Source organism: Rattus norvegicus, chromosome Y (assembly GCF_021556685.1).
Source record: "Rattus norvegicus strain SHRSP/BbbUtx chromosome Y, alternate assembly SHRSP_T2T, whole genome shotgun sequence".
Classification (NCBI taxonomy): Eukaryota; Metazoa; Chordata; class Mammalia; order Rodentia; family Muridae; genus Rattus; species Rattus norvegicus.
The window spans coordinates 21,716,751-21,788,839 of NC_141555.1; the positions used below are offsets into that span (position 1 = coordinate 21,716,751).

Here is a 72,089-nt window from a genome sequence, read left to right on the forward strand (position 1 = left end):
ACAATCATAATTTAATATGCATGATATTAAAAGGACTGCAAATTCATCAAAAGAACAAAAATTAATTAAGAATGAATAACAAATCTTCCAACCAAACCAACAATGCTAATACCTGAAGCAAACACAACTCAAACCTAAAACAAAACACCGTAATTAAGCTAAGCAGAATTCTCCTGCTGAAGGTTTTGCACCACAGTCGTACCCTGTGGCTGGCCTTGGGAACATAGTGGAAAGGCAGTCAGTCACCAGTTTTAATACATTTTAAAAGGTGAATCTATCCGTGCCTTTTTGGTGCCTTTACAGGTCACGGTCTTCCATAGCTAATATGAGACTTGTACAGAATTTGGTTTCTAGACTTTGAAATTATCTTGACTAATTTCCAATAATAAACTTGAAAATCCCTCATAATAAAAACAAATTAATCCTATGAGAGTCCTCCTGGATGCTCAGAAGCTTTTGATGTGCTTCAACATTTCTTTGAAACCCTCCCATTTTCATGTTCGGCATGAGAGTTAATTCCAATGTCTGAATGGAAATTCACTTCCCTTTCCTACCTAGGCTACAGCATTTACTTAGCTCAAATGTTTACACTAATAAGGAGATAAACATTTCAAAAATTCATCCTCTCAATGTGCATGACTAAATTTATTGTATATAATTTCTACCATTCAAAGTCTTCCTCATGCATATTTCCTGAAGCCCTTAGCTTTCTTCATTATGGTAACAGGTTCTGTACCCAGTAGTGATTGTTTACATGCAATGCTTGTCCTTGGCTTTGAACCAGCTGCTCAGTCTTAGGTAGAGGACCTTACCCAAACACAAGTTTCTCCATTTTGAATTAAGCTGTTGCCAATACAGTTCCTTAGGTTTTTAACTTGAAGAGTTCTCCAAGCTCTTACTCTCCCTACAGAGTTATGTCTAGTAATGACCTGGTTCAATACTACAATCATGAGACCTGAGCAACTGCAGTTTCATAAAATCAAAATTGAATCACTACACATCCCTGAAATGCTGTTTTAATGTGGGATTCAGTAGTTACTCTTTTCAATTCATCCCTCTTAAACTTTAAAATGTAAGCATTACACATGCACAGAATGCTTTCTCAGGAAAGGAGGAGGAATTCTAAATTTTTCATTGACTTTGGGTTTCACTTACTTGTGGAGAATACACTTCATATCCAGCATGCCACACACAGCATAGAGGAAGTCAGTTATTTGTGGGGTATTGTTTGTGTGTGTGTGTGTGTGTGTGTGTGTGTGTGTGTGTGTGTGTGTGTGTGTCTAGTGTCTAGGTCACCTCACAGTAAATCGTGCTACGTTTTGGAGAAGCACACTTGTTCAAAGATACCATGGACTCCTCTGTTTTCAATGAGTCTTTAGCATATCTAATCACTTCAAACTGCACCATTTACTTATACCTCTGGGGCACAGACTAAATTTATAATATCCACTAATCTCCTTAGGGATTCAGAGCTGATTGACAAATAATTTTTGGAGTCTTTATATTCAAATTTTGTTCCAAAACACATTAAGTATTTATTGTCGTCAAAACTCAAAACTAAGTGGTATTTTAGACTTTTGAGTTTCATGCCCAAACCTCATCCACTACATGAACTCCCTGCACTTTTGACAAATTCAAGCTATGCTTTCCGAATGTCATTTTTGCTGTGACTACCTAGTTATACAGACATGTGATACGCAAGTGAGTTCTAATATAGCTTTCTCAATACTCAATGGTTCTGATCAGAATCTGTGAAGAGGGGTATCCATCTCTTTGTGCTAAAAGTAGGTTGCAAACTGCCTCTGGATAATTTTTGAATAGCGTCTGGTATATATGCATATGCTATTTAGTTGGTTTTTCTTTATCTATTAACACTCCACATACCATAGCATCAGTTTATTTTAAGTTTCCAAGTGAAGTGATTTCTTGTCCCTCCTTAGAATTGTGTGGGGATACTTATATCAATCTGTGTATCCTTACAGAATTCTTCTTGATATATTATCTTCTATGGATGATGTAATATCTACAACCTTTGATACAAAGCCTTTGGTACACCTTTCTTCTCCTGTGTAAAAGAAAATATTTACAGCAGATGGATTCTGTAATGTTTTGGATATTACATGATTCCCTTAACAGAAATAAGTCTATGCATGCTTATTTAGGTCCAAACAGATCAATGGGGAGACGTCTCAACTAAAAATGTCAATTACTACTCAGATGTCCTATATGTATACTGTCTGAGGAACAGTCACTTCAGTTCATGTGTGGAACTAAAGAATATTCAGCCATTTTCCAAATTAAAAAACACAAAACAAAACAAATTACTAAGGCAAGGATTGAGATAATGCTCTTATCTATGTATAACATTAATATCAGCCTCACATACAGATGTGTGAAGTGAATTAATTTCAACCAATACTGCAGAAGGAATAATATAATTTTTTGTATGGTCTCTCTGGATTAGAGTATGATATCAATACAGTCTTCCATGACTGATTTTCAAGCACATAAGAACATCTGAGGACTCCAGAAGAGTAACTCTTTCTCAACAAAATAACTTTCATGTTATTTGTGACATGGCCCAGGACCAATTCTTGCTATGTATCAGAGATATGGCTCATTTTTAAGTCTTTTTTAATCTCATGCTAATTTTTATGCTGCATGATCAGAGGTTGGTTGTAATTTTCCTCCCTGCTGAATTCACAGCTACAAGAAAGTGTTTCTTATCAGAAGGGCTTGATATTCTTGAATGTAGAATGTTGTTGGCTGTGGCTTTCCTTGGCTCCCTCTGTTCTCTCAAGGTTCTTATCAGTGAAGAAACAGCATTCAGGATGGGAAACACTATTGTTCTGACACAGGAGAGACAAAATTCACCAAATTTCCTTGCATGGGATTAGAACACAGTGAACAGGAGATACAGTCAGCATTGTCAATTAAATGCTTCCCCTGTATACCCAATGGACAAATGTTTAGCCAACTGTTTTGGCTTGTTAGCCATGCTTGCTTAACCTGCTTACCCAGTTCCCAAGCTGTGAAGAGGAGACTTTTTTCTAAACAAGGGATGAGGTCGTGGAACAACATCTTACATTTGCTATTTCCCCATTCCTACAAGGTAAGAAGATTCCTCCAAAGGAGCTTCCATTTCCATATTCTCCCTGCTTCAGATTTGAAACTATGAGGCCTGTCAACAAGAAAATCTCCCTAACCAAGTCAAAGTAAAACTATTCTTTCTTCAGTGCTGGAGAAGATGGGCAGCTGTGATGGTGTCTTCTTTATTGTAGGTTATCTTGAGACAGGAGAGAGGGAAGAGCTTTGGAGGAGGGTAAATCTTGATCCCTTTAGAGTTTCAGAATCATCATCATCATCATCATCATCATCATCATCATGTTCTTCTTCTTCTTCTTCTTCTTCTCCTTCTTCTTCTTCTACTTCTTCTTCTTCTTCATCACCGTCACCATCACCATCACCATCATCATCAAAAGTAGCTTAGCCTGGTGAGATGATTCAGAATTTAAGAGCACTAACTGGTTTTCCATCAATCCTGAGTTCAATTCCCAGCAAAATCATCGTGGCATACAACCATGTATAATGGCATCAAGCTCCCACTTCTGTTGTGTCTGACAGTTACAGAATACTCATACAAAACAAATAAAATAAATCTTTAAAATAAAAAAAATAAAAGTTCACGTATCTAACTTTAAGTTACTCTCCTTCTGTAGGTGACAAGCTTTCTCTGTTCCTCTAAGGACAGAAAATGCATTCTGTGTCTATTAAAATCTATGATAAGGGCTCACACATTACTTGCCATATCCCAAGACTGTTATTCAAAACACAGCTTCTGCATTTCTGAAAAATAAAATAGCTTCCTATCACACTCTTATCCTTTCATCATGTCCTGCCTCTGAGAGGAACATAAGAAAATTAGGTTGTACATGAGGACATTACAGTTGCATTTTCTGTGGTGTGAGAAAACTGAGGTTAACTCAGAGGGGTAAGGACTGTCTACAAAGAAGTGGGCATAATGAGTAACTTCTCTCCAAATGCTGTTGGTGCAATGGTTCAATATACATGGGAGTTTTCCAACTCACAGGAGCTCAATAGTCAGTTCTCCATCTTCTTAATCTGTTGTACTTGCTCATTCATGGTGGAAGTTTGGGATGATGGCTTTCAAGCATATCCTATAGATAAACACAAGGGAATATGCATAGCAATGGCCCACAAACAGGAGAGAATATGCTGAATCCTCCAATGAAGCCTGATGAAGGAGAAAATCTACAGACACTTTGAAGCACTGAAAGAGGAGGAAAACTCTCTTCAAGCTGGATCTATTAGCTACTTTCTTGTTCCCAACCATGATTCCTAGACCTATGCCTCACTCCCTTCTGCAGTCCCCCTGGCCCTAAAACATGAAGAAATGGAGGACATTTTCAGTTCATATCTGATGGGATGCAGGTACGTCGTGGAATCCATAGTGCTTAGTACCACCAAGCCTTAATCATGTATTTTCAAGACAAAAAGAGTCAGAGACCTTGATATATGTCTAGGGGAGTAATCCTCTGTCCACTCTTGGAATAACATTCCAATGACATGTACAGGAATCCTCTGAAGATGAAGTTGAATACTCTACCCTGAGAGTCAAAGCTTTTTACCTCTGTGGATCTTATTGGTATTCTTTCTCATTCTGAATAATATTAAGAATCTTGTAGTAGACCAGCTGCATGCTTGTCAATTCCTGTCTCTATGCCAAAAGTTCATGAGTTATTCTTGACTCTGTGTATCTTTGTTAGGAATCCAGAAGCTTCATACCATAATTCCTGCTCCAAAAAAACCAGAGCCAAGACTACCTATTCCAGGTAGCTTCTCAGCACCAGCCCAGGGCTCACACTTTCTGCTTTCCGTCAGATAATTTATGCTTTTCACTTTTATAACAAGAAAGAATCTTAATTTCTTCTGTCTCCCTCTCTTGTCTCTCCATGCTCTCTGTTTTCTCTGTAAATAGCAAGATAATCCTGAAAAACATGTCTGTGGGTAACCCAATATATACTAACTAAATGCCAGATGGGAATTTTCTTTTTCCATAACACTAGTGACATCACAGATAATACCATGGAAATTCCAGGATACATAAGAGTATTCAGAAGAGGTTCCCCTTCAACAGCACATAACTACCCATTAATTAGCTCTCCTCCAAATCAACATGCTAAGTTGCCCTTTCCAGGAGCTTTGCCTGAGACACAAGGGAAGATTTCAATCACTCTTGTTTCTAACCCAGAGATATCACTGATTTACTGAAATTTTTCCCACCTTCATGCATGAATAGTGAAAACTCAATTTTGAAACACAAGCCAGAAATGGTCCTCCCCACCTTATGTAGCACACACAAAATGACAAGGAAGAAAGGAAGCTGAGAAATTAGCTCAAGTTGATTGTCAGTGAAGTAATGATCCACACAGTTATTCCCTCTCAGGGGGCATATTCTTCTCCTAAATGATTAGTTTTTCCAAATTCCTCATCACTGCCCCTGCTAAGTAAAGGTGGAGGTTTGGAATGATGCCTTCCAAGGGGACCAGATACATAGAGTAAACCCAAGTAAGCAAAAACATGCAGAATATCCACAGAGTACTACAGTGGGAGTAGGGGAGTAAAAAATAAAGAAAACTTACATGAGTCCTGATCACAACTTCCCTCAGAGCCTCAAAAATAACTTAATTTAGCCATGAGTCTGTTAGAGATATGATCAGCTTTTCAGACTTCTGGCTACAGATGCTTTGGTTAACATAGTTGTACTTTGTGACAACAAAAGCAAACTTGTAAAAAGCATGATGGGTAAACCTTGGAATGAACATTGAAGAAGTCAAGCTGAACTATGGAGAGGTATCATGTGGAGGAAAGAGACAGAGAGATAAAATCATCAAGACAGACAGACACATATATACATACACACCCACACACACACCCACACACACACACTCACACACACAAATAAAGCAGCAGTCATAGGGAAAATGATGTTGTGGATCACTTCTAAGGAGCTGGAACCAGGGAAGAAAAGTCAAATTCTTCAATTGTGTGCCACATGTAACATCTACACACTTGATAGTGAGTCACTACTACATTTATGAACCACATCCATTAGGAACCTACAGACAGGGAAGGATAAAGTAAGGGAAGAGACTAGGTATTCACAAACTATACATATTTATTAAAGTCCCAAGCGACCTTTCTCCTGATAATGTAATTCCCTGCAAAGAGAAGCCAGTCCATGGTCAGACTTTCATGCATTTCGTGGATCTTTGAAAATTTTCTTTCCTTACATGCTCCTAGGAACCTAGCTTGTTGGAATTTGCTGAATAGTCTACATCTTTTCAGTTCTTAAAGTTCTAGTCTAGTAGATTTGGATGTCAACTTTATTTCTAACTCTGGTTCTCCAGAGGACAGAAAGTTCAAATCACACTGGGGTTTATGAGAGAAGCAAGTGCATAAACTGCCATGAAATGTGCTTTCATTACTAAAGACTGTTGCAGGAAAGAGGAAAAATAGGACAGAGGGTCAGATAGACACAAATAGAGATAAGACAGAGAAACAGAGAAAGACAGAGACACAGAGTGAGCATGAAAGTACATGCCTTGTGAATATGAAGCCATAAAAAATTTGTGAATCTAGAATAAATTTTATAAATGTCTGCCTGTAAATCCCAGTATCTATGACACAAGCCTGGAGCCAGCTGTGCTATTGAGACTGCATACAGATTGGCCTATACCAATGTGAGACACTAGACTTCCATGAGCAAATCCTTAGCCTGAAAATGTAGTTATGGTGGTCCAGAAAAAAACAGACAGATTTGTCCCCTCTTTCTGCCTCTCATTACTCTTTTCTCCCATGTAACAAGAGGCTGAATGGTCTTCCACATACCCTGACATGTAGCTCACTAGGAACAGCAGCTCTCTTCAACAGTGCTTCATCTGAGCCTTCCCTTGGCTTGTGGATGGTACTCAGGAAGCTAACTGACAGGTTACACTGTGCCTAGCTGGGTGTCAAAGTTCAGACATGAGACCACACTCTGTGATTGTCAACACTTCCATGTTTCCATTGGGAGGCAGTGTCACAATGGCCTGATACTGTCTTGTCACGCGTTTCATATGCTTCATGTAACCAAGTTGATAGGCTCCTTCAGCTTATTCACTGATCAACAGGATGCAACTTTGCTTCAGAGCCTTCATGTCTGGCCACAGAAGGCAAGTGAAAAATGTCACAGTTAACAGTGATAATGTAGCCATGCCAGGGCATTTCCTCCAAGTTTTAATTTCAAGTGTATTATTTTTTTTTGCAGATTATGCTACTCTTTCTAGAAGGTCATGTTGTGGGAGAACATTTGGATGCTGCCCAATCCACAGTTTATAGATTTCTTACATAGACTCCTTCCAGTGAAAATGTTTCTGTAAACTTGTATACAAACTAATCATTTAAGCACACAAACATTGATTACAAAGGCTCAATTATCTCCTCAGAAGGACATCCATTTAAACGCTATCTAAAATAACTTAGTTTCCTTTAAATATTAAAAACCTAAAATATTGAGCTTTCTTATCATTTTCACAGTATAGGATATCATATGTAATTACTTCGTTTATACATATCAATATCAGTCACTCTACCTTTCTGATTTTGATACATGCCAAGCTTAATAAAGAGGAGACTGTACATTTTTCAACAGTCCTTACATTTCTCCCATTGTCCACTGCATCTGGGCCATATTAAAATCAATGAAATTAATATTTTAAGTAAATGATAATAGCATGCAAATGTAGATTTTGATATTTCATACAATAAATCAAATCAAAACATCCAATAAATAAGTAGTTACAGAATTTACTTTTATATGAAGAAAATAGTTTAATAATACCTTATAATAACTACCCTAATTCATACTGAGTCAGTGCTGGAATATGTGTAACAATATTTGTACAAAGAATAAGTAACTTTTTTGTAACTTTTTAAAAACAATTGGACATAGTCAATAAAGAAGTGTCTGTCTCGGATAAGAGCTAGAAATAATTCAAAAACTTTTTAAATGATTCTGAAAGATAGTTCTAGAATATTTGAGTTCAATTCTCAGGCTCCATATTACTAACTAATATAGTGGTGAGCACTTGTATTCCATGTGCATATGCAATATCAATTTTCATCGGAAATAAATGCTTTAAAATCTCAAAAGCTATATTTATTGAACAGTAAGATTTTAGAACTGTAAGATTAAACTTTTTCCATTTTTATTAAATTAGGTATTTATTATTTACATTTCAAATGTTATTTTCTTTCTGGGGTTCCTGTCCTTCAGCCCTAAATTCTTCCCCTCCCCTTCTATAATGGTTGTCCCCTACACATCCATTCCCCTTCCTTAAAGCACCCCTCTGTACTTTTCCTACAAGAAGCGTCCAACCATATTAGAACCAGGGGTTCCCTTTCCTATGGTGCCACAATAAGTTCATTCACTGCAGCATATGCAGTTGGAGCCCTGGGTCAGTCCATGTATGTCTTTCGATAGTGGTTTAGTATGTGGTAGCTCCAGTTGATTGGTAGTTTTTTCTTATGGGGATGCAAGCTTCTTCAGCTCCTTCAGTCATTTCCTTAATTCCCTTAAAGGGGGTCCCATTCTTAGTTCAGTGATTTGAGGCTGGCATTCTCCTCTGTGTTTCACATGTTCTGGCTGGGTATCTCAGGAGGGATCTAATTCCAGTTACTGTCAGCATGCACTTCTTAGCTTCATCCATCTTATCATGCTTTGGTATATACATAAATACATACATACATACACAAATACACACACACACACAGACACACAGATACACACACAGACACACACACAGAAATACGAACACACACACACACACACACACACACACACACACACATATATATATATATATATATATATATATATATATATATATGTAAAATCTACTTCTAATATGATCTTTGCGGTAGGATGTTGCATCTTTAACCCAGAACTTTAATCAAGATCTATTCTTTTTTTTATTTTCTTAGTCTTCTGCAGATACACATTTTTTAGGAATGAATCCTCTCACTGGAGACCAGAGACCTGCAGTTAAATTATTAATAAACATCTTTGCAAGACATCAAAGCTAAATGTAAAAGTGTGAATGGAACACATATGTTTGGACAGTGTTTTGTAACCAACTTCTTTCTTAGACAGTCTTTGAAGGAGAGCTCTGAAATTTTGCACTTCATGTTTGACTTTTCTGGTACTCAGACTAGAATCAACTCATAACACTTTGGGATTTTCTTGGCTATTAACCAGTTTGTGAAAAGAGCTCAATTCTTCATATGGTCTGCTGTCTTTGTTAATATTGCTACAGTGAGGAACAACTCTGCTAAAGCTCTTCATCTTTTTTCAGACAACATCCTCATACAAGTGTGGACTTCTGTGGGTTGTGGTAGGGAAAGGTTGAGAACACTGGCTGAAAGCTGTAAATTCAGAAGTACATGTATGAGAAAGGGAAAGGCCAGTGTGTAGATCATAGACAACTTCATAATATTCATTGTTTTAATAATCATTAGGAAGTGGACTTCTGCAAAATAACCTCAGCAGATTTCCATGGTAGAAAATCAGTAACTGATTCACTGGAGATTTAGATTCACTGGATTGTTAACTATGGGCTTAGAGGTAGAGACATATCAGCACATGAAGAAAGGATAGTCAATCCTGTGTGATCTGTTAAGCTTCTCTACCCCGTGGTTTCAAGGGAAACAGCATCAAATTTTAGCACTGAGGTACGGAATAAAAACAATTTGTTGAATATCCCAATCATAAGAAAATACTGACATCCTCCATGATGCACATCATCTCTCAGGTGCACTGGCCTCAGAATGATTGAATGTCATTATGGGATTTTACTGCCACACCTTTTTTTCACTGCAGATCTCCAATCTGCTTCAGCCATGTCATCAGCTCCCCATTCTGTTGAAGGGAGATTAGATCACTGTGTCTGCCTATGCAGTCTTTCTTTAACTATGAAAACCCAAGGAACTGTTCTCACTCCACTGAGCTGTTGTAAGTAATCTTGAATCACATTGGTGTTGTTAGTGGCTGTGATGTCTACAAATTCCAGAACTCCATGTTTGCAAGGAGTTGTTTGAGAATTTCTTGCATATTTCTGCAAAAGGTACAGGTGTGATCAATGAACAGAACCGCCTACCCAGACTGTATCTTGCTGTTCACATACACGTGAGACATGCTGACAGGCTGCAGCTTCCCAGAAAAGAAAGTTCTGTTGAAGATATTGGTCATTTTGAGAATCGCAATCCCAATGTATTCTAAACCATTCATTCAACTTGAAGTCCATAGAAAACATGGAAGAAAGAAGCTTTTCCTTTTTCCTGCTTGCACTCACATTGCTACCAAACCCTCACAGAGATTAGAACCTGGATTCTGAAAATTTATCCATATACTAATGATGTGATGATATATCTAGCCTTTTGGATCAATAAACTAATGGATTCTGGGACTTTCCAAAAAGCAAGCCATTGTTAAATTATGTGGTCTATACCCTGTGATCATTGTGACAAATCACTTTTCTCTGTACACAGAGATTCATCCTTTACGTTCTGTTAGGGAACACCGGTTTCTGCACCAGGAATCTAGAGAAAACATTTTAGAGCAGTTTGTGTCTACTAAGAGGTTCAGATCAGTTACAAATTTCCAATGCTCACATTCCCTTAACATGATTTTCATATGGTGCTTTGATACAGTCCTTCTTATTTTCTATAGTTCTTGGCAACAGAATAAAAATAGAAATATTAATCTGTCAATGCACAGTAATATATTTGCATGAGTGCATCATGTAACCTACATGGATGACTGGCAGTTTAGACAATGACAATGTCTATACCATATATGTATTTCTGTAGGTCTCAGAAAACTTCTCTTTGGTTGAATTTGATCCATTTCAACTAATACAGAAAAAAGAAAGTATAAAAGTCATGCACATGGGCTGGAATGATAGCTCATGCATTTTGAAAATTTGCTAAGCATAGAACCAAAAGAGATACCAAATTCCATGTGGAATTCTCTCACCCAACTAGCTTCAGTAGGAATTGCATGTATATGGTGCACAGCACTTAAAGCAGTCAAAACACTTATGTAAAAAAGAAACAATAACAGTGTCCTTTGCCTTACAAAAGCTTTGCAGTTTTTTGTTATCCCCTTTGTGGATTCTTGATCTTAGAGCATAAGCCATTGGTGTTTTGTTCAGAAAATTTTTTCCAGTGCCCATGTATTCGACATGCTTCCCCACTTTTTCTTCTATTAGTTTGAGTGCATCTGGTTTGATGTGAATGTCCTTGATCCCCTTGGACTTAAGCTGTGTATAAAGTGATAAGCATGGATTGATCTACACTCTTCTACATGCAGACGCCCCATTGAACCAGCACCATTTGATGAAAATGCTATCTTTATTGCATTAGATGGTTTGGATCCTTTGTGAAAAATCATGTGACCGTAGGTGTGGGGTTTCATTTCTGGGTCTTCAATTCTATTCAACTGGTCTGTCTGTCTGTCTCTGTACCAATACCATGCAGTTTTATCACTATTGCTCTGTAACACAGCTTGAGTTCAGGGATTATGTTTCCCCCAGAAGTCATTTTACTATTGAGGTTTTTGTTTTCCTGGGTTTTTCATTATTCCAGATGAATTTGGAAATTGTTCTGTCTAACTCTTTGAATAATTGGATTGGTATTTTGATGGGGATTGTATTGAATCTGCAGATCACATTTGGTAAAATGGTCATTCTTACTATATTAATCCTGCAAATCCATGTGCATGAGAGATCTTTCCATCTTCTGAGGTTTTCTTCAATTTCTTTCTTCAGAGGTTTGAAGTTCTTACCATACAGATCTTAAACACAAATCCTTCACTTCTTCTTTAAAAGGGGAAAAGAATACCCTTGGCAGGGAATAGGGAGGAAAAGTTTAGAACAGAGTCAGAAATAACACTCATTCATAGTGTGCCCCACATGTGGCCCATACATATACAGCCACCCAATTCGACAATATGGATGAAGCAAAGAACTGCAGGCTGACAGGAACTGGATATAGATCTCTCCTTAGAGACACACCCAGAATACAGCAAATATTTATGCCAATCACAGCAGCAAACCACTGAACTGCGAATGGGACCCCCACTGAAGGAATCAGAGAAAGGACTGGAAGAGCTTGAAGGGGCTCGAGACCCCATATGAACAACAATGACAAGCAACCATAGCTTCCTGGGAATAAGCCACTATCCAAAGACTATACATGGACTGACCCTGGGCTCCAACCACATAGGTAGCAATGAATAGGTAATAAGAGCCCCAGTGGAAGGGGAAGCCCTTGGTCCTGCCAAGACTGAACCGCGAGTGAACGTGATTGTTGGAGTGAGGGTTTTAATCGGGGGAGGTTGAGGAGGGGATTCCCATATTGAAGGGGAGGGGGAGGTGTTAGGGAGATGTTGGCCCAGATACTACGCAGGGTAATAATAATCGGGAAGGTAAATAAAAAATACTCAAGTTAATAAAGATTTAATAATAAAAAAAACAAAAAAAAATAAAAACTGACCCAAACAACTATTCAAAATAGGCACCAATTATATATTAAAGTCCAAAAATAAAAAAAAAAAATAAGTATAAAAAAGGTTTTTAGAAACATGGAATTCATTATCTCTCCCAAGTGGTTCCCACTGTGACTATATTTCATGAAACTAGAGACATATAGGTCTGGTTTTCCTGATTTCTATTTTTACTCCATTGATGAGTGTTTTCATTTCCTGAGAATCATTAGAGCAAATCTATTGAGTCTCTCACTATTTTGTTCTATACAATCAGCCCTAGGGTACTATATTTTAGGAGAACCTAAATATATGACCACATGGATGCATCATGGATACATTTTCCATCATGAAATGTTATCCACAGTAGGCCATATTTGTAAAGGGCCACAATAACATTCGCCACCACTAGATGGTGCTGGCTTCCACTGCACCCCACGTGGAAGGTCAAGTCAGACAAGATGGCAGTAGCCTTCGCTGCGCCAGATGACTCCTTATTGGGAGATTAACTGTGTGCACATGTACAAGAGTGCCTTTGTGCCAGGTCTTTGCCCATTCCGGGGCGTGCCTGATGAGGTCATGAGTAAGCAACCAATCAGGTGTAGATGCGCCGCGCTAAGCGCGCCTTGCTGGCGCGCGGGGCTTCTCATTAAAATTAAATAAAGTTTACTCATAGCAAGGATTTCTATGTGTGCCCACGTGCTTCTTGCCGGTGAGAGGTTGCATGTGGGACATTTGGTGCCAAGAACCCGGGACAAAACCATCATCATCGCCAGCGCTACGGGAAGCCTCCATTTCACCAAAGAAGTCTAGAAGCTGTGAGTGGGGTTAAAACTCTAAGAGACTATATTTAGCCTTGATCTGTTCCAGCTCAGCCCTCTGCTGGATGGGGCAAGAACCTTTATGGTTGCTCTGGCCGTCCTCGGCTTTTTTTATTGACCTTTGAGTTTCTAGTTACCGCCAAACGGCGTCAGAGGTCGCGTGAGAACTGCCCAGCTATAACAGCAAAGCAGAGAGCATCGGGGGAAGGGCGAGGCAGCGCGTCAGAAATAGGGTTAGATAACGAATTAAAGAGTTTAAAGAGAAAAGTTGCACCTATGAAAAAAGACCCTTCCAATGACTTTAGATCTGCGGAAGAGAGAGAATGGGGAAAAAACAGCCCAGGTGAGATAAAACAGAGGAAGGAGAAAAAGGTCTTGAAAAGCAGAAGTCTTTATCCAGTAAAGGATTCAAAGACTTCAGAGCTTGAAAGCTCAGAGACAGACAAGCTTAGCTCCTCTGAGGGAGAGGATTTAGAAGATGAGGTAGCTCGCTCTAAAAAAGAAAGATACTACCCAGATGAACAAAGAGCTAACAGCTTGGGTAAACAAAAGGAAGTGGGAGGTGGAAACCATGCAGTTACCCAGCCTATAAGCCCCAGCACCCCTCCATCTTATATGGAAAGATTCCACTCATATTCCTTCCTCACTAAAGAGGAACAGAAAAAGATACAGCAGGCATTCCCGGTGTTTGAGGCCGCCGATGGAGGCCGTGTTCACGCACCAGTAGAATATATTCAAATTAAAGAATTTGCCGAGTCGGTCCGTAACTATGTTGTTAGTGCCAATTTTACTATTGCTCAAGTCGAAAGGCTTGCTACTCTGGCCATGACTCCAGGAGACAGGCAGACAACAGTGAAGGCTGTGCTTCCCAATATGGGACAATACGTAGAATGGAAAGCCTTATGGTATGACGCCTCTCAGGCACAGGCCAAAGTCAATGCCATTCCTGAAGGCAATCAGGGAGACTGATTACCACCTTCATGCATGAATACTGAAGACTCAATTATCAAACACAGTCCAGAAATGGTCCTCCCCACCTTAGGTAGCACACTCAAAATTACAAACAAGAAAATAAACTGAGAACATAGTTCAGAATGCTTGTCAGTGATGCATTGATTCGACACATTTAATCCATCTCAGGGGACATCTTCTGTAGCTAAATGAATAATTTCTCCAAATTCTTCATCTATTCCTCCTGCTAAGTAATATTGGAGGGTTGGGATGATGTCTTCCCTGTAGATCAGGAACATAGATAAATACAATTAACCAAAGACTTGGGGAAGATCCACAGACTAAAACAGATTTCATAGGGGAGTAAAAAATACAGGAAAACTTTTAAATTCTGATAAGAACTTCCTCCAGAGCCTCGAAAACTACTTATTTTACACATGAGGCTGGTTGTGATGTGGTCAGTTGTACACAGTTCTGGCTACAGGTGAACTGATTAACACAGGTATAATTTGAGTCATCAAAAGCAAACACTCAGAGAAAGCATGATGGGTCAGTCTTGGAATGAGCAATTAAGAAGTGAAACTGAAGTATAGAGAGGTATCATGTGGAACAAACAGACGGACAAAGACAAAGACAGAAAGACACACAGACAGGCATACAGATACACACACATACACACACAAACAAACACACACACACACACACACACACTCACATACAGAAAACAAAACAGCAGTCATAGGGAAAAAGATGTTGTAGATCACTGGTAAGGAGCTTCAGCCAGGGAAGAAAAGTCAAATTCTTCATTTGGGTGCCACATGTGACAATTTCTATACTCCTGAAAGGCAGTCACTACTTCATTTATGTACAACATCCTTTAGGAAATACAGACAGGGAAGCGTAATGTAATGGAAGAGACTAGGTATTATTACACGATGCATGTTTATAAAAGGCCCATGTTACCTTTCTCCTGATGCTGGCAGTCCTTGTAAAGAGAAGCCAGTCCATGGTCAGCCTGGCATGCATTTCTTTGATCTCTGAAAAATTTCCTTCCATACATGATCCTTGGCTCCTAGGCTTGTTGTGAGTTGTTGAATATTCTACTACTTCTCAGTTGTTAAAGTTATAGTCTAGTAGATTTGGACATCAAATCTTTTTTTAATTGTGGTTCTCCAGTAGCCAGCAAGTTCAGATCACACTGGGGTTTATGAGAGAATCAAGTGCATAAACTGACATGAAATATGTTATCATTAGTAAAGACTGTTTTGGGAAAGCTGAAAATATGAAAGAGAGGCAGACAGAAGGAGAAAGAGAGATGAGACAGAGAGACAGAGAAAGATACATATACAGAGAGAGTGGAAGAATATGCCTTGTGTATATGAAGCCAGAAAATAATTTGTGTATCTAGAAGACAAGGTATAAATGACTGTCTGTAAATCCCACTTAATAAGAAAGAAGCCTGGAGCCAGTTGTGCTATTGAGACTTCATACCAATGTGAGACAGTAGACTTCCTTGAGAAAATCCTTAGCCTGGAAAATGTAGTTATGTTGGTCCAGAAAAAAAGGACAGACTTGTCCCCTCTGTTGGCCTCTCATTACTCTGATCTCCCATGTCACAAGAGGAAGAATGGTCTTCCACTTAGCCTGAAAAGTTGCTCACAAGGAATAGTAGCTATCTTCAATGGTGCTTCATCTGAGCCTACCCTTGGCTTGTGGATGGTACTCAGGAAGCTAACTGACAGGTTACACTTTGCCTAGCTGGGTGTCAAAGTTCAGACATGAGACCCTATTCTGTGATTGTCAACACTTCCATGTTTCCATTGGGAGGGCAGTGTCAGAATGGCCTGATACTCTCTTGTCACGCCTTTCCTATGCTTCATGTGACCAAATTGATAGCCTCCTTCAGCTTATTCACAGATCAGCAGGATGAAACTTTGCTTCAGAGCCTTCATATCTGGCCACAGAAGCCAAGAGAAAAATGTCACAGTTAAGAGTGATAATGTAGCCATGCCAGGGCATTTCCTCCAAGTTTTACTTTCAGGTGTATTATTGTATTGCAGATTATGCTACTCTCTCTAGAAGGTCATGTTGTGGGGGAACATTGGGATGCTGCCCCTTCCACAGTTTATAGATTTCTTGCATAGACTCCTTTCAGTGACAAGGTTTCTGTAAACTTACATACAAACTAACCATTTAAGCACTCTAACAGAAACACACACACACACACACACACACACACAGACACACACACACACTTACGGTGTAGGGATAATGGAGAAGAGCTTATGGAAGAAAAGTCAGGTGTGTTGGTCCATAATATAAGATGTGAAGGATTTCACTAAAATCTATTACCCTAGAATGGAGGATGGGAAAATGGGAAAGAATTGTGAGTCGTACTTTCCCCACAAATTGGCCACATGAACAATGAAGTATGAGACAATACATCTGCATGATCAAAGCCAAAGACCAGGAACATACACAGTCAATTGAATGTGAATACAGCTCATCTCTCTAATATCTAATGGAAGAGTTCTATGTTTCCCACATCTCTCCTGCATAGTATTTCATTGCACTCCAATGCTACCACACTGAAGGATGTTCAAGAACATACCTGACAGGTGATATTTTGACCTAGCTTCATATAGAGATGAAGCAAGAGTGTCAGTATTCCCAAAGCTCTGTTGAGCAGGGGGTGCTGATTTCCTCTGGATCCCTTAGCAATGCTTCAGATATCCAATGAGTCACCTTTCTCAGGCCTATTCACAGCTGCACATTGTGTATTTTGGCTTCACAACACAATAGCCTGTAATCACAGAAGACAGGGTGAAACTGCAAACTCCACCAGCCTACATTTTCTTGAAAGATGCCCAGAATCAGTGATAGGTCTCTCTAGACCCACAACTATAGGTAGGCATGCTTGTAGTGGTATAACATGGTTGTTTAGTTTCCCCAATTACTCTTCAGAACACGTAGGGAAGTCAGGAAGGAGCCAGTCCTGAGAGTTCTTCACTGTAGTAGGAAACTGCCTCCCAAAGTACACTGTTAGAACAAAACAGCAAGGAACAGATTTGGAAAAGTTCTATACCAATCCACCATCTGATAGAGGGATAAAATTAACACATACAAAGAACTCAAAAGTTAGACATCAGAGAGACAAATGACCCTATTAAAATTATGTTCCAGAAATAACGAAAGATGTCTCAACTGAGGAAAATCAAATAACTGAGAAGCATCTAAAAACATTTTCAACATACTTAGTCATCAAGGAAATGTAAATGAAAACAACCTGAGATTCCACTTCACACATGTAAGAATGTCTGAAAAAAAAAACTCAGGAGAGAGCAGATGTTGATAAAGAGTCAAAGAAGAGGAATGATCCTTCTTCCTTGGTGGGATTACAAAGTGGTTCAACCATTTCGGAAATGAGTCTGGAGATTCCTCAGAAAATTGGAAATTGCATTACCTGACAACCCAGATATACCTAACCTGGGCATATAACCAAAGGATGCTCCAACATCCAAAATTGACACTTGTTCTGGTATGTTCATAGCAGCCTTATTCATGATACCAGGAGCTAGAAGAACCCCTAATGGCACTCATCAGAGCAATGGATACAAAAAATGTAGTACATCTACACAATGGTGTACTATTCGGCCAAAAGCAATGATTTTCAAGAAATTCATAGACAAATGGATTGAAATAGAAAATATAATACTAATTGAGATAACACAACCACAGGAAAACACACATGCTATGAAATCACCGAAAATAGATACTGCCAAAAAAGCTCAAATTACTGAAGATGCAGACTACAGACCACTGGAAGCCGAAGAAGGACACCCAAAATGTTCATGCTTCAAACTTTTTTTAAAGGGGGAAGAAAAATATCTATGAATTTAGAGCAGAAACTGAAGGAATCCTATTCTGAGAATTACATCCACATGGAAAATATAATATATATATATATATATATATATTTCCTGAGAGGCACAGCTAGAATCCATTGAAATACAGAAGTGAATGCTTGTGGAAGATCAGTGAACTGAAAACAGACCACTTTTTGGTAGATTTTGAAAAAGGAGTACAAGATTTGAAGGGTCTATCAATCCTGTAAGAACAACAATGCCAATACTCCAGAATTTTATGTTACTAGACCAATATTCAAAGACTGTACATGGACAGACCTATGTCTCCAAATGCAACTGTAGCAGAGGATGGCCTTTTTGAGAACCAATGGAAGGAGAAGTTCCTGGTCCAACCTAGGTTTAACTCTCAGTTCAGGGGAATATCCAGGTGCACTAAGGGAGGTTATAGAAGAAGGGTAGGGGGACCAGTTAGGGCTCTTATGGACAGGAAACTGGGAAAAAAATAAAATTTGAAATGCAAATATAGGAATATACAATTAAAAAAGCAATAAAATTTGCTAAAAAATTAATTTAAAAAATTAAAGAAATTAAAGAAATGAAATCTGCCACGTAATTACAAATATTGACTCAGAAATCTAAATTATCACTGTCAGGGAATGGTAATCAGAGTAATACTAGTGGAAAGACTGAGTTGATGAATTCTCAGCTAGAAGCACTTCTCTCTCCCAGATGTCAGTGTCAGACACAAACTGCATTATAGGAATCCAAAGCATGGAGGAGTTTACACTGAGCTGCGGACACAATACTTGTCTTTGCCTTCTTCCTTAGCACCTTTTTCTTCAGGGGAAAATAATAAAAGCTATGCACTCTCAGGAAAACAACTGAGCCCATTCCAACCCCTGGTTTTTGGAATAAAGATTTTTTTTTGGTTCTTTTTTTTCGGAGCTGGGGACCGAACCCAGGGCCTTCCGCTTCCTAAGCGCTCTACCACTGAGCTAAATCCCCAGCCCTGGAGTAAAGATTTTATTGATTCAAACTCTCTGACTTTCAGGAACCATTACAACGAGGGAAGTCCAGATGCTTCTAAGAGGATGACAGCTCCCAATTCCCGTTTGTGGAATTCTCAGATCAAGGCTATTTCTTCAGTGATCCCACTCAACCCCTACCAAGGAATCACTGAGTATTCCCAAGGACTACGTATTTCTTCCTTTTTTTAAAGCAAGGCAGAAGGCCAGCTTCCTTCTCCCCATCTCTGATATCTTCATGCTCTTGGTTCTCCTTCCCAAATGGCTGTTTACTCTGAATAGATGGCTAATTAGTAAACCCTAGAGGTACTGAATGAATATCGGAGGTGCAGTTGAAGACCCGACAACACTTGTGACATCACAGAAGCTACGGCTCTCCAGGATGCAAGAGATTTTTCAAGGAGCGACTAATGATGATGTCACTGAGAACTGCCATGGCCTACCTGCTGAACAGCTTTCCTTACATTGAGCAGATTCAGGGTGCCTTTTCCAGGAGTGTCTCCTGTGACACAGTGGAAACCTTTATGTACTACATCTCTCTAAAGCTAGAGACTTAATTTGCTTCAAGAGGGGTGGCATGCTCTGAATGGAGAATGTTAGTCAGGGGCTTTGCATGGGTAGAAATGTTCAAGGAACGTGGAGTGGAGGAGATTCTTCTAGATAATTATTTTATTCAATGGACCACTCCTGTGACATATGACTCAATTTCTTAGGTTTTCACTGTATCCCAAAGGTTAGTGTTTTCAATACAGACCTTTGATTGAGTGAATATTTTATTGCATTTTCTTATTGTACATTCCTTTATATGAGACCTTATATATATTCCTGAATGTGAATTCAAAAATTCTGTTTTTCAATTCAATTTTTTGCAATGATTTTGGCAACAAAAGGGGCACCGCTATGGAGTGAACAGAACAGTGAAAATATTGTGTACCTACTTCAAATGTACTCTGAAATGCATATTTCATCCAAAATTTACGAGACATCTGTAAAGCAAAAGACAACATGGACTATTGAATAAGGTTCTGTGGTCCCATTAGATATCAGTTCTATAATATCTACCTTCCTGTTTTCCAGAGCCAGACTTGAGTATTTGGATGTTTTACCATGATTCTTTCTTTAGGCCAAACATAAGATTCAGGAAGATGGGCAGGGAGAGGAATGGATTGAAGTCAAGGGAAACCTCAACTTCAATAGTTTCATAAGAATAGGATGGAGTCTATTTGGCATTTTCATTTGTGGATTCTACATTTTTTACATCCTTGTGCAGAATCCATGTTAAAATTCCACCTAACCTCCTACCTGTAGGAGCCATCCAATTATATATGTGTATATATACATATATATATATATATATATATATATATATATATATATATATATATATATATTATGATTGATGAACCTAAGAAGTGCCTGATGCCAGGAACTGGATATAGATCTTTCCTGAGAGGCACAGCTAGAGCATATCAAATACAGAAATGAAAGCTACTAGCAAACCAGTAAACTAGAAGTGGGTCTCTTGTTGGTAGATTTTGAGATAGGATTACATGTGCTGGAGGAACTTTCAACCCCATAAGAAAAACAATGCCAACGAACCAGAGCCTTATGGTACTAAATTCATATTTAAAGAGTGTACATGGAGAGAACTATGGCTCAAACTGGATATGTAGCAGAAGATGGCTTTGGTGAGCACCAATGGAAAGAGAAGTCCTTGTTCTTCCCTTGGTTTGACACCCTGTTCAAGGGAATGTCAAAGGGCAGCAAGGGGGTTTATAGAAGAAGGGGAGGGGGACCGGTTAGGGAACTTTTGTGCAGGAATTTGAGAAAGGAAAAATATTAGATATATAAATATAGAAATATCCAATCATAAAAGTAATAATATTTGGTAAAATGTAAAAAAAGAAAGAAATAAAAATGCATCCCCAGGTATAATGATGTACTGAGGACCAAGTGACAAAGTGAAATATGTGAGGGCAAAGATGGTGGAGACGTCTCATTCAACAGAGCAGAAATGTGACTGCCCAAGTTAAGAAAAGGCAACCATGACAGGTAAACCAGGTCTCATAACATTAAACTTATTTACATTATTCTTAACTATACTTAGTTCAAATCACTTTCCAGCACAATCCTCATTTTGATTGAAGCTGATTTATCCTCCAGTGTGGCTGTACCATCTTCTCTTCCTAGGATTGGCTTTCATCATGGGGATAACAGATGATTGAGGATGCATAGGTGATGTTTTTATTGCTATATATCACTCCCTTTACATACTATATGTGTAGTAACATTTACTGTGTTTCATTTGCAGGAGGTATAAATGATTGAGCTAAAATATGTATATATATATATATATATATATATATATATATATATATATATGGTTTAAACCTTTATTGACATTCATTCTCTGTAAATAATTGCTTCTCTCATATGATAAAGAAACAATAAAATTTTATTCTAGTCAAAATAATTCTCTATAATCTTAATATCTAAAGATATAGAAGAACACTAAGATAATGTGGAATATTAAATCAGCTGAACTGCATATTCATTTATTTAAGAATAGCGAGAATCATTGAGATGTTTCTGAAACATAATAAAGGAACAAAACTAAAGCATTGAATAAATAGTGATAAAAGACGAGGGTCATTATATAAAATGTACCTTACCTTTAGATCCAGTGTTTTCTTTCATGTAGCAAGAATTCGACTTACCTACTCTTTCTCAGTATTTTTCATCCTCTCCTTGACTCTACGTTCAAAGCTCTATCCTATAACTCGCATGATTGTTAAATTTCAAACCAAGAACAGTGCATGTGTCAATCATTTTCCGCCTTTCCTTATTTGTGTTTTATTCTGTTCCCAATGGTCATGTTGTGTTGAAGTCATGAAAATTTTCTGAAAGCATATATTATTCATAGTTGTAAAATGTTGTTGATATGTTTAACTTACTGTTAAATCAACTGGATTAGGAAGTTTTGCATGTATATTATAACACACTAAAATACTAAAGATAAAAAGTGGAAGAGCTATAATTTATTACATAATTTGACTCCTCTAGGGTTTGTAAATTTACAAAATCTGAGCAAATGACTTCTTTCTGTGAAATACACATTCATGAGCAATTAAATTCTAATCAAACAGCGTGTCAGCCCCCATAAACTTGGATTAAATTTTAATTTCAATCCAAAATGTTTGTAGAAAATAAATGGGCAAATAATTTGTCTGAATATACTAAATAAGCATGTAGTATAATCATAGGTTTGCTCTTAATTATATAAGTACTCCCAGATAAAACTTGAAAAATACAGATATTAAAGTAAGTTTTTTTGTTATATAACAGCTAATAATGGTCTGAGAAATGGCTTAAATAACCAAACCATGAAAAGTAAGTTGGAATGTCTAGTGAGTTGGAGGTTCTTTTAAGCATCTTCAAGTAAATCGACCGAAAATAAATTCTTTTAAAATTCTCCTAAACCCACTTATCATGAAATATTCCACATCAGAGTAAATAACACCAACATCTTTTCATTTGCTCAAAAAAAAGACATTGTCTTTCTTTTCTTCCTGCCCATCCCACCCTCATTCTACAACAAAACACATCAATTTCCAACATAGATCTCTGGTATGACTCTTTTTCATTATCATTGACACTACCTCCTTATAGACTTCAAAAATATTCTTCAAATCTTTCTCTATATCATTTCATAATGCATAAGCAACCAGAGTCCTTTACTATATACATAGTGAGTTAAACAAACTTATTTAAAACTATTCAACGATTTCTAGGAGATTTTCAGTAAATAAAAATTATATATCTAAAATTGTTTCTATAATCCCATATATGACATTGCCTAAGCTTCAGCTTTATTTGGACCACTCTTCTATCTCTTAATCAATACAAAATATTCTCATATTTACTTTTTGGATATTTCAAGGTCTTCATCCTTTTATTGACCTTATATTTACTGTGATTTTTGCCCAAAATATAGTTCAATTATTTCTCATCTAATTTAACTTAAATGTCACTTCCTTAGGACAATCTCCATGACCTTATTTCTAAAATAGATTCTTCAATTACTTGCATAATATCAACTCCAACACACTGATTTATGCATTCATTTCTCTCTTTTTTCTTGTACTATAATGCAATTTTTATAAGAGAAATTCATAATATTTTTTATTCATTCCTAATCTATACCACTATTATGGACCTGGTGCATTAATGGAGACTTATTATTTATTACATAATTCAGTAAGTTGTAAAAAATAAACTTTATACTATTCTTCGTTTTATTGAATATTCATTCCATGCATTGGGTAGACCAACATGTAGTAATTATGTGAGTTCTTCAATACATTTCAATTCAATGACCTAGTTGACATCGCCTAAACATTTTTATTTGTCACAGATAGACTATTTCAACATAACACAACACTTTGTTCACGGAGCAATTATCTCAGCTGGGAATACATTTGACCAGAAAGAATGAGATACCTAAATTTAATTCACAGCACCCATGTAAAAATGTCAGGTGCCATATGTTTGTGGTCCCATCTCTGAAGAGACAGAGAGATGATGATTCCTAGGAGCTTACTGGTAAGGGAGTCAAATTTCTTTTGTGAGCTGTTTCGGTGAAAGATTAAAAAACAAGAGGTCCCAAAGCTGAGTTCCAGAACTGAACCTGTACCTCATCTCTCTATCCCCAGATCCCACCAGAAAACGGCTTGACTTCCAGGAATGCTGACACACTCAAGAGCACAGGAGAGACTACCACTTCTCAGAGAGAACTGCCTGGAGCCCTCAGAACAAAGGAACAGAGGTGCAGTCTGTTACAGGATACTTTAGGTTTCTATCTATTCCTTGTAGCTGAACCTGATCCACAGCTCTTGGTACACAGGAACCTTCAGGAGAGAGCTGGTCTCCCTGGAGTGCTGACACACAGGTTTAAAGAGGATCAATCCATTGCAGAGACAGTAAATCCAGCTAACCCCAGAGATAACGAGATGGCGAGAGAGAAGTATAACATCCTAAGCAACATAAACCAAGGCTACATGACATAATCAGAACCCAGTTCTCACACCAACACAAGGCTAGGATACCCACAACACAACAGAAAAGAAAAAGAAATGTTTGTATTTCAAATCACTTAACATGATGATGTTAAAGGATTTTACGAAGGACATAATAACTCCATCAAAGAAACACAGGACAACTGATATAAACAGATAGAAGCCATTATAGAGGTAACACAAAAATCCCTTAAAGAATTACAGGACAACATAACCAAACATGTGGAGGAATTGGGAAACCCATTAGAAGGTAAAGATTTAAACAGAAACAACAACAACAACAACAACAACAACAACAACAACCACAACAACAACAACAACAAAAAGAGACACTCTGGAATTGGAAAACCTGGGAAAGAGATTAAGAGTCAAGAATGCAAGCATCAAACAACAGAATATAAATTATAGAAAAGATTCTCAGGGGCAGAACATATCATAGAATACATTGACACAACTGTCAAAACATGCAAAACACACAAAAAAAACTCAATCAAAACATCTCATATATCCCAGACAAAATGAGAATATAAAACCTAAGTATAATAGATATAAGAGAATGAAGCCTCCCACTTTGAAGGGCCAGTAAATATCTTCAACAAAATTATACTAGAAATGTTTCCTAACCTAAAGAAAGAGACAACATATGAGAAGAATAAAGTACTCCAAAAAATTAGACTGGAAAAGAAATTTCTCCCATCACATAATAGTCAAAATATAAAGTGCAGAAATCAAAGAAAAATATTAAAAGCAGTAAGGGAAAAAGGTCGAGTAACATAAAAAGGCAGACCTACCAGAATTACACCAGACTTCATAAAACACACTATGAAAGTTAGCAGATCCTGGGCATTTAATACAGAGATCCTGAAAGAACAAAAATGTCAGCCCATGCTACTATAAAAACTCTCAACTACATAGATGGAGATACCAAGATATACCACGAGAATAGCAAATTTTCAAAATATATTTCCACAAATCCAGTCCTTCAAAAGATAATAGATCGTAAATTCCAGCACACGGAGGGAAACAATACCCCACACAAAGCAAGAAAATAATCGACTTTGAAAAATCACAAAAGAAGTTAAAGAAGATTGCCACAGAAACTAAATATGACATCTAACAAAAAAATAGAAAAAAGCAACAATTCGTCCCAAATATCACTAAACATCAAAGGACTCAATCCTACATAAAAAGACACACAGTAACTGAACACACACACACACACACACACACACACACACACACACACACACACACACACACACACACATATATATATATATATATATATATATATATATATATATATATATATATATATAACCCAGCATTTTGCTGCATAAAGTAAACACAATTCAATGACATAGACAAATACTTCCTCAGAGTGAAAGGCTGGAAAACAATTTCCCAGCAAATGTTCCCAAGAAAGAACCTGGCATAACCATTCTAATATCAAATGAAAGAGACTTTCAAGCAAAAGTCATGAAATAAGGTAATGAAGGACATTTCATACTCATCAAACAAAAAATATACCAAGAAAAGCTCAATACTGAATAACTATGCTCCAAATTGAAGAGCATACACATTCATCAAAGAAACTTTACTAAAGCTCAAAGCATACATAACACCATATACAATAATAGTTGGAGACTTCAATACCCCACTCTTATAAATGGACAGAACATGGAAAGAGAAACTAAGCAAAGACACAAAGAAACTAACAATGTATGAACCAAATATATTTAACAAATATCAATAGAACATTTCATCCTAAAACAAATAATACACCTCCTTGCCATGGGCCAGCCCTAAGATTGATCTTCTTTCTCCTGTTGGTTCTTCGTGAGGCAGCTGAGGAGGAAGCGTGTTAGCAGAGGGTAAGACTTTGTCTTATGAGATATGTGTTAAGATTTTGTTTTGCAAGGTATTTCGTGTTGCTGTATAATAACATGTATACTTATCTAAGTAGAAGTTACTATATTACTGTACCTGATTTACTTATCTATGTCTAAGTCCCTATGCTTTGCTACTGTAACTGGTCTGTCTTCTGAGACCAGAAACTGCAGTCTCTGGCACTTACCACCTCATTCTAAAACAGCAGGATATAAGGTAGAGGATTACTTGCTGGAGCCTTTTCCCTCTGGTCCTTATGCTTTTTGCTTGACAGGCTAGGGAGAAGCTTGGAGCAATAAACATCTATTAAACCATGAGAAGTGCATAGCAATTACAGAAGTAAAAATTTTTACATAGTCAAATATGCATAATCATATAATTTCCCACCTGTATTCAATAAATTTGCATTGATACATTTCCACTCAAATTAAGCTGGGTCCAACTTACATGCAATTTCACAATTACATTCTTACACACACACACACACACAGAAACACACACACACATGCATGCATTCTCATAATTACATACTTAAACAGACATCCATACTTATGTATGCATATGGAGCAAAAGACCAAGGACCAGTGCAGAAAGATGAACTCCAATCATTATTACAGAGAGAAAGAAATCGCTACTACCTTTTTAATGCTAAGTGAATTAAACCCAAGTTATTAAAAGAAAAGGCTTGTGCCTTTTAACAAGACACCTGCTTTGCTATTAAGAAATGACCTTTTCTGTACCATGGTAAGGAGAAACCTGCCTGCATCTTCTGTTCTTCCCAGCTTCTTTATTTTTTTCCTCTTTTCCCCCTGCATTGTGCAGATTGTTACATAAGTTATTTATCTTTACATTTCTTCTCAGCCCATTTCTTTTTGGCTCAGATCTACTTAGCTCAGTTCTCCTTATCTCAATGCATACATTTCAGCTCAGCCCCTCTCAAGCTAGGTCCTTCTATCTCTCTTCTTCTAGTTCAGACCTTCTCTCTCAGTCCTTCTGTGTGTGTTCTCTTTGTTCTCAGACCAATTTATTCATGAATAGGCCTGCAAAATTTCTCAGTAAATTTCTTGCAAGCCAAATCCAAGAACACATCAAAACAATGATCCATCATGATCAAGTAGGCTTCATCCTGGAGATACAGGGATGGATCAATATACAGATCCTGATCACTAATCAAACTAATCTCACTATAAAAACAAATTCAAAGAAAACAAAACAAGTTATCATTTCATTAGATGCTGAGAACAACTGTGCCCTTCCCAACGACTGGCTTTGGAATGAAGAAACTGATTATATAAACTCTCTAACTTCCAGGAACCATATCAAGCAGGGAAGTCCAGGAGATTCTGAGTGGCTCCCAGCTCCTGATTCCCATGTGTGGAAAGCTCAGGACAAGGCTATCTCTTCAGCCAACCCACTCAATTCCTAACCAGGACTCAATTAGCATTCCCATAGATGACAAATTTCTTCCTTTTTTATTACCAAGACAGAAGGACAGCTTCCTTCTCCTCATCTCTGATCAATTCATGCTCTTTGTTCTCACCATCCAATGGCTGTTTACTCTGAATTAGAGGCCAGTTAGTTAACCCTAGAGGTTCTGAAGGAATATCTGAGATAAAATTGTTGTCACAACAACACTTGTGACATCACAGAAGAAGCTAGGGCTCTGCAGGATACAGGAGATTTTTTTCAGGGAGGGCCTAATGATGATATCACTGAGCATTGCCACGGTCTACCTGCTGAACTGCTTTACTAACATTGACTAGATTCAAGGGTGCACTTTACAGGAGTGTCTCCTGTGACGCAGTAGAAAACTTTACATACTACATCTAAAGCTAGGGAATTTTCTTGGCTTCATTATTGGTTACATGATTTGAATGGAGAAAGATAGTCAGGGGCTTGGCATGGGTAGAAAAGATTTAGGAACCTGGAGTGGAGGAGATTCTTCTGGATAATAATTTTATTCCCTGGTCCATTCCTATGGCCTATAGTTCTATTTTCTCAGATATCTGTTTCCCAAACACTAGGATTTTCCCTATAGTCCTTTAATAGAATGAATATTATACTATATTTTCTTATTGTACATTCCAAGAAAGGGTACTTTATAATATTACTGAATGTGTACTCAAAAATTGTTTTCCAATTCTATTTTCTGAAATGATTTTGGCAACAAAGGGGGCCCAACTATAGAGTAAGCATAACAGTGTAAATATTGTGTATGTAATTCAATTGACACACTCCCAAATCCTTATTTTATCCAAAAATTACCAAAAATTAATAAAGAAAAGGACCCATGGGCTATCAAATTCGGTTCTCTAGTCCCACTTGGTATCAGTTCTGCAATATCTACCTTCTTGTGTTTCATTGCCATACTGGAGGGTTTTCGATATTTTACCATGATTCGTTGTTAAGGCCAAACATAAGATATAGGAGGCTGGGCAGGGAGAGGAATGACTTGAGGACCAGTGAAGCCTCAATTTCAGTAGTTTCAAAGAACAGGTGGAGTCTATTTGGCATTGCCATTTGTGGATTCTACAGCCTTGACCAAGATGTGTTGAATTCATGTTAAAAATCCACCTAAACTCATAGCTGTAGGAGCCACCAAAAGTACAATATATATATATATATATATATATACATATATATATATATATATATATATATATATATATATATATATATATCACCAAAACTAGACAATATTGATGAAGGTAAGAAGTGCATTCTTCCAGGAATCAGTTTTCCTGAGAGACACAGCTAGATAATGCCAAATACAGAAGTGAATGCTAGTGGTAAACCTGTGAACTGAAAATGGAATTCTTGTTTGTAGATGTTCAGGAATGATTACAAGCGCTCCATATATATATATATATATATATATATATATTTCAGCCACCAAAACTAGATAAGAATTATGAAGCTAAGAAGTGCATTTTACCAGGAACTGGATATAGATATTTACTGAGAGACACAGCTAGAGCATGTATGTCAAATACAGAAGTGAATGTTAGTGGCAAACCAGTGAACTGAAATGGACATCTTGTTGGAAGATTTTGAGTAAGGATTACAAGAGTTGAATGTGTTGTTAACCGCAAAGGAACAACACTGTCAATGAACCAGAGCTTTCTGGTAGTAGACCTATATTCAAAGAATGAACATGGACAGACAGACCTATGACGGCAAAAGCACTTGTGACAGAGGATGGCCTTGTTGGCAGCAATGGAAGGAGAAGCCCTTGGTCCAACCTTGGTTTGTCTCCCAGTTCAAGGGAATGTCAAGGGGCAGAAGTATGGTTAGAGAAGAACGGATTATGAACAGGTAGTGATCTTATGGGCAGGAAACTGAGAAGGAAATAATATTTTAAATGTAAATATAGACTCATCCAGTTTAAAAACACTAAAATTTGATAAAAAATAAAAAAGAAAGATATAAAAGTAAAGAAAACTGCCAACTAATCACAGTTATTCACTCAGAAATCTGAAGTTGGATTCAGAGTAATACACGAGGAAATACAAAGATGATGAAGTCGCAACTAGAAGCACTTCGCTCTCCCAGATATCAGTATCAGACACAAACTGCAATATAGGCATCCAAAGCTTGGAGGAGTTTACTCTGAGCTGAGGACAAAATACCTGTCAGTCCCTTCATCTTTAGGACTTTTTATCCTTAGGCAAAAAGAATAAAGGCCATAGCTCTCAGGAAAACAACTGTGCACTCTCCAACTCTTGGCTTTGGAATAAAGAAATGAATGATATAAACACTCTGACATCCAGGAACCAGAAGAAGATGGAAGTCCAGATGCTTCTGTGAAGCTTCCAACACTTGATTCCCATATGTGTAAGGCTCATATCAAGTCTATCTCTTCAGCGATACCACTCAACCCCTACCAAGGGTCTCTGAGTTTTCCTAAGTAACACATTTCTTTTTTATACTAAGACAGAAGGCAAGCTTCCTCCTCTTCATCTATGATCTCTTCATCCTGTTTCTTCTCACTCCCAAATTGCTGTTTACTCTGAATTAGTGGCCAATTAGTAAACGGGAGAGGTACTGAAGGAACATGTGCTACATAGTGTACAGACTATTAAACTTTGTGTGGCTGACCAAGGGACTCAGAAATTTTTGGCATCTGTCCAAGAGGCTCATTAAATTTTGCAATCTAATGCCAAGGCTTTAGAAACTTCTCCAGGCACACAGGGTCTGCAATCCTCTCTGTCTGCTCCAAAGTCTCCTGAACATATGCTATCTGCCAAAGAACCTGAAGAAATGTCCTTATCTGCAACAGAGTCTTCAGGTCTTTCCCTATCTCCCCAAGAGGTTCCAGAATGCTTAGCACCTTCACAGGAAGATGTGAAACACTGCCAATCTGCCACGGAGAAACTCAGAATTTTGACACATTCACAAACTGTTCTGAAATCTCCTCCAAGTATTTCAGGGACACAATGAGCTTTGCCTTTAGCTTCAGGGCATACAGGATTTTCCTCATTAGGAAATGATAGACAACATCATTCACAACATGCTAAAGGGGTCTTGAAATCTCCCTCTGTAACAGGAACTGAAGCATCTATGGCCTATTCCCAAAGATTCTTAGAAAATTCCTCATATGGACAAGGGGTTTTTCATTCTCTGACATCTTCTCTAGGAATGATAGAATGTTTGGTTTTTATGCCACAGGCTGTAGAAAACCCCAGGTACACAAAAGCGAGAATGGAAAATAGATCATCTCCTGAAAGGTCAGTGAAACCTGTTTCTGATTTTCAGAAACTTTCAGACATTCTCTTTTAATTCAAGGTCCACACCAACATTTAATATCTACCCCAGAATCTCAAGGACCTTAAAAACATGACAGTGCCTTTCAAAGACTTTGCCATCTCCAGATGTTGCAGGAAAGTTAACAAGTGCACCAGGTGTTTTGCAACCAGGCCCTAATATCCTAAAATCTCTAGATCATTTGCAAAGAGCTGAAGGAGCATTTGAACTATTTGTTCCACTTCCAGGAGGGTTGGATCCTTCACCATCTCCCCAAAAGATTCTACAACATTTGGTCTCTTTTACAGTGGTAAAGCTATCAAAATCAAGATACAGAAAGCATGGACATTTTTCAAATGTGGAAAAAGACACAGTCATTTCTCCATCTGACACAGGAGCCAAAGGAACATCTCGTTCTGCTCCACATCCATCTCTTGCTACAGAGGCTTTGGTATTTTCTTCATCTTGCCAAGGATCTCAAGGGTCTGTGCTAGCCAGAAAAGAAGGTATAGAAGACTCTCTCTGCACCAGATGCACAGAAACTTTATCCATCTACTACACAGGCCTTAGAACCTTTGGTAACTACCCAAGGATCACTGGACATTTATCCACCTTTTAAGGAGAATCTGCATTCTTTTTCATCTACAATACGGAATTTACTTTACAAAGTACTCTCAAAATGCCCTCACTGCCACAAGGGAACCAAGAGCCTTTGGCATTTGACTAAGGGGAAGGGACAAAATACCAATCAGAAAAAGACAATCTGGGACAATCTACCTCAGGACATGGAACAGTAGGAAAACCACCATGCAAGACAGGGACTTTAGGGTCTTCGCAACATGGTCATATGAAGGCACAAATATTGCCATCTAATCAAGGGGCTGAGAATCATTCTCAATCTCATAGTGGTGCTATGGTATTGTCCAAATCTGATACTAGGACACCAAATAATTTACCATATGAACAAGGATCAGAGAAAGGTTTCAATTCTTTTCAGAAGGCTTCTGTACTTTCTGTATGTATACATGATACTCTGCAACATTCAACAACTGTTACAGAGGCTCTGAGATCTTCTTCATCTAAAAGAAAATTACCTTCCCAAAAGAGTGTGAAAATGCCATTAACTGCACTACCTCCTCAGAAACCTCCCCACACTACACCAGCCACACAAGCAACAGTGAGTTGTAATCAAGGGCATTCCAAGTCTGTCCAAGGGTATGGAAATTCTTTGTCATCTACCCCAGGGTTTTTAGAGCATTCACCATCTTACCAGAAGAAGCTAGGTCACTCAACATGAATGGTAGAATCTCAGAATCCCTGACCAACTGTCCCAGGGAATCTAGATGCTTTGCCATCTCACCCAGAACCTATAGTGCATGCACCACATGATCAAGGAGCTGAGGAATCTTCCTTAGCAGGTTCAAGGGATCTATCAGAGTTGCTATCTACCAAACTTTGCATATATGCTTAGTGAACTCTGGGACCATCAACATATACTCAACAGTCTCTCCAGCAGCCATCATCTTCCCAAAAGTTTCTTAGAACATCTGAGTCTGCCCAATGTACATATAAATATTTTTCTACTGACTTTGTTTATTCACAAATGTCTTCCCAGGTGCCAAGGACATCAGGAACATTACCACATGACCAAAAGCCTCTTGCCCATTCCTCACCATCACAAGCAAGTCCAGTCTCTCTCCCATCTTTGCAAAATGCTGTGACAACTTCCCTAAATTCACAACCAAGTCTTGAGATGAATGCATCAGGAAACATTTCTGTATTTCACCCACTATCTACTCATGTACCCGTACAAGCGTCCCTTTATGCAGAAGCTACTTTAGGAGAGCCCATATCTCCAGAGGGAAATGAAGAAATTTTGCATTCCAGTTCTGGGACTCTAAGTTATAAGGAAAGTGACAAGCAGGATGTAGAAAGTTGTTCATGTATTCAAGGATCTCAAGGAGTTTCCTTAACTACCGTAGGAACTTTAAGATCTTTGTCATCTGCAAAACGGGGTCTGAGTATTACCCTATCTGCCCAAGGATTTCTGAAACTGTCCACATCCAAGCAAGAAAGTATAAGAACTGTGCCATCTGTTCCAGATTATTTGGAATATTCAACTCCTTCCCAGAGGAATCTCAAAATTTCTCCATCTGTTCAACATACTGAACAATGCTCATAGAGTTCGCAACAGTCAACTGGAACTCTCCTATCTAGCCAGGCAAATCAGGGAACTTTGTCTTCACCAGGATATGCACAACACTGCCCATCTGGAGCAGGTGTTCAGGTACTTCCACTATCTACTACAGCAGCTGTAGGACATTTGCTAACTTGTCAATGGCAAAAGGAAAACCACACAACAGCAAAGGAAAATTTGCCTGTGCAAAGTCCTTTGTCATCCATTCGAAGAAAGCTAGAACCTTCAACAAAATCTTCAGGGATATTGGCACAACATAAAGACACAGAAAGTACCCTGTTCCATTTGGCAGAAGTTAGGGAGGTTGTGGCATTTTCTCAGTCTGCTTCAGCTAGACAAGGAACTTGGCTACCATCACATCCAGAACCTGATAAGCATTCATCTTCTACTTAAGGAGGTGCACAATCTTTCCCATCTGGTCAAGGGTATCTAGCACATTTTCAATCAGCTGTGGACCCTCTGAAACTTTCCATCTCAGCCAAAGCCATGACGAATACATCACTGTATTCTGAAAGTTGTCATTGTCCTCTGGGTTGTTCCTCCTGGGCACATGGAACTCAAAAGTATGTTCTGATTTGGTTCATGCAGCTGTGAGTCCCTGTCTTTCTGCACAGGGGACCGTGTGTCTCCCCACATCTACAAAAAGATATATGCAATATTCTACATCTGCCCAAAGGCTTTCAAGTCCTTCTTTACATACACAAGGTACAGGAACATCATCCACCTCAACACACTGCACAGTAGCAGACTGATCATCTTCCCCATTGTGTCAGTGAGATACCCAACCTGCTCAAATGGTGGTAGAATCCTTGAAATCTGACCAAGTATCTTTGATTTTCTGCAAATGCACAAGGCTTTGTAGAATCTTTGGCATCTGTTCACGGGCCTCTAGAATACTCACCATCTGCACTAGATTCAAAAATCTTCAAGAGCTACCCTAGGACATGTGGTATGTGATGACTCACCACTGGATATTTCAATATCTGAAGAACTTAGTTCCTTATTTCCTTCCCCGAGCCTTTTGGGTCATCCCTTTCCACAGAAGTGGCCTTTGATCTCTCTAAATCTACAGAAAGTACTCTAAGACCTTCTAGCTTATGCCAGGGAACAATTGAGTCTTTGGATTCTGTTCAAGGGCTCCAACATAAAGACCCATCTGCTTCAGAGTCTTTAGGATCTTCCATAGCTCCCAAGGAAATTTCTTTATCTGCACAAGGAATACTAGAATCTGTATCATCTGCACTATGTCCTTTGGCAATGTCCCTAACTGTTCAAGTGAGCTCAGGAACTTCATTATCTGTTCAAGAAGTTAGAGGCTCTTGTCAGTCTTACAGGAAAATCTAAAATGCTGTGCTTATTGACATGGTGAGCCAGGAATATCCAACACTTCACCAGGAGATTTCAAAATTTTAGCAAATACCATGGTGAGTATAGGATCATCTCTATCTGACCAACTGTGTATGGAAGTGTCACAACCTGTCTTATTGTCTCTGAGACCTTCCCTGTCTGCTCAGGGTTTCCTAGGAACATCATCACCTGACCAAATAACTATATATCTTTCCTCAGATACCTTGGGGAGCACAGAAAGTTTGGAATATGCCCAAGATGATACAGGGCTCAGTTCTCCTTGCATGGAACTCAGAGAACTCCTGAATTTTCCCAGAGCAAAGAACAGGAGTTACCAACTGATCACATGCCTGCAGAAAACTTCTATTTAACCCACCAGACCCCAGGATCCTGTTTGGAAAAGAAGCAATAGGACATTTGCCATCTTATCCAGAAGACATTGGACATTTGGAATCTACCCATGACACAGTAGAAACATTGCCATGTATGGAAAATACTGCAAAAATACCACCTGTGACCCAAGAGTTTAAGAAATCTTTATCCCCTGCACAAGATTCTCTCAGATTTCTACCTGCCTCACCACTTACTTCAGATGTAGAAGAACCTCTGCCATCTATCCAATCCAATTTTAAGATTTCAGAATCTGTGTCAAGGACTCTAGAATCTTTCCCATCTGTGTCAGCCTTTGGGGATTTTGAAACATATTAAACATACTCTGGACCATTTAGTATCTGAAGAAATGATCCTTAAAACACCAACATTTCCCTAGGAAACTCTGGAACTTCCTCAGGCAGGCCAGGGACATCTAGAGCCAATGCCATCTACCCAAGATACTGTGGGAACTTTATGTTCAACAGACTTTCCTGGACTTCCTTTTTCTTCACAAGATGATTTTATTTCTTTCCATTCACATGAGGAATGCCCGACACATTTCTTGTTTTCCAAGAAAGGTCCTAGACATCTCATATCTCCCCAAAGGATGCTAAAATATGCCCCATTTTCTGAAGGGGACATCACTTATTCCCTTTCATAACTTGATGACTTAAAATGTATCCCTTCTGCTAAAAGTAGGTTCACATCTTCCAAGAATGCCAGGAAGAACTCATGTACTACCTTAACTCCTCAAAGGAGTGGCTCTCCCTTAAAATCATCAAAATTAAGTTTCAGATCTCTTACAACTCCTAAAGAATGTCTCAGACACTCTCCCCCTCCAGGACATTGCTCCAGGTATTCTAAATCAGGGAAAAAATCAAGGCATGCCTCTTCAGATGAAGAAGTTGTGAAAACTCTGCATTCAGAAGATGAGGGATGGAAACACTGCCATTCTTCAAAATAGGAGTATGAGCTGACATGAGGGGTGTGAAGCTTAAAACTGAGACTAACAGAAACCTTACATCTTCTGATTCTGCAAAAGGAGACTCTGGATCCTTTAAATCTCATGAGATAGTCCTCAGAAGTCCCCCTCCACCTTGAAGCAATAACAGACATTCCAAATCTACTAAAACCACACAAAAAAGGTTCCTTCTGAGCAAAGGGACACTCAAGCTTCCCATTCAGAACATGAGAGGGTCAAACTACTCAAGCTTCCCATTCAGAACATGAGAGGGTCAAACTATCCTCTCAAACATTCTTCAGAGTCCAGAAATATGTCCTCTAATCTAGAGAGGATCAATTCTGCACTTCATAGCCTCCAAATTAGCCCTTCTGCCCAAGGAGTCACCAGACCTTCCCAGTCTGCAAAATGGGAACCCTAAGTTAGCCTATCGCAAGAGGGTGGCCTGGGACCTATGTTCCCTTACCATGATATTTTCAGCTCTATTTATTCACAAGCTGCCCTCATCGTTTCCCATGCTCTGCTACATTTAGAAACAGGAGTTTTGAACTTTTACTTGTAATCAGCCATTTATCAAACTTACAGCTTCTATGCCTAGCTACCTAAGATACACACTGACACATCAGATAGGACGCTCTGATTAAAATCATGGCAAGCATTATCCTTTTTGTTAAGACTATATCACAATTTGTAGCCAGGAGATCATGCTATACAATTTGCTCCTCATGGAGAATAACATGAGCTTCCATTGACCACTGTGGAACTACACCTATTTCATCTCACTTAGTAGTGACAAATCATCTCTCTTGATCTAAGGTGCACAGAGTACTTCATCTTGTGGTACTCTGACCTTATAAGCTCTGTTCAAAGAACAGTCCTCTGAGGTCCTAGTACCTAAAAGTAGAGAGGAGAGCCATAGACAAAGGATGTATCTGTAAGTTTAATAAAGCTGTAATTTTGATAAAGTTTGTCAACAAAAATGAGACAGCCAGTCATGCTCAGAAGTAGGGAGATGATTTATCAGGAGATCTACCTGGGAACTGCCTGCTAGAATGTTGGAGATTGATTACACTACTGGACACCCTGCATGATACGAATGTCCTTGGGTCCATTAAGCCTCGGTAAGGAATTATTCAGGCCTTTTCTACACTCCAAATTGATTCTTGATCTTCCCCTGGTATGACAGTCTTTGGCATTTCTGCTTTCCCCAACATATTCTGAGACTTTCTGCCTCTAAAGCATGTTATCCATAATAGTTTGTTTATAGATACATCAGCATCCTCATACTATCAATGGGTCCTACCAGTTGTGTTTTTGACAAAGATGCCTCAGATTTATTCCTTCAGTACCATGGAGATTCACACTTTCCCAAATAAATGAAGTGGAGATCAAATCATTCTCTACAGCTCAAGGAGACTTCAGGAACACCCTATCTAAACCAGGAAGTCAAGGGCAATGTGCTTCACAACTTTCACCAGTAAGTCATTGGGGTTTCAGGTACCCTCTCAACATCAAATGTGTTAGAAACTCCCCAGTAATCACAGCGCCATTAACCTACCGTTCCTTCAAGAACTAAGAGACCTCCTATGGAACGGTAAAAGACCATGGTTCCCAACTGAGGAAGTTTGAAAGCCCGGTGACTTGAGGCATACTATGCATTTTGCCTCATTCCCAGAAAAACAGACCATTCACTAACCTGTAGTTCACCATAGATTTGTTAGTATCATCATGTCAGGACAATGCCCCAAGTCCCTTCATATTTAGAGAACATGATTACTGGTCACTTAGGCCCAAAAACAGATCTCCTTTATAATGAGATACTGAAAGCCCTGGAGGCTTTACCAATGAATTTCCCTTTCCAGACACTCCTCCATGCAAAATGTATTTGATCTCAAGCCCCCTCTAAGAAGTGGGGTACAGTTTTACTCATCCACTTTCTGCCATGACAATAAATGCTTTGAAACTATAGACTGCTTCCTTTCTTCAGAATCCATCTTGAAGAGTAACAGAGAAGGACTTTACCTTTAAAGCCACTATCTAGTCTCCTGAAGAAAGCCTTTGAGTGACCCTCCATGGTGGATCCTGATGAAAAGAATCAGTATACGGTTCATAACCTGTGGTTGTCTCCTTCATAACCTGTGGTTGTCTCCTCTACCTGTTAAGGAACTTGGGTGTCACCTTGGCATGACAGATGGTCACAAATCTATGGAGGGGTTTTGGGCAAGTGACCTGCCTTGTTTCCCTGAAGTCAGTTGAAATGCCTAGCATCCCTCAGTTTCACTAGGTTTTCAAACCTCCTCAACCAGGAACGATGGATTTCCACTGTTCCACAATCTTAGACATTTATTAAATGTTCAAATTTACCTCAGACATATGACTTTAGAACAAAGCTGTCACATAGGTTTCCAATGTTTGAAGAGGTTCTGTGACATGTAACATAATAAGCAAAGAACTTCAGATCTCAACAAAATCTTAAGAAGGACACAAATATAGCCCTTTTGATATCAGCATACAACAGAATTAATGAAATCACAAAAGTGACTAAGATATGCCTTCTAAAGCCAGGAAAATTTATTCCTCCAGCTAATAACTTCACAATTCATGCCCTCTCACAAGTAAACTATACCATGACTTCTCAAGGGTGCTGACACCCAGTTGTAATATCCTCTGGAGAGGGCCTTAGGCTTCTTTCCTGTAACCATAGTAGACCATGACTTTAATGTTTTCACAAAGGAGTCAGGTGCGCTGCAATAAAAATACTTTATTCTTCCTCTGCATGGGAGAGGTCTGACACATGCCGCTCTGATGAAGCAAGCTATAAAATTGACCTTGTAATTAAGGAGTGTGTCTCAAACCTTTAGCCTCTACTGTAGTGTAGAGACTGAATCCTTGTGAACAAGAATCCATAGGAGATTCTCACTTTGTTCATGACTGACTCAGGTATACCATTCAACTAACAGATACCAAACTTGTTCCTCAGACCTTATTGGATAGCAAATACAACTTTCACCACTAAGAAATCTCAGAAAACTATAGATTGTAGTCCCATGGCCAATGAATAAAAACACCAGCCTGGATCGAAAGCCATTTATCTAAGCTTCTCACCAGAAAGGTCAATGTACCTCACACACTCAGCTGTGTTGCTTATAGTAAGTTTAAATAGGGAATAGATACAGCGACTTTGACACCACATCTCAGAAGAAACCTCAGATTGCTGTGAAGTCTGGAGTGGAGGCCTCGTAGATAAGAATTTTCTTGAATTCTCTGAAGATGTGGAGGCCTGGAGTGCTGGGACCATCTTATTTTATATATCATAAGCATTGATAGTCCTCTACTGTCCAACAGGATTGAGACTTTTATCCTTTCAAAACATTGGTATTTTTTCTACTCTGGATGATTAGGCCTTAAAGTTACCCATTTGACCCAATGGTCTCTCAGAAGAATCCCCTCTGCCTGGGACCCATGGGATATTTTACTTCGGACCAAGGAGCATTGCTCCCTCTGGTCAAGGTTCACAGAAATCCAAAAGGAGGGAGTAAATCGAGGAACCTTATGCTAGTTCCTTGAGTAAAGTCACATGACATGTTGTGAAATCATCAGTCTGGTGCCCTAATCTTGTATGTTGAATATAGATCTTTGGAGGTAATCATATTCAGGACACCCTCAGCTCTACATGAATCATGGGATCTATACTTAGTCTTTTGCAGATTCAGCTAAAGATGTGGATATGCTACACTGTGAAGTACACTTAGAAGGTGAGGTAATGCTCGAACCTCATGAGCTACGGTAAGCAATTTAATTTTGTTCAAATATTATGAGAATTTGAATACTCTGATCATCTCTCCTGTCACAAGGACATCAGCAACTCTTCTCTTCTCAGGGATAAATACCCCTTCTACATTTGATTAAGGAGGCAACATATCTTATCCCTGAAAGACAGGTTTCTTCAGATCATTCTAGTTTGTCCAAAGGAGGTTTAGACATTAATTTAGGGTGAGGAAAGCTACACAACTTCCTGATATTACAGACTGAGCCACAGATATGTTTCCCAAAGTTTCCCAAGTTTATCCTTAAGTTCAAGGTAAACTGGAGGCTGAATTGTGATGCAAAGAAGAGCCCCTGACAAATACATTCTATCAAGGAAGATGCATATATTCAAATTTCTTTGAATGAGTGAATTCTAGACGTACTCTTAAATTTGAACGGGGCTCAATACCAATTCTTCTGATTAAAGAATATACAAAGAAGCCGCTGAAATCAAAATTTATACAAACATTTCTTTTCTCAAGGAAACTTTAAATCAATATCCCCTGACAAGTGTTTCTTCAGAGAATCCACTTCTATCAATAGCATCTCAGTTCTATTCTTCTAAGAGGTTTTAATGTTTCCTTTCTGACCTGGGTGGCCAGGCATACATAAATGTTTGAAGGAATGGCAAAACACATGGAAATGATGTCCTCAGACATGACAGTACAGACCTGAGCCCTAATCTTCAGTCTTTAAGGTTTGTCACCTGAAATGGAGCAGTTCCATGTTTGTTGCCCATGTCTACCCTGCTGCTGAACAGCTTGTGAAGAACATAGAGCCAGAGAGTACCACACAATTTGCAAGAGCAAATGCTCTAATTGCTGTCATGCACACCTCAGAGTCCCCAAACACTTGGGTATTCTGGACTGTGAAGACAGTTGCACTTGATTACCTTCTAACAATTCATAAGGTAAACTTTTACTTGAAGGATTCTGTGAACTTCTGTTCTTCCCTATCCTCCTAACATGTTCTCTCTGAACAATGGGCACATGAATTCAAAAAAGTAGTCTTATACATAACTGATAATAGATATTTCAAAAATGACTCCTTCTATAAACCATGGACTCTACTCCTCTCCAGTTTGAGGTCCCAGAGTGCAAGTTTTGAATCAGAGTTTATAACCCTTGCCAACTGCAATCAGGCAAATCAATAGAAATGTAGTAATTTCAACATTTTTGCTTATATCTGCACAGCTGAACAAACCAGAAGAATTAACCTAGCCAGCAACCGTTATCCAAAGCCTTTGAAAGAAGAAATATTTTCCTGTCTTTTCTTTCCTGCATTAACAGAAGCTATGAATATATAAAACTCTGAATGAGAATTGGAAACTTATGATTACTGCTTGAAACTTTATCCTCTGTATAAGGTACCAGGGACCATTTCTGTTGACAGAAGTGTATGTGGCACCTAAACCCTATGTATGAAGAAGTTTCCCTTCATTTTCAATAGAACCTTAGAGTTTTCCTCTCTTACATTGGGTTCACTTTACCCAGTGTTAAATACTCCTTCTTAATATATTGTAGAGCATGTAAGTACTCCCATAAGAATAACTTTGCCCTAGACCCTATTTGCCAAGTTGGTCTAAAACCTGTTTGAAGCCTTATGTGGCCCTTTTATATTCCTATTCCCATCAGGTGGTCTTGTCTTTTCTCCTCAAAGGGCTGCCAGACTAAGGGAGCTTTATACTATTCAATCTACATGAAAGAACATCTAACATTCTCTGTGTTTCCAGTGGGATTGTGGGCCATTTGTTTACTTCAATTCACCACGTCAATTTTAGACCTTCAGATTCTGAAAATGGAGCCCTGGGAAAACAAAATCTACTGAAAGAACTCTGGAAACTAGTCCCAGTGCACATCGGGTATCTCACACCTCCACCCTGTGCACTAGAGGAATTCAGGAGTACCTGTAAAACTAAAGAATCACTAGCACTGCCCTTTTGCCTATGCCTCACATACAGCCCTATTAACTAAGTTTGATTAAAAGCTAACTTCTTTGCTAGGGATTTAGCTCAGCGGTAGAGCACTTACCTAGGAAGCGCAAGGCCCTGGGTTCGGTCCCCAGCTCCGAAAAATAAGAACCAAAAAAAAAAAAAAAAAAAGCTAACTTCTTTAATCAAGATATTCGAACAATACATGCATCCAATGGCGTATCATATTACTCTGCCTTTAGATACTAGTACAGAAGATAGAAATCTAAATTGACTCTCATACCATGTGACTTAAAGTTGGTCATCAAAAAATGCACCATTCCTATCTTTTATTCAAATATGTGTGCAGGTGCACACAACCTTGAAGAAACAACACGGCTTGCATAAGAACTTATCCTGTTGTTGTGAACATTGCATGGACTCAAAGATATATAGGTTATACATAAAGGGAATATGCTTAGAAGATACTGAGGCAGAGTCAGAACATTGCTCCAGGACACAATGTAGTCAAGAAACGTCCCCTGCTGACCATGGGTGAAGTAGGTAATTATTTTCTTCAAACTATGACTAGCAACCTCCATGTTGTGAACCCATACATTCAGGATTTCACTTTTGTTCAAGATTTTCTCATAACTTCCCATTTTGAGAATCTCATCTCATAACTCTCCTGTTCTGAGATACCTCACAGACTCCTTCCTCTTTGAAGAGTCCTGAGAGCTATACTGAATGAGGATGTGACTCCTTCCCCAACCATGTGGCCTTGGATCATGCCCGCTTCTGTATGGAATAATGTGAACCACTGTCTTCGACCAAAGGAAACTCACACATGACTTTATTAACAAGGTGACATGAGACATGCTCTTTTGAATAATAATGTGCAATATCTTGTATTCTAAAGCATTCCCTTACGACTTTGAATTACCTTCCATGGATATACTCTAAATAGTAGAGATTCAAGCCTTTTATCTTTTACCATGGTGCACAGGGAAATATGATCTTGCACTCAGGTTTGAGGTTCCAGGTCCTATATGTAGAATCATTGACTGAGTCCCATGTAATACTCTTCAATCCAATCACTAGAAATCAAGTGGACCCTTTGTTGCTGCCCGTATATGGACATATTAAGACAAAATGAAGGAGGAGTCCTAGCCAGAGACAGTAATGCAGGCTGTTTAAAAAAAGCTTGGGATGACACCTGAACTTTCCCAGACAAAACACATGATGTAAAATTCTAACAAATAAAGGAGTGTTGGAAATTGAAGGGGATTGTTGGGAAGTTCCTTCAGTGAATAAGGTACTAGGGAGAACCATGTTTCACAGGATGTTGCATGCCACCAACCCTACCCCAACGGTTTTCTAACACATACTATACCATTACACAATCAGTTCTCAATGTTTTCTCTTTCTTATAAGGATCCAAGAGTTTCCTTTTTCCCCAGTTATCTAAGTCATTGAAAAGAATGGCAGACCTCCCTCCTACAAGTAAGTCTACTCCACAAAGTCCCTGTTGCCTTATGTCCTCTCAAGTATTCATATAAAGGAAAGACCCCCAAACTTTGTTTCTTTGAAAGTGGGCCTAAGTCACTTCTATTCTGACTAAAGAGGCCACAGACTAATTAAGCCTTATGCCATCCCTCTGTAGAAGACAGAGTAACATTCACTAACATGCAGTACAATGTAGTACAAAATGAGGCAATGATTTCCTCCTTCAAACACAAAAACTATAGGCATCGAGTTTCTAGTCAAGGGTGCATGTGCTGTGGAACATTGATCACACAGATACCTCTGGTTTGGATCCTATGGCCAAGAATGTCTCATTCATTCCATCTATCTCGTGAGGAGCTTTGGTTGTAGCTTCTAGCTCTGTAATCCCAAGAGGATCACTTTATTACAAGGGCATCTTATACCTGATTTAAACTCATTTTACTTAAGTGCCAATCTTGACTAATATTGCCAGGCAATCATAATTGCAATTGCACAGTGGGACATCATAAGATTCTTGGTGTAGAAGAGAGGGCAGAGTATAGAAAACTAAAACTAACATATATGCACTCTTACTAGAGATTGATGTCAGAATTTCAATGTTTCCATGTCTTATTTATGGATACATTATATATATATATATATATATATATATATATATATATATATATATATATATACATATATATATATTACTTACTCTAATGGCAGAGCATGATGAGTGCTTCATGTACTCTTCTAAACAGTCTATAAATTACATGGATAATGAAAGCTGGGAAGAATAATTGCAAGAAAATTATGCAATACTATACTGTTTCCCAATTACCAAAGATAAGCTAGAATTTTCCCTTCTGCACACTTAGGTGACTGGAATTGCTAAATGTTTAAAAATGGCCAGGCACTTTATCATTAATCAAAGCAGTTCAGAATGACCCTATAAGTTGCACCTATTTTCTAGCCATCTCACACCATCCCTTTTAGAGGAAGGGGAATCAGCACTTTACTTTGATTGGTGACCTTCAGGCCTTTATTCATTGACAAATAATACCTTACACCATCCCCTTATGTCCAAGGTCAGTTGTAATAATAACTGGAGTTTATTATTGAGATCTCAGAATTTTCATTTTGCCCAAGGGGACCAAGATTAAAAAGACCTTAGAGCACCTTCCAACTTCATATAGGCTTCAAACATAACCCTATAATAGGGAGCTTTAGATCATGTCCTCCTAGTCATGACCAATAAGAAAATACAGGTGTGACCAAAGGTACTTCACTTAACTATGATATGTGTTAACAGATGGTGAAACTTTCGTCATCTGTCCTATAAACTGTCCTTCATGCTTATACTCATGTAGTGATGATTATCTTCAAGAGGACTTAGATGCTGAAAATTATGACTGTTCAATAATGATAATGCTTGGATTCCTTTCAGACCTACCATGGTGTAACTGCAGATGAGAATATGTGAACTAGCCCTAGCTTTCCTGCTCAAGGGAGGCTTGACACTCACTTATCTTTAAAGAGTTTTGGGAATTAAGCAGACTCTAAGTCTGCTTTCATATTCTACTCCTAAAAAACAGAACTTTAGATCACCAATTTATGTCCACTATATATCAAATGTACCTTCTGTATATAGAAGGAATCAATATATATCTTATAAGACTGACAGGGCACAAGATAATCTCTAGCACCACAGGTCTCAAACTCCACTTCCAGTCAAAAAGTTCCTCAATAACTACAGTAATTGATGAAGAATGGTTCTAAACTATGCTACTGTAATGAAAGATGTGGCAAAAATTACACTTAACTGTGTCTCACATTCAAAACTTCCTCTAAGTGGGACATCATTATGACTACCTTTGTTCCAGTGGTTCTCAAATTCACAGCTTCTGTCCATGGGATCTGTAAATGTCATCCTTTCATAGAGGGCTTCAGTGTCACTCCCTCACCCTATGAGCATTAGACACTCCACATCTGCTCACAAGTATTTCAACATTCCCCTCTGTATAGTGGGCAAGAACACTTTCACCAAATGCCCACATTGGCTTGAAATATCTACTTTTGCCCAAGGGGGACTCATGCCTACCCTCTCTTTTAAGGAGTCCATAGTACTTCTTATATTGATTTTGTGAGCCTGCTATATGCCAACTGTCTAGGATTACATCCAAACTTCTTCCTGCTACATGTATTCTGAGACATTCCTCCACAGAAGAAATGGGCCTTGACCTTTTCTTATCTGACCAAAATTTTCATAACCAAAAGACTTCTGTTGACATACAATACAACTTGTTGGAATAATCTAAGTATTGGTGCCTGAACTATCAATTGGCACAAAAATATATGGATATTCTAAATACGGAAAAAGAATAGGAAGCTGATCAAGCAATAGTGGAACTTCCTTTGCTCCACAAGAAACTTACATTTTCTCCAGTGTGAAATGGTCTTTCTCATTATATTAAAAATAGCTGTAGATTTTTCCCCTCAAACAAACAAGTATAGAAGCTCACCTTTGCACATTCTCTCAGAAATCCCAGTGATGACCTGGGTGCAATAACAACTTTTTCCCATGAAGTCTGGCATATTACCTTTTTGATGAGGAACACAACAATTCTACTTCTGTGCAAAATTGCCCAAGGTCCCTCTATCCACCATCTTAAACAGGAAGATTTAGACATTCACAATAAAGAGGGATCCAGGAGGCCAAGGAAGTATGACAGATTCCCTGTCTTCTAAGTGCATTTCCTGTCAACAATTTCTAAGTTTACTGGGCTGGGAAACACTGTTCTGATGTAAGAGATCTCAGAGAAATCTGGACTGAGGTCTCAAACAAGACTTTAAAAGCAAGCATAAATCAGACTACTGTCTTCCTTTTGTTCCCTTACACAGAGATGTTCTTTCACATGCAGAGGAATGTATAGATGAACATATATTTGAATAAGACACTGCACCTAAGACTACTGCATTAGACCCTCCTACAAGACTTCTAAGACTAGTGACTGCCTACCGTGGACATTCATAGGTGTCTTCTTTAGCGTGATTTCCAGTTTGGAGTTGCTGTGGTAGTGTGTGGCTGGAATGTTCTATAATTTTCAAGGTATCAATCAACCTTCAACTTCTGCTCAATTGTGCTCCAGACATAAGAGGAGGAGAAGCTATGCACATTCCATACAATCCAGGGGAGATCCTATTTCACCCTTCTACTTTAGAAAATCAAAAATCTATCACCTATTCTTGGAGGGAGAGCAACAATTCCTTTTCTGCACGCAGTGAAACTAGATATGCCTCCACCTATTCAAAGAATCTGAGTATACTATTTTCATTTATTGGATGTTTTAATTCAAATTTCAAATATTCCCTTTCCTGGTTTCCTGTTCATAAGACACCTATCTGTTCTCCCTCCCATTTTCTGATAATGGTGTTCCCATCCACATCAATCCACCTGTCTAGTATTCCTGGCCTTCCTTATACTAGGAGTCCATATTTGGAAGGACTAAGGGCTTTTCCTGCCCTTGGTGCCCAAAAAGGCCATCCTGTGCTACATATGCATCTACATCCAGGAGTCAATCCATGCATATACTTTGGGTGATGTGTTATTCCCTGGGACCTTTCATTGTTGATCATTGTTGTCCTATGAGGTTGCAAGCCACTTCAGGTCTTTCAATCGCTTCCGTAATTCCTCCAACAAGTGTTCCATTGTCAGATTAATGTGTGGCTGCTAGCATTCAACTATGAATTTGACCTGTTCTGGCTGTGTCTCTCAGGAGACAACTATATCCAGTTCCAGTCAGCATGCACTTCTTAGCTTCATCAATTTCATATACTTTTGGTGACTGTATATATGTATATGGGCCACAGGTGGGGCATGAATTGCTGTTCCACCAGTCTCTGCTTCTACCTTTGCCTCCACATACACTCCGGTGAATGTTTTTGTTCCCCCTATCAAGAAGGAGGGAAACTTCCAAACTTTGATCATTCTTCTTGAACTTCTTGTGGTCTGTGGATTGTATCTTGCCGAATTCGAACTTTTGGTCTCAAATCCCAGACATACAAGTTTGATTTAACATACATATCATATATATATCAACAAATATGTGGTACCACATAAAATGATAAAAGGCACAAAGAATCCATTATTTTATTAGGTTCAAAAAATTACCAGTAAAAAATAATATATTCATTCAAGGCAGAAGTCCTGGAGAAGCTATAGCTATAAAGGATATAGTTCAACATAATAAAGGCAAGGTACAGCAAGCCGACCACTATCATTGTGATAAAGAGAGAAAAATTCAAATCAGGTCCACTGCAATCAGGAACAAGACAGGAATATACACTGGTTTCATACCTATGTAGTAAGTGTTTTTAATTGTATCTAAAGCCGTATGATGACTGAAGAAGATCCAGGTAATACCATAAAAATGAAGAAGTTAAATTGTTCTCATTAGCAGATGTCTTGGTAGCATTTTAAAAACTCTAAAAATGTATCAGTCTCTTAAGTCTGCAAAATACATTCATAAAAGGAGAATTCAATAGGAACACACAAAATTCCTTAGCCTTCCTTTATGTCAATCCAAATCATACCTTTAGAAAATCTGGGAAAAATTTCCCGCACAATAATCTGAAAATATATAATAAAATATTGTGGATTAAAATATTTAAAATGCCAAGACCACTGTGAATTATCTAGAAGTGATCGTAAATAGAGACAATTTTTTCTCTGAAAAAAATGTTTCATAAAGCTGAAAATACATTCATGAAGAAGTAGAATGCAAAATTAACACAAAAAAATCATTATCTTTTCTGTATTACAATTTCAAACCATGGGAGAGAAATCAGGGAAATATTGCACTTAAAATAGTCTTAAAATATATAACAAAAACCATGGATAGGCATACTTATAAAGCATACTATTAGTAAGAAGTCATAAGAAGTACACTTGATCCATCCTGAATACATATAAGAACGTTCCAGCCAATCTTCTGAAAGACTGTAAAGACTTCAATAAATCAAAGCTTTTATAGTTTAAAGGAAAAGTAGATAATATAAATAGGTAAGTTTTTGATGAATTAATAAAATTAATCCAATAAATTGTGAATAGAATATTTTACTACAGTGGGTGTAGAATAAATCACCCACCTTTATGAAACTCAAGAATTTGACTATAAATATTCTACAATAGAACAAAAGACAACTTTTAAGGTTCAAAGTGTTAACATGTTTAGAGGGATAATTATAAAGAGAGAAAAGGAGGGAGGCAAAAATTTCATGAGATTAAAACAATTAAGTGAAACATAAGCAGTTTTATGTGATTGGCATTGTTAATATTAAAACAGACTGGAGTGTCCAAGAACTCTGGACTTTACCAACCACAGATTTCTCCATTTTGCATTAAGATGTTGCCAATATGGTTTCTTAGGATGGCAAACTTGAAGAATTGTCAAAGCTCTTACTGTCCCTACACAGTTATATCTATTAATGACCTGGTTCAATCCTACAATCATGAGAAGTGAACAATTACAGGTACATGAAATCAAAGTTGAGTCACTAGATATGTGAGAAATGCTGTTTGAAAAGTGGGAGTCAGTTGTTACTGTTTCTAAGTCATAGCTCTTAAAGTTTAAAATGTAAGCATTGTTCATGCACACAATGCTTTATCAAGAGAGAAGGGGAGTTCTGAATTCTTTTATTGACATTGTGTTTAACTTACTTGTGGAGTATATATTTCATAACTTGGATAAATCCAGTATGCCACACACAGCACAGAGGAAGTCAATTATTTGTAGGATTTGTGTGTGTGAAATAAGAGAGATAAGAGTGGAAAAACTGAGACGATGAAGTCTTAACTAGAAAGAGTTCCCTTTCCCAGATGTCAGTGTCAGGAAAAACCTGCACTATAGGAATCCAAGGCATGGAGGAGTTTACTCTGAGCTGAGGACACAATACTTGTCTTTCCCTTCATCCTCAGGACATTTTTCTTCTGGGCATAAAGAATAAAAGACATGAGCTCTCAGGAAGACAGTGGTGCCCTTCCCAAGACTTGCCTTTTGGGAGAAAGAAAGTAATGATATAAACTCTCTGGCTTCCTAGATCCATAAGAACAGGGAAGTCCAGATGCTTCAGAGAGGCTCCCAGCTCTTGATTCCCATTTGTGGAAGGGTCAGATCAAGGCTCTCTCCTTGACAAACCCACTCTACCCAAACCAGATTTCAGTGAGCTTTCCAATCGGCCACATATTTCTTCTTCTTTTATACCAAGACAGAAGGCCAGGATCCTTCTCCCTATCTCTGATCTCTTCATCCTCTCTGTTCTCCCTCCCCAATGGCTGTTTACTCTGAATTAGAGACTAATTAGTAAACCCTAGAGGTACTGAAGGAATATCTGAGAGGCAGTTGCTGTCATGACAACACTTGTGACATCACAGAAGAGGATAGGGATCTCCAGGATACGAGAGACATTTCATGAAGGGCCTAATGATGACGTCACTAAGAACCGCCATGGCATACCTGCTGAACAGATTTTCTTTTTTTTTTTTTTCAAGTATGTATTTTAATTTATTATTTGAGAATGTAAAATATTTTTAAAATGTGTTTCCAAAATCATATTCACCTCCTTTCTTTTCTTTTTTTTTTCACACTTTTTTTTTTATTAACTTGAGTATTTCTTATATACATTTCGAGTGTTATTCCCTTTCCCGGTTTCTGGGCAAACATCCCCCTCCCCCCTCCCCTTCCTTATGGGTGTTCCCCTTCCAACCCTCCCCCCATTGGCGCCCTCCCCCCATAGTCTAGTTCACTGGGGGTTCAGTCTTAGCAGGACCCAGGGCTTCCCCTTCCACTGGTGCTCTTACTAGGATATTCATTGCTACCTATGGGGTCAGAGTCCAGGGTCAGTCCATGTATAGTCTTTAGGTAGTGGCTTAGTCCCTGGAAGCTCTGGTTGCTTGGCATTGTTGTACATATGGGGTCTCGAGCCCCTTCAAGCTCTTCCAGTTCTTTCTCTGATTCCTTCAATAGGGGACCTATTCTCAGTTCAGTGGTTTGCTGCTGGCATTCGCCTCTATATTTGCTGTATTCTGGCTGTGTCTCTCAGGAGCGATCTACATCCGGCTCCTGTCGGTCTGCACTTCTTTGCTTCATCCATCTTGTCTAATTGGGTGGCTGTATATGTATGGGCCACATGTGGGGCAGGCTCTGAATGGGTGTTCCTTCAGTCTCTGTTTTAATCTTTGCCTCTCCCTTCCCTGCCAAGGGTATTCTTTTTCCTCATTTAAAGAAGGAGTGAAGCATTCACATTTTGATCATCCGTCTTGAGTTTCGTTTGTTCTAGGGATCTAGGGTAATTCAAGCATTTGGGCTAATAGCCACTTATCAATGAGTGCATACCATGTATGTCTTTCTGTGATTGGGTTAGCTCACTCAGGATGATATTTTCCAGTTCCAACCATTTGCCTACGAATTTCATAAACTCGTTGTTTTTGATAGCTGAGTAATATTCCATTGTGTAGATGTACCACATTTTCTGTATCCATTCCTCTGTTGAAGGGCATCTGGGTTCTTTCCAGCTTCTAGGTATTATAAATAAGGCTGCGATGAACATAGTGGAGCACGTGTCTCTTTTATATGTTGAGGCATCTTTTGGGTATATGCCCAAGAGAGGTATAGCTGGATCATCAGGCAGTTCAATGTCCAATTTTCTGAGGAACCTCCAGACTGATTTCCAGAATGGTTTTACCAGTCTGCAATCCCACCAACAATGGAGGAGTGTTCCTCTTTCTCCACATCCTCGCCAGCATCTGCTGTCACCTGAGTTTTTGATCTTAGCCAATCGCACTGGTGTGAGGTGAAATCTCAGGGTTGTTTTGATTTGCATTTCCCTTATGACTAAAGATGTTGAACATTTCTTTAGGTGTTTCTCAGCCATTCGGCATTCCTCAGCTGTGAATTCTTTGTTTAGCTCTGAACCCCATTTTTTAATAGGGTTATTTGTTTCCCTGCGGTCTAACTTCTTGAGTTCTTTGTATATTTTGGAAATAAGGCCTCTATCTGTTGTAGGATTGGTAAAGATCTTTTCCCAATCTGTTGGTTGCCGTTTTGTCCTAACCACAGTGTCCTTTGCCTTACAGAAGCTTTGCAGTTTTATGAGATCCCATTTGTCGATTCTTGATCTTAGAGCATAAGCCATTGGTGTTTTGTTCAGGTGCCCATGTGTTCCAGATGCTTCCCTATTTTTTCTTCTATTAGTTTGAGTGTGTCTGGTTTGATGTGGAGGTCCTTGATCCACTTGGACTTAAGCTTTGTACAGGGTGATAAGGATGGATCGATCTGCATTCTTCTACATGTTGCCCTCCAGTTGAACCAGCACCATTTGCTGAAAATACTATCTTTTTTCCATTGGATGGTTTTGGCTCCTTTGTCAAAAATCAAGTGACCATAGGTGTGTGGGTTCATTTCTGGGTCTTCAATTCTATTCCATTGGTCTATCTGTCTGTCTCTGTACCAATATCATGCAGTTTTTATCACTATTGCTCTGTAATACTGCTTGAGTTCAGGGATAGTGATTCCCCCTGAAGTCCTTTTATTGTTGAGGATAGCTTTAGCTATCCTGGGTTTTTTGTTATTCCAGATGAATTTGCAAATTGTTCTGTCTAACTCTTTGAAGAATTGGATTGGTATTTTGATGGGGATTGCATTGAATCTGTAGATTGCTTTTGGTAAAATGGCCATTTTTACCATATTAATCCTGCCAATCCATGAGCATGGGAGATCTTTCCATCTTCTGAGGTCTTCTTCAATTTCTTTCCTCAGTGTCTTGAAGTTCTTATTGTACAGATCTTTTACTTGCTTGGTTAAAGTCACACCGAGGTACTTTATATTATTTGGGTCTATTATGAAGGGTGTCGTTTCCCTAATTTCTTTCTCGGCTTGTTTCTCTTTTGTATAGAGGAAGGCAACTGATTTATTTGAGTTAATTTTATACCCAGCCACTTTGCTGAAGTTGTTTATCAGCTTTAGTAGTTCTCTGGTGGAACTTTTGGGATCACTTAAATATACTATCATGTCATCTGCAAATAGTGATATTTTGACCTCTTCTTTTCCGATCTGTATCCCTTTGATCTCCTTTTGTTGTCTGATTGCTCTGGCTAGAACTTCAAGAACTATATTGAATAAGTAGGGAGAGAGTGGGCAGCCTTGTCTAGTCCCTGATTTTAGTGGGATTGCTTCAAGTTTCTCTCCATTTAGTTTAATGTTAGCAACTGGTTTGCTGTATATGGCTTTTACTATGTTTAGGTATGGGCCTTGAATTCCTATTCTTTCCAGGACTTTTATCAACAAGGGGTGTTGAATTTTGTCAAATGCTTTCTCAGCATCTAATGAAATGATCATGTGGTTCTGTTCTTTCAGTTTGTTTATATAATGGAACATGTTGATGGTTTTCCGTATATTAAACCGTCCATGCATGCCTGGGATGAAGCCTACTTGATCATGGTGGATGATTGTTTTGATGTGCTCTTGAATTCGGTTTGCCAGAATTTTATTGAGTATTTTTGCGTCGATATTCATAATTGGATATTTCTATATTTACATTTCAAATGTTATTTCCTTTTCCAATTTCCTGTCCAAAAGATTCCTAACTGCCCCCTTACCCTTCTTCTATAACCCCTTAACTGTGCCTTGACATCCCCTTGAACTAGCAGTAAAAACTAGGGTGAACCAAGGGCTTCTCCTAACATTGCTGCCCAACATCGCCATCCTCTGCCACATATGCAGTTGGAGCCATAGGTCTGTCCATAAACAGTCTTTGAATATTGGTTTATCACAAGAAAGCTATGGTTAGTTGAATGTGTTGTTCTTATGGGTTGAAAGCCCATTCAGCTTTTGTAATCCTTTCTCAACCTTCTCAAACAAGGGGTCTGTTTTGAGTTCTCTGATTTGCCACTAGCATTCACTTCTGTATTTGACATGCTCTAGCTGTGTCTCTAATGCAAGATCTACAACAGTTTATTGGCAGAATGCACGTCTTAGAGTCATCAATCTTGTCTAGTTTTGGTATATATATATATATATATATATATATATATATATATATATATATATCTTCTTCTGTGATACCACAAGTGTTGTTATGTCTTCAACTGGACCTCAGATATTCCTGTAGTACCTCTGGGGTATGCTAATTGGCTTCCTATTCTGAGTAAACAACCTTTTGGTAGGGAGAAAAAGAGGATGAAGAGATCAGATATGGGGAGAAACAAGATGGCCTTCTGTCTTGTCGTAAAAAAAAAAGAAGAAATATGTGGATCTTGGGAAAACACTCTGTGCAGTTGGCTTTAGTTCTTTTGTTCTATGGGTTAACTGAGCTCATGGAGAAGTTGCTGAACATACTAAAGACCTTTTGGCCGATGGTAAAGTTTCTAGATACCCCTTTTTAGATTTCAATTGTCCTGGGGATTGTATGGCTCATGGTAAATGTTTCCCAGGAAGAGAGCTAGAGTCAGACTGATTTTTAGACAGTTTAGAAGACGAGGAATTTTTCTGATATACTTGGGCTAATGGCACACAGCCTAAATGATTTTTTTTTGATGTGGACTTTCCTTCAGACCTTTGGAAATATGAAAAAATATTTTGTGTTTTTGAAGTCTAATTTGCACAATGACAAATCACTTTGAGCATATTTGGAAGAGTGTGTAGTATCTTCTGACTTTGGGGAACTTACTTGACCTTGAGGAGATCAGGAAGTTACTATAGACTCCCGTGAAGTTTGCAGAGGTCATATACATTCTTTTGCACTAATGGAATCCAAGGAATCCCTTTCCTCAGATGCTGAGGATGCTACAGACACTGGTGTTTGCATATCATGTCCCACCACTCCACTTTCACATATGGTTGGATCCATAACCTTCTCTATAGTTCGAATATGTCGTAGTCCATCTTTTGTACATGTTTCACATCCACAAGCCATTTCTTTAGATGTGGCTGTGGGTAGAACTCCTTTTGTAGATATTTCTTGTCCCACATTCTCTTTATGAGATAGAGTACTACTCAGAGAATCCTGCTCAGTTTTGGGAAATTCTAGCATCTCTGATGTGTATGTGGAAAATTTTGGAGCCTCTCCTTTCAGGACAGAATGACCTAGAGTCCCCTGAGGAGGTAGGGGATGTTCTATCTTCTCTGTGTATTGTATAAATATGGAGTCTGCATGGCTCATTGAGTATGTGGTGATAAACTTGATTTTTTGGGACTGATGACAAGTCAGTAGAATCCTTTTCAGTGGTGGAGGATATTTGAATAATTCTCCGTTGTATAGGGACATTGGAAGTACTGGGCCAAATGGTGAGTGTGGTAGAACATATATTTTATGTGCAGAATGCACAAGAGTTCCTTGGGTGGACTCAGAATTTTCTACCACATCGTGCGTGGGTGTGGAACTCTTAAGAGCCTCTTCTGATACTGGCAGTGGTCCTTGATCTAATGGTGTACATGCAGAAACTTTTTGTCTCTACTTAGGCTGGTATGTGTGTTAGGAGGTTCACTTGGGGATTTGTGACTGCATTTTGTCCCCCTTGGACAACAAGTGATTATTTAATGCCATTTTTAATAATGGAGGACTTTGAAGGTACTCTTGGTTTAATAGGGAAGTTCTGAAATCCCTTTGTCAGCAGAATCTTTTCAGTACCTCATGTAATCTTATTCTAATCTGACCATGTTCTCCCTCACTAAGCAAGCCACAGCAGACAGAAAGACTGAGCTAACCATTGGATCTTCGCTGATTTCCATGGATTAAAACTGGACTTCAACAATAACAAAAAGTCTATAAACTCATGGAAATTAAACAGCTCTCTACTTAAGAACCACTGGTTCAGAGAAGACATGAAAAAAAAATTAAAATCGTTCCTTAGAATTCAATGAAAATGAGACAGAGCGTCTCCAATTTAAGGGACGTAAGGAAAGCAGTGCTAAGAGGAATTTGCACATGCAGCACAGAGCTCTTTCATTAAGAAACCAGAGAGACTGCACACTAACAACTTCCCAGCACACTCGAAAGCTCTAAAATAAAAAGAAGCAAATACATGTTAAAGGAGGAGACAGCAAGAAATGATCAGACTCGGGGTGAAAATGATCCATCAGAAACAAAGAGAATACAAAGATCAACAAAAACAATGGCTGCTTCCTTGGAAAAATCAATGAGAGAGACAAACCCTAAGACAGATAATGTACTAGGAGGAGAGACAGCATCCAAATAACAAAATCAGAAATGAACAGGGGGCCGTATCAATGGACACTGATGAAAGTCACAGAATCCTTAGGTCTCACTTCAGAAACTTTCTCTCTACACATTTAGAAGCTCTGAATGAAATGGATGACTGGGTAGATGGATACAACTGACCACAGGTAAACTGAGGTAAGATAAAATATGTAAATAGCTCTACAACCCATAAAGAGACAAAAACAGTAATTACAAGTTTTCCCACTGAATAATCCCCAGGGCCATATTGATTGAGCACAGACTTCTACCACATTTTAAAGAATTCTCAACCTACTCCAAAACACAGAAACAGAAGGAAAATTGCCAAACTTAATCCAAGACAGCACAGTTGCCCTGACACCGAAGTCACAAAATGACTCAGCAAAGAAAGAATTTCAGACAAATTCCTTTACGAACATTGGTGGAAAAAATACTAGGTAAAATGCTAGAAAACAAAATCCAAGGACATATGAATCCACCATTAAGCACCATCTAGTAGGCTTGCTATTGAGGATGCAGGAGTGGATCAATCTATGAAAACCCATCAAAGTGATCCACCATATTAACAAACTGAACAAAAAAAAAAATTCTGTACTCAGCATTTCACATTAACATGGGACCTCACCTTGGATTTAACTTTGTGGTAGTTGCATATCATGCAGTGTAATATATATGTATATATATTTATATATATATATATATGTGTGTGTGTATATATATACACATATATATGTGTGTATATATTATGTATATGTATGTATATACAAATATATATGTATATATAAATATATAGTAAATAAATATGTATATAAAAATATATAGTACATATATTTTAATAAATAACTTATAAAATTGTTATATCCTAACATTATAATATATAACTAATATTAATATATTATATTAATATTAACATATTGTTTTTATACATTAAATTAATAGACTAACATGATACATATAATTAATATTAATATATTATGTTAATATATTAAATTAATATATAGGTATATAATAATATAACTGATATATTACATTAATATACCAACATTAATTTGTTAATTATTAATATATGTAATATGAATTATTAATATCAACTATTACACAATGGTGTGAAGGAGCAGAATTGAAGAAACAAGGAAAAATATGCAAGACTATCTCATTAGATGCTGAAAAACCCTTTGACAGAATCAATCGTCTTCCATATTTATGGTCTCCGAGAGACCAGGGATGTCAGGAGCATACATAATGCAATAAAATACTAAAATAAATACAAAATATATTACATAAAATGCAATATATCAGGCCTACAGTTAATATCAAAATAACGGGGGGAAGCGATAGGCAATTCGACTAAGTTGGAGAACAAGAACAGACTGCTCATGTCGCAGCATCCTTTCAGTAAAGTCCTTAAATTCCCAGCCAGAGCAATAAGACAACCAAAGGAGGTCGAGGGGATGATATTGGAAAAGGAGAACTCAGTGTATCGCCATTCACACATCATATAATAGTGAACATATGTGATCCCAAAGTTTTACCAGAAATGTTCTACATATGAAAAACACCTTCAGCCAACTGGATGGACGAAAAATTAAATGAAAATAATCTGTCATGCAAATGACAGAGAGGCTGGGAAGAAATTATGGAAGCAGTGCCAATCACAATGGATATATATATATATATATATATATTTATATATATATATATGTGATATATATTACATAAAATATGAAATATAATATAACTCTAACCTAGCACGTCAGAAACATGTCTAGTGTGAATTCCAAGTCTCTGAAGAGAGAAATTGAGGAAGGTAGCAGAAGATAGAAAGACCACCCATGCTCATGGACGGGTAGGATTAAGAGAGTCAAAGAGGCCATCTTACTTTAGGGTGTAGATTCAAATTTGCTATATCACAGTCAGGTGTGACATGGTTGCCAAGGTGCATGCAGGACAAGAGGCAATCTTGCAGTCACGTGCGGAGTCAAAGATAACATCTTGCTCTTTGAGTGTGACATGGTTGCCCAATGGGCACCTGTGACATCATTGGCTGTTGAAGCAGGGTCAACCTAAAACATCTCTGATTTTCTAGTATGCAGATGGTGTCACAATTTCTAAATCACATCAGTCACCGAAAATAACCAGGGTAAAAATCTCTGACAGAGGAATGGCAGTCATTACTGGAGAAGGAAATGGCTTTGATGTCCATAAGAACAAACTGTTCATGCCACGGCCATTCAGTCAAAGCAAGCATCATGGGATGAGGAGATCTAGATTTAGAGACTGAATGTTGAATGTTTTCTTGGGAAATTTTGGCCTGCTCACAACGGTTCACTGTTATCAGGAAATATTTGAAGTTGAATACTATGCAGCTATGAAAAATAAGGACATTGTGAATCTGTATTCAACTAGATGGAATGAGTTGAGAATCCTGAAACTCCTCTGCGTGAGATCATTGAAGACCTCGAGAAAATGGAACACTGGTCCTGGGTCACTGAAGACACAAATGTCCATAGAAAATACAAGAGACATGACTGAGGAAGAAACAGCTGTGTCTACTCGACTATGGAGCAATTGTTAGAGTCCATACAAGGGGAGATCTCTATTAACAGAAAATTTGATCCAGAAATACTGTTGAGGAAAGCTTATTGGAATTTCCAAACCCAATGAGCCCAATGAGCCCAATTATAATAACACCATATGGTTATTATAATTATAATCTATAAACGTGTTTTAGGTAGTTCTAACATTATCATAACATTCCCCAACCATAAAAGCCCTTGCTACATGTGCATTCTCCAGGCCATATGGATTGTTTCCATCATTACTTCTTCCTCTTTTCTTCAGCCCTCTCCCTTCCCCTCTTACCCTCTTCTGCCACTCTACCTAACACCACCGTTAAACCTCCAATACCAACTTTCCCCACCAGCTCTCAGTGATAGGCTCTAGCATTTGTTGACCGGTTAAAATGGGAAGAAGGTTCATATGCGATCACCTGAGTTTATAATAGAGGGCTAGTCGGGGGGAAACCTCCTTTGAGGAAGAAGATAAATATCAGGATACAAATAGAATTTGCTGGGGGAAGAGAAAATCCGTATAATGACTTTGCATATCTACCCCCTGGATTCTAAGAAAATGGAGAATATTCTTCCTAAAGACCCAGGTATACTAAACCTGGCCTTATATCTGAAAAGACTTCTGCCATACCACAAGGACATGTACTCCATCATGTTCCTAGTGAATTACTTCATAATGAACAGAAAATAGAAATAAGCCAGATGATCCTCCACCAAACAATGGCTACAGATAATGTGGTTCATTTACAAAATGGAAAACTACACACATATGAAAATTAAGGACATTTAGAAGCTGTGGTCAAGTAGATGGAATGAGAAAGTATTGTCCTGAATGAGGTAACTGCGACCAAAAATAACATGTACATATTCATTTAAAAGACGGGATTAGCCAAAAAAGACTGAATTCACACACTAAGATCTATGGAACCAAAGAGGATAAACATGAAGAAAGACCCAAGAAAAATGTTTGAATTTCACTCAGAACAAAGAATAAACTAATGAGAGGAATCAGATGGAAGGAAAGGATTGGGTGCTTAAGGGGATGAGAAGGGAAATGGGGTTTGAGAATCATTCCTTGGTACAGACGAGCAAGAGGGACTGAGGGCCAAAAGAATAAAGTGAAATCAGTGACTGTAGGGTGGGTGCTATCTCTATGATTTGCCAGCAATCTGGGATGGGTGAGGCTACCCCGGCATCCATGAGGTTGACTTTAGCTGAGACTCATAGCAGTGGGGATACAGATACTGAAATGGTCACTTTCTTTAGCCACAGAGAACCCCAGGTGGAAGGATAAGGACCCAAACACACCCCAAAATTTTGATCCAGAAATTGCCCCCTCCATAAGAAACACAGGGACAGAGAAGAACAGGATATGAGGTAATGATCAAAGGATAAGTGGTCGGATGGGAGACTTATCCTTTGGGCAAACGACAAACACTGACATTATTAATGGCCTTTCTTATGTTTGAAGACGGGAGGGTAGCTTTATTGTCCTCTGCAAGGCTCCAACCAACAGCCGACTGATACAGATGCACAGGCAAAGGGCTTGATATCAGATGGAGCTAAGTGAGTCTCACTGAAGAGCTAAGGGAAGGACTGAGAGAGGCAGAGGAGCACAATGGTCTTCACGTGGGTTCACCAAACCCATCGCCTGTCTGTGGGTCCTGTTCTCATACTCGGGCTGTGTTTTCAGGACCTGGTGGGAGATGATGAATCTGGTTCTGTAGAGACTTGATGTGCCAGGGGAGAGGGTGCACCCAGATGGTTCCTCCACTCCCTCAGAGAAGAAGGGGAGAGGATAGGAGGAGGGACTGTAAATGGTGGGAGCCTGGAGGAATGTGGTGCCAGGGCAGCATTCAGAATTTTACCTGGTGAATAGATACAAACATTCTAGCAAGGGGTGCAGGCATGACATCATGGGGACGGGGGCATGATATCATGGGTGTGGGACATGGCATCATGGTGGTGGGGCATGACATCATAGGTGTTGGGGAATGACATCATAGTGATCGAGGCATGATATCATGAAGCTTAAGAGAAAATAGATGAAACTAGGAAAAAAAAAAAACAGTCCAAGAGGGAACTGAGACCTAGAGACACAAACATGGTGGGCGTTTACCTATGCTTGGTACCAGCTGTGAGATAAATCTTATTCTGTCTGCAATCCACAAATGTAGAGAGGACACAGGAAAGGAGAAGACTGGTGAAGGGGAAAGCATAGACCTCTCTGAAAGGAAAACTGGAACAGATTCTGTGGGTGCGTGAGGGCGACTGAGGACAGGAGCAGAAGGTCGGATAGCGCGGTGCAGAGAGAACCAGACAGAATTAGGGTACATACGGGTTAATGCAGAAACTCGATGGATGTACTGGTTAATTCATTTCATCTAGAGGGCAAATTCCCGAGAATTTAATCTGATAGTGAACGCAGAGTCCGAACCTTCAATTCTTTGAAATCAAGCAAGTGGAACCTCAGGGTTGGGGATGGGGCACATTCAGTAGAGTCGTTTTCTGAGGAGGTCAAATGAGGATCACTGAACAACAGACCGATGCTGAGACAGAGATTATAAAAGCTCAAGCAAATGAGGCCTTCCTGGTACCTTAAGCCCCCATTGATGTAAATGCACTCGAAAACCCCTTCCCACTCTCCAAGGTTCGTATAGCCTTTGTTCAACCTGAGTAAAATATATGCACACAGCGCGTCCCTGAATACCTTCTAACAGAGTTGTGACACTGAATACCTTGAGCAACTACAAAATTCAATTGCAGGCAGACCAATATTCTGTTGACCAACTAGTTCCTGGGGCCACTTCTTCCTTTTGCACCTGCACACTCTAGGAAGCATACATCAGAGATGTGTGTGTGTGTGTGTGTGTGTGTGTGTGTCTGTGTGTCTGTGTGTCTGTCTGTCTGTGTGTCTGTGTTTGTGTATTTTTATGAGTGTGAGTGTTTGTATGTGTGTGTCTCTCTGTGTGTATGTGTGTGTTTATGTGTGTTTATGTGTGTGTATGTGTGTGTCTGTGTGTGTGTGTCTCTGTGTGTGCATTTTTATGTGTGTGTTTGTATGTGTGTGTCTGTGTGTCTGTCTATGTGTATGTGTGTCTATGTGTGTATGTCTCTGTTTGTGTGCGTCTCTTTGTTTGTGTGTCTGTCTGTTTGTCTGTCTGTTTCTTCCTGTGTGTGTCTTTGTGTTTGTGTGTGTGTGTTTGTGTGTTTGTGTGTGTGTGTGTGTGTGTGTGTGTGTATGTTACTCATGCAAATGATAACCATCCTCACAAACAGACTATGTAGATTGCTTTTCTTTTTGGAAGTTTGGCAAATCTCTCTCTTGTCCTAAGAAAAGACCACCCTGGTTCTCAACTCTCTGTGAAGTCATGACAGGTTGAGTGATTTTCATGTATGAGGAGTCTGTCCTAGTGAAAATAGCTTTCATGGATAAAATAACCCTTGAAAAACACATCTCAACAATTACTTTCCTTAGTCTGTGTGCCCTTGAGGGGATTATTCTATTAATATTATTATTATTATTATTATTATTATTATTATTATTATTATTATTATTATTATCATCATCATCATCATCATCATCATCATCATCATCATTATACATTACTATTAGTATTACTACTATTATTATTGCTATTATTATTACTATTATTATTATTATTATTCCAGGATCATTCCATTATATTATTGTCTGTGCTGTTACAAGTGTGCTAATGTTCACTGATGGCAAGAAGATTTTGGTTCACGTGGGTCCCATTGGACGGCCATGTTTTGGTTCTTGAAACTGAAATTTTATTTACATGTTCCCAAGAGCAAATACATGCAAATAAAGAAAGTTCCTTGGTCTTCTTCATGAGAGTGACACCCTCACTTAGTCCTCTGATCTATTTGAGAAACAGAATGTAGATTGGCAATGAAAAGGATGGTGACCAAAAACCCAAGTTACGGAGAAATAATACAGATTTTCTCAGTGTTTCAGGCTTTGGAGATTGGTAGACATTACATAACCATCTTTTCATTCATAGCAGGGATAGTTAAAATTATTAAATTATAGTATGCAGAAAGTTTTAACAACATATGTATGCTGGCTCATTTAAATTCCCGTAGTTTGTCTCTGGAACATTATATATTCTCTTTCAGGTTCTTCTTGAAATTCTTTGAAGACGTGAAAACCAGTATGTGTTTATCTGTACACATTCATAAAGCATGGCCATCACTCTAGTGATGGACAGATGAGACGACTCTCAAGAGACAGACTGACTTTCTTTCCAAAGGAATAAATCTTCATGTTCACAGAGGCAGTTTTGTTCTTAGGTGCAGACATTTAAAATCCCCTGAGAATGCTTCCTACAGCTACCATTTCCTATATGTGGTAATATCTAGGATGTGAGTTTGTTCTTTGTATTTTGTTTCAAGATCTACAAGAAAGTTTCAATTGTGTTTACTATTTGGAGATGTTGTCTTTTATCTTTTCAATCGATGCATTCTGGGTTGTAGACACTCAGGAATTTTCTGATGCATCTCTCACAGCAGGGGCTGCAAATGAGATGAGTCTTCATCAGGAATAAAGGAAAGAAGACAAGTAAGGTAATAGAGAAATCCATGAGGTATTTATCCCCTGTGAATCTGAGATGACTTTTGCTATCAACCTGTACAAATAAACTTTAACTTTCCAACAATTTACACTCACATGAGTACTTTTCATTGTGCAGATATTTACAATAAAGACAGCTTTCAAAGTAAGAGGGTAATAAAGTTGTGTGAGTGTGTAACACTTTTAAGTGATTCCCTTGTATAACTTAATAGAATATATAAATGATTTTCCTTCATGTTGACTGTAATAAAGACAGTGTCTCTTCTAACAATATATGTAGTAATTTTGGCCTCTTTAAAATTAAATATATTCATATCTTGCCTAAACATCCACCAGAATTACTTACGGGATATTTCTTATACTTATGAAGTGTTTTTTCCTAAATATTGACTTTAAAATGCATTTAGCAGAATAGACATTGAGGCTGGTGGAGGGAGGGAGGAAACTGAATGGGAGGGGAGGTAGAGAAGGGAATGGGTAGGAGGAATTAGGTATAGTGGGTTTGGAGGAATTAGGTATAGTGAATGCATGGAAAATGGAATGGAAATCACAAGTGTGGGGTGCACATCTCTAAGAAGTGACAGAGACCTGGGAAAGGTAAATTCCCAGGGTGACTATGGGGTGACTCTAGCAGTGGGGATACAGATCCTTAATTGGCCACTTCTGCAGCCAGGCATGACTCCCAGTGATGTGACAAGGAAAAATACCCACCCACAAAAACTTTAATGCAAAATGAACAGAGCCTACAAGATCTTCAGAGACAAAGATAGATAGAGCAGACATGGAAGGAACGTTCAACCAATGTTTAGCAAAGATTGAGACCTACCCCATGGGCAAGCACTGATCCCTGACACTAGTAAAGATACTCTATCGTGCTTGGAGACAGAATCCTAGCATAACTGTCCACTGAGGACTCCACCCAACAGCTTAGAGTAACAAGTGTAAAGATTCACCTCCAAACATTAGCTGGAGCTTGGGGAGTCTTTTGAAAAAAAAAAAGGTGAAGAATCAAGGCCCAGACGATATAAGGGACTCCACAGGAAGACCAATAGAGTCAACTCATGGGGACTCTTGGGGTTTGCCAAAGACTGAACAACCAACCAGAGAGTGAACATTGACTGAACCTGAGCCACCAGGACATAGGTAGTAAATGTGTAGCTTTGTCTTTTTCTGGGTTCCCCCGACAATGGTTGGTGACGTACCTTGAAGATAGAGCACCAATATTGGGATGTAAAGTGAGTAAATAAATAAATGAATTTTAAAGACACACATGTCCCATCTACAGACAAGATGTTTTGGGAAAGCCTTTTTTTATTTGGTCAGTACTCACATGAAGACAGCCTGTGGAGTGCCTATGCCCTTAGAGGCCATGTTCCTTTTCATTCTCTTCTTCCATCAGAGTCTTCAAGCTCCACCCATGATTTGGCTAGTGGATGTCTGCTCTGTCTGAGTCAGCAGTTTAGTGGAGTCTCTCAGAGGGAAGCCAGGCTAGACTCCTTTCTCCAAGCATAACAGAGTTTCATTAATGGTGTCCGGGATCACTGCTCATCCATGGGGTGGGTCTTAATCTGCACTAATCATTGGTTGATCATTCCTCACTCTCTGCTCTATGCACAGCCCTTTCATTTCTTGTGGTCAGAATAAATTTTGGGTCAAAAGTTAGTGTCTCTATCATTCCATTTGCGTTGCTCTCTGGTTACAGGAGATGACTTCTACAGGTCCATATCACTGAGGCTGTGAGTCTCTGCTAAGGAATCACCCATTGATTCACGGGCATTTTTTACCCCAGTTCTCTGCCTCTTTCTGGATATGACCTCTACCTCCACACCCCTTTAATCTAGGCTGCTGTCTCTGGCCTCAGTAGCAGAGGATGTGATCACAGAGACTAGATATGCAAGGTGAGGAGATACCTGTTGCGTCCCCTCCTGCTCAGAGGAGAAAGGGCGGGGTAAGGATTGTGAGAGGTGTGAACTGGAGGGTGGCAGGGTGCAGCATGTAAAGTGAAAAAATAAACAAATAACTATGAAAATAACTAAGACTACTTGAAGGTAAGAAGCAGGTGTGTGTTTCTGTGTGTGTGTGTGTGTATGTGTGATTGTAACTAAGTAAACTTGAAGGTAAGAAACAGGTGTGTGTGTCTGTGTGTGTGTGTGTGTAAGTAAGTAAACTTGAAGGTAAGAGCAGTTATACATGTGTCTCTGTGTGTATGTGTGTATGTCAGAATGAATATATATATATATATATATATATATGTATATGTATACATATATATACACACACACACATATATATATATGTATATATGAACGTAAGAAGCAGGTTTGTGCGGGATTAATATTAAATTATCACATTTAAGAAAGCAGTGGTCTGTGCAGAAGACAGGACACCTTAGGCACTATACTTACAAAAAAATGGCATTTGCTGACGATGAAGAAATGATTTGGTGATTAATAGCATTATCTGTTCTTCCAGAGAACCGAGAGCTGATCCCTAGCTTCCAAGTGACAGCTCACAAGTGGCTGTAATTTCAGCATCACGGAATCTCACACCCTCTTCAACCTCCTGGACATTACACATGGATATGTTGCACACGTGAACAAGCAGGTAAAACTCTTACATATGTTCAACAAGAAGTATAAAAACAGAAGAGCAGTTACTGGTTGAAATATTTTGATATTTGTGAATATTCATAGTGATGATCATAGTCAAATAAACACTTTATTGATCAATAATGCAATCAAAGCCACTAAAGTTAAAGATCACATGAGTCACTTAAAATTATTTATTTAAAATTTGCAATAAAAATTTGCAGTAATGATATTAAAATTGTATTAACATACAAATTAATAAACATTAATATTCTAATACAGAGCTGAAAATAATACATTCCACCTATTTGTTTGGCTTTTATGAATATTGCACTTTTTGTGTTGTTTGTCGTTGGTTTTTGTAGGAGTTCATTTCCAGGTATTAGCCCATAAACTCTATAAATTCAGGCAGAATACACTACAGGAACTTAGGCTCTCTTGTGTGGAGTCCAGGAAGATTGCATTATGTTTTCCTTCTTGTCTGATCAATTTTCTCTATGTACATTACAAGGATATTTTTGTTCTTGGATTCTTCCAGTTTTGTCAAGCTGATAGCTGATAGCTGATAACTGGAGAATATTTAATTTTTGAAGATCATTTTTGAAGCTATTTCCTGATGTCTGCACTATAAATGTTGTAGATTTTCAAATGCATGGCCAAGTGAACAACTATTCAGGGACTAAGCATGGTTTATAACTACTGTTGTTTTGACTTTTTGAAAGAATAAATCAGAAGGGATGGTGTTTGGGGTAAGGGACTCTATGGGGGAAAACAGAAAATAGGACAACATTTGAGACATAAATAAATTAATAAAATAAATAAATACAATAAAAAAGGCAGAATTCAAACTGTACAGGAAAAACAGATTTAATTGATAGGAAACAGTATGGTTTTATATCGTAACCTAATTCCTGAATTTTATAAACTTTAATCAATCTCATGACTAATTCTCAAAAAATCAGAAAATTGAAAAAAAAAGTTAAAAGTTACACAGTAGGTTGACCAAATCATAACAACAAAGTTTCTAAAACTGTACACTTTCTATGCCTGTATCCAATCCAGAAATCCGGTTGACATATAGTTATTGCATATCTTACGTCATTGTGTTCTGTGATAATTCATTGCTATTTTTATCTTCTGTGACCACACCTTTGAAGATAAAAAATTACTTTTCTAGAATGTCTCTGAATTTGGATTTGGCCGTTGTTTTTTTTCTCTTTTAGATTGAGATTACATGTACTTGACACAGATACAAAAAACTGTTTCTTGCTTTGCTTATCGCAGTTAAGCATTAGGAGTATGCCTGTCATCTTAACAACACCCAATTACGGAGCAATGAAATTATTTTAAATTATTTTCATTTTGTAGTTAAAATATTTTAATGTATTTTTCTTTTGAATTTCCTTATGAAGTAATAGAAGTTATAGGAGAATTACTTAAAGCCCATGGAAAGAATGTGTGTCTCTTGAAAACTTTTGGCTTGGTTTGAGCTCCTTGGTCATTCTTTTACCAACATTTTGACCTGAATGGCCCTTACTGCATGTAAGTAGATTCAGAACAATGAGTCCGAGGAGAATATAATTATTGTCTTTCTGTTTAGGTGACTAATGCCTAACACATAACTGTAGTTTTAGTGTCATTGTAATATTTTTAAGGTCTTCCATATTTTTAGCACACTTAAATGGAATTTTATTTTTCTTTCATTATATTCATAAAGACTCAAGATTCTAAATTATGTTATTTTATTTTTTGTTGAATAGCAACCTGAATTTAATTATCTGACACTAGTTGACTTTTATATTTGAATTCTGTCATTTGTAAACCCACTGCAATTCCGGTATATTGTGTGCATGCATGCGTTTGTGTGTGTGTTTTGTGTGTGTGTGTGTGCATATGTGTGTGTGTTTGTGTGTGTGTGTGTGCATATGTGTGTGTGCGTGTGTGTGTGTGTGCGTTTGTGTGTGTGCCTGTGTGTGTGTGTGTCTGTGTGTCTGTGCGTGAGTGTGTTTATCTGAAACTATGATATTGATGTTGAGAATCACCTGGCTGAAATTCTTTTCCCCCACCCTTTAGAAATCAAAAAGTGGAGGAAAGACTACTCCTGTTACAAAATCATAGGCCATGGGTGCCCAGAACTGAAGTATGGACTGACCAAATGTTACAAAAAACAGAGCCTTACAATTCACTGTCCTGAGAACTACTTAGCAGTTCCAGTTCAATGCAATGAATTTACATGTACTGAGGAATGTGGAATTGTAGCATAATGAGCTGAAATCATTTACAAACAATTTCTGAAAGATTTCCAAATAGTTAAGAATAGATACAGTGAATTTTCAAGACCCTGAGACATTAGCATGTGGTTTAAACTCTGTCCAGATGAAACCGCTTAAGTACTGGAATACTCTACTAAAGTATTTTAGTAGCAAGCATACTTTACAATTGTTTGCAATTAAGCATAGTGGTGAATACAGAGAACACTCTAAAAAAAGTGATGTTTCTTAAAATTTGTTACAAGACAGCAAGAAAGAGCACAGTTTTTTTTTTTCTTTCTTTCACAGACTGCACCTTTCTGAAAGAGCACTTTGGGATCCTTAATTATCTATTTATTATCAGAACTTTCTTCAGACCCAGAGTTCTTTTCAGTGCTGCCTTGCCTTCTTGGTTCATTAAGCTATAGATCATGGGGTTCAGCATGGATGTCACTGTGGTATGGAAGATGACCAAGAATTTTTCAACTCATTTGGGTCGTTAGATTTGGGTCTCAAGTAATTTTGTCCCAACCCTACAAGACAACATATTCCCCATGAAACAATTGCCAAATGGGCACATACCTCATTACCCATTTGGGTTGCATAGTATAGCGAGGCCATACAGTGGCCAAAGGCCATGGCTGAAAATAAGCAGCACTCAGTTATACCAAAAGTTTGAAGAAAAACGCCTGTATTCCACATCCTTGCTGAGAGATTCCTCAGATCTCATTTACAAGGCTCTCCATATCTTCCGTTTGACAGATCCCTTGTAACCAATTTCCAGGATATATAAGTTCCCCAGACAGAAGTACATGGGGGTGTGTAGAAATGGACTAGTGTAGATAGCAAAGGCTATGAGAGCAGAATGAGGGTGAACAGGAGGACACATTCTCCAGTAACCTCAAAGTTCTTGGCAATTGCAAAGCATTTGACAGACAAGCCCTTTTCCTGCCACAAAGAGCAATTGACACAATTGACACTCATCTCCTGGAAGACAGCAGTAAGCCATTAGAAGAATTCTTGCATATGAGAGATATTATTTTTTAATATTTTTAGACACTCACATACATCAGAGCCAAAGTCTTTCTCTGTAGTCACAAAAATCAAAGCTTAGAAGTGCTTTATTATCACAGATTTTCATGTCTAATACTTTCTCTCTTAACACCAGGGGATTTTCCAAAGTGTGCTAAGCATTGAGCAAAGTGTCCAAATATTTACAAATATGGTGCAAATTTGTAGACCTGGCAGTAATGAAGCTCATGCAGAAGATTTACCATGGGTCTGTGTTCAGTTTCACATGCTGTATAAGCACACATTCAAATTAAGGAAAAGAAAACCTTGATGTATCTCAATTTTGTACCCATTCTAATCATTAACTAGTCATCAATGTTATGCAGAAAAACAGATCAACCTACTCATTTCTTTGCTTTCGTGTTGCCACACATATAGTCTCTCCAACCACCCTGTGTGTGTGTGTTGCGCCCCGATTATTCTCTGACTGCTTTATGAATATTCAAAACCACACAATAAAGGTATCATTTCCTCAAAACCCATTATTTTTGAAGATAAAATAAAATCAAATATTCATTTGATAAATAAAGATTTACTGGTTTACATGCATAAATTTAAAGCCAGGGAACATCTAGATGTCTGCACAAACATCACATGGTCAGAGACGCATCTGAGACATGAAAGAGAAGAAGGATCAGCCAAACAGGACAATAACCCTTCTTGCTGGATCCTTCAATATGGCAGCTGTTATCTGTAACTTAATAGTTTCTGTCTCTTTATAGAACATGTTTTCTTAGTGAAAGTATCACTGCGTAGGCAATAAAATTCTGTTTTCTTTATATTGTTCATGATATTCTATCAACCAGACTATTGATTTAAATTAAGAAAAGAGAAAAAAGAGGTGTTGATATGTGTCCCGCGCTATCTCGCCAGCAAGAACAAGCGGGGACACACAAATCCTTCTGCAGCATAAACGTTTATTGTATCTTAAAGAGAGGGCGCCAGGGCACCAGCAAGGCGCAGCTTATGTACACCCTAGCGTGGCGCATCCACCCCTTATTGGTTGTTTACCCATGATCTCAATAGGCACGACCCTGAGTGGGCAAAGACCTGGCACGAAGGCACTCTTGCACATGCGCACACAGTTATCTTCCTGAAAGGAAGTCGACTGGCATGAGGGAGTCCAGCGTCATCTTGTAATGGCAAAAGCTATACCAGCTTTCAACATGGGGCACAGTGGAAACCAGTGCCATCTTGTGCTGGCGAGTGTTATTGCGGCTCTCCACAGATATGTATTCCAGGCTAACCTGAAATTCCTTATTCCTCTCCCTCAGTCTCTTGAATGTGAGTATTCAAAGAGCAAGACATGCTGCCTGGCCTGATAGAAATTTCTTCCTATCATTTCATCTCAACATCTTAGAATTACACCAAATTGCCTGTATTTCTGTACACATAGTATCTATACACTTCATTCCTTTTTGCTCACTTTTACATCAAGCGGCTGCTGTGTGCTTGCTTGGTAACTTACATGGAAAGATGTTCAAGTCCAGCACAGTCTTGTCTGTTTTCAGATACCACCCTCGCTTCTTGGTACAGTTACATTCTGTTTTTCACACTGTAACTTGTAAAGTAGCTGTAAGCACTGCGGTGGTGACTACTTTTCACCTTGTTCACATTGTAGCATTATATGGAGACTGAGTATGGACTGCAAAGTTCTTATCATTATGTTTACCATCCTTACCAATCCATGAGCTCTCATGTAATGAGAAGCTTCAGTGTTTAGCTTATTTTGGCTCCTTTGGGATTCTGCCTGTCCATTCCCATTATATCTTCCAAAGTTGAAACTCATGTCTCTCAAGTATTGGAGATGTGGCAAACTCATTTTTCTCCCAGTCTGATATATTTTCCCTTCAAATGACATAACCTTTCCTGTTTTGTAGGGTGTATATGTCTTTGCTGAAGTTTGGGTTTTTTTGCCAAAAAATACTTTTTCTTGACAAGGGTAGAATAGGAGATACCACCAGTCTATTAGGTTCTCTCTCTATTCACTTGATATCATGGGATTTCAGAGATATGTGAGTAGATCAGTCACATGGTTGATCCACAAATCAAATGTGAATTTCAGTATTTCCAAATTATAAATACACATGTTATCGATGTTTACAAATACCAAATAAGACACATACACACACACATACACACACATATGCACACACACTCACATGTTTGCCACATACACATGTGTGCCTATATATTCATGCAGAAACACAGACACAGAGAAACAGAATAGAGAAAGAGCACATGTAGATTGTACTTGAATTAAAATGTTAGTATAAACAACAATGCAGGGTAACAGTATTTGTTTACATCCCATTTCACCATTAGGTCACTTAAAGATACAGGTGAGAAAACAATGTTTTCCCAATGAGTTTGCTTGTGTGTAAAATAAGTTAACTTCCCAAATCACATAAGTTGTTTTGGTGTTGAATGCTTGTCAGGTACATGGGTCATGAGCATGTGTGCATGTCTATCCACACACATTTCAGATTTACCTTTGTGTACACTCCGTTTTGGGGAATTTCTCATCATCATACATAATTTTCGTTTCTATTCACTAATTCATTACTAGATTAATTTTGTATTGGGGATAATAAAAACACAGTCCCCCAAAGAACAACAGCAAAAAAGCAAAGCAATACATAGTTTCTCATGGGGGCAGGAGACATAATCAGGAATACTAACTTATTATATCTATTAGATTAGATCTGTACACATTCATGAAAAATGTATAGAAATCTAACTTAGACAACATGAGACAGATTTAAAGCTCTGACAATTATGAAGCAGGAGGTCTGTTGTACATACTTGACATCTCAGTGGACTCTGCTATTGTAGAAAAATAGGCGGAATGCAGAGGATTCTACTGTGATGCATTTCACACTTATTTTGATGTACTGTAAATATTTCTCAATATTAAATTAAAAAAAACAAACAAACAAAAACAAGTAAACAAACTTCCCACAATTAACACAGAAAATGAATACTTTTTTTTAAAATTTGAAATATTTATAAAGAAACTTACTTTTCATTAGTAGTTTCTGTATCTGTATAGGCAGCTCTTTAGGTAGAGAGGGTGGCCTTTCCTCTCACAGTTAAATTTCCAAAATATCAACTCAAGAACTAGAATGTTATATTTACATTTAAATTTGTGCAATAAAAATAATTCGCGGGAAATCCTGAGGCTGCAGGACAGATTGACACATCTGCGCACCTGAGCCCACATCCCTGATGGAAGGAGAAATTGAACAGTGCTTCTGGACACTGGGATATTGGACCAGTCAGCCACCAGTACCCACAGTTCTGGTCTGCAGCGAGGACTGCACTGAATGGCCAAAGAGTTCCCTGTATCCAAATCCCATAGGGTAGAGAGCTGCCTACGCTCATGAGAACAAAACACCAGAGACAACCCAATGACTAGGCGCAAACATAGAAACCTAACAAAAAAACCAATACTGCGTTGCATCAACAGAGCCCAGTTATCCCACCAAAGAAAACACTGGATATTTAAACTCACCAGAAAAGCAAGATTTGGATTTCAAATCACATTTGTTGGTAATGATGGAGGATTTTGAGAGAAACCTAAAGAATTCCTTTATAAAAATGCAGGAAAACACAAGTGAACAAGTAGAAACCCTTTGAGAGGAAACACAAACATCCATGAAAGAATTATAGGAAAAAATGACCAAACAGATGGACAACTTGA

At 38.3% G+C, this 72,089-nt stretch overlaps 1 long non-coding RNA gene and 2 pseudogenes across 1 annotated transcript; all 3 read right to left on the reverse strand.

The window, feature by feature from the left end:
* The window catches only part of LOC103694813 (glutaredoxin-1 pseudogene), a 4,380-nt pseudogene extending 2,972 nt beyond the window's left edge, over positions 1–1,408 (reverse strand).
* LOC103694792 (glutaredoxin-1 pseudogene) lies at positions 9,933–10,256 on the reverse strand (annotated as a pseudogene).
* LOC147997981 (uncharacterized) lies at positions 17,058–27,807 on the reverse strand. Its single transcript, XR_015647432.1, has 5 exons — positions 27,712–27,807; positions 26,420–26,518; positions 21,985–22,167; positions 20,206–20,253; positions 17,058–17,179 (listed from the first exon to the last, which is right to left on the reverse strand). It is a non-coding gene; the product is annotated as an uncharacterized LOC147997981 (long non-coding RNA).
* Positions 27,808–72,089: the final 44,282 nt, after the last annotated feature.